Source organism: Ambystoma mexicanum, chromosome 3p (assembly GCF_040938575.1).
Source record: "Ambystoma mexicanum isolate Mex_15411 chromosome 3p, UKY_AmexF1_1, whole genome shotgun sequence".
In the NCBI taxonomy this organism is placed as follows: Eukaryota; Metazoa; Chordata; class Amphibia; order Caudata; family Ambystomatidae; genus Ambystoma; species Ambystoma mexicanum.
The window spans coordinates 1,220,635,756-1,220,707,844 of NC_090925.1; positions in this window are offsets into that span (position 1 = coordinate 1,220,635,756).

The window sequence follows — 72,089 nt, forward strand, 5'->3', positions numbered from 1 at the left end:
AGAAGTGGAGACCCCATGGAGCTGTCGGAGCTCCACCGAAGACCTGTCCACACCACAACTGTTACGCGGGACCTGGCAGAGGAGCAGACAGTCTAGAGAAGATCTGCCGCAGTGCCAGTGAGTGAAAGGGAGACACCAGAGGATACCACTGAGTTGGCTTGAGACTACAGGTGACCCTGTGGTGCTTCAAATAAGACACTCAGCAGAAACTAATATTTCTGGATACTGAACCAGTAAAGCAAGACAAAGGCAGCAAGGGCACAATTCCTCTTACATGGGACATCAATTGGGGGTCACCTGTAACCCACATTGCCAACAGCTAAAAGGCTGCAGGGAAGTAATACAAAGGTATCAGGGGAGCAGCCCCTCTTACATGTGAAACCAATTGGGGTAAACCTATAACACTCCTTGCTAGCAGTCAAGAAGTCGCAGAACAGTAAAAAAAGGCAATGTGAAAATGCTTCAACATTTATTTTTTGGGAGGGGTCCCCTCCAAACTGGTGTTCCCCTCCAGTTCCACATCCACCACAACCCCCTATGATCCACCTTTTGCCCCTTACCCCACACACATATGTACATTTCGAAGAGTTTTCAAAGTAATTTCCACTAAATAAATTACATCAAAGTAATTTGCTTCGTGGAAACCATGAGATACCCTTTTCACAGATACCAAATGAGAGAATGTCCACACACTATATTTTCATACAGAAATATATTATTTATATATGAAAAGGCAAGATATAAAAGGTATCCGGTCATTCCATCGAATCCAAAGCATCGACAGACCATAACATTGAAAAAAATGCATCGAAAAAACCCCCATCAAATGCATTTCTAAAAATGGTAAAAGGTTTAATTTAGTAAAAATTGGTTTTTAAGGTTAAAAAGGGAGGTTGGGGGGAAACCTCCCCATAAAAAAACATTTTAAAAAATGCAAAAAAGAAGGTGGGTGAGGCGCGCACTTCCGGTCCTGGTCAATTAAACCTGTTGCAAAAAATAGGTAGCTGGGTCACATCCCAAAATGGACAAATATTCACAGGGTTAGATCCCTTCTGCTGAAAATCAGGTACTCAGTATTAACAGGGTTAGATCCCTTGCTGCAAATCAGGTACTCAGTATTAACAGGGTTAGATCCCTCAGCTGCAGTTCTGTGGTCTGTGGTTGTTCTTCTCCTAGCGCTTTCTTATCTCAAATAATCATCAGGGAGGCTGTTAAGCAGGTGTGTCTAATTAGACTCAAAGGATTCTGGTAGCTGTAGTGAAAAAAGTTTTTTTCTGTTCAGGTTGCCAGCAACCGACACCCCTCCAAAGCACAAGTGCTTCCCAAATTTGGGGGAGGGGAGAGAACCATCTTTATGATTCTCCAAAGTGGGGCACAGTCACCCCGTGGCGCTGCCTCTGGAGCCCGGGACTCCCATAGCATTCAGTACAAAAAAGAAGGTGGGTGAGGCGCGCACTCCCGGTCCTGGTCAATTAAACCTGTTGCAAAAAATAGGTAGCTGGGTCACATCCCAAAATGGACAAATATTCACAGGGTTAGATCCCTTCTGCTGAAAATCAGGTACTCAGTATTAACAGGGTTAGATCCCTTGCTGCAAATCAGGTAGTCAGTATTAACAGGGTTAGATCCCTTGCTGCAAATCAGGTAGTCAGTATTAACAGGGTTAGATCCCTCAGCTGCAGTTCTGTGGTCTGTGGTTGTTCTCCTCCTAGCGCTTTTCCATTTTGGGATTTGACCCAGCTACTAATTATATTTTTTGCAACAGGTTCAATTGACCAGGACCGGGAGTGCGCGCCTCACCCACCTTCTTTTTTGTACTGAATGCTATGGGAGTCCCAGGCTCCAGAGGCAGCGCCACGGGGTGACTGTGCCCCACTTTGGAGAATCATAAAGATGGTTCTCTCCCCTCCCCCAAATTTGGGAAGGACTTGTGCTTTGGAGGGGTGTCGGTTGCTGGTCACCTGAACAGAAAAAAACGTTTTCACTACAGCTACCAGAATCCTTTGAGTCTAATTAGACACACCTGCTCAACAGCCTCCCTGATGATTATTTGAGATAAGAAAGCGCTAGGAGGAGAACAACTACAGACCACAGAACTGCAGCTGAGGGATTTAACCCTGTTATTACTGAGTACCTGATTTGCAGCAAGGGATCTAACCCTGTTATTACTGAGTACCTGATTTGCAGCAGAAGGGATCTAACCCTGTGAATATTTGTCCATTTTGGGATTTGACCCAGCTACTTATTATATTTTTTGCAACAGGTTCAATTGACCAGGACCGGGAGTGCGCGCCTCACCCACCTTCTTTTTTGTACTGAATGCTATGGGAGTCCCGGGCTCCAGAGGCAGCGCCACGGGGTGACTGTGCCCCACTTTGGAGAATGATAAAGATGGTTCTCTCCCCTCCCCCAAATTTGGGAAGGACTTGTGCTTTGGAGGGGTGTCGGTTGCTGGTCACCTGAACAGAAAAAAACATTTTCACTACAGCTACCAGAATCCTTTGAGTCTAATTAGACACACCTGCTCAACAGCCTCCCTGATGATTATTTGAGATAAGAAAGCGCTAGGAGGAGAACAACTACAGACCACAGAACTGCAGCTGAGGGATTTAACCCTGTTATTACTGAGTACCTGATTTGCAGCAAGGGATCTAACCCTGTTATTACTGAGTACCTGATTTGCAGCAGAAGGGATCTAACCCTGTGAATATTTGTCCATTTTGGGATTTGACCCAGCTACTTATATTTTTTGCAACAGGTTCAATTGACCATGACCGGGAGTGCGCGCCTCACCCACCTTCTTTTTTGTACTGAATGCTATGGGAGTCCCGGGCTCCAGAGGCAGCGCCACGGGGTGACTGTGCCCCACTTTGGAGAATCATAAAGATGGTTCTCTCCCCTCCCCCAAATTTGGGAAGGACTTGTGCTTTGGAGGGGTGTCGGTTGCTGGTCACCTGAACAGAAAAAAACGTTTTCACTACAGCTACCAGAATCCTTTGAGTCTAATTAGACACACCTGCTCAACAGCCTCCCTGATGAATATTTGAGATAAGAAAGCGCTAGGAGGAGAACAACTACAGACCACAGAACTGCAGCTGAGGGATTTTACCCTGTTATTACTGAGTACCTGATTTGCAGCAAGGGATCTAACCCTGTTATTACTGAGTACCTGATTTGCAGCAGAAGGGATCTAACCCTGTGAATATTTGTCCATTTTGGGATTTGACCCAGCTACTTATATTTTTTGCAACAGGTTCAATTGACCAGGACCGGGAGTGCGCGCCTCACCCACCTTCTTTTTTGTACTGAATGCTATGGGAGTCCCGGGCTCCAGAGGCAGCGCCACGGGGTGACTGTGCCCCACTTTGGAGAATCATAAAGATGGTTCTCTCCCCTCCCCCAAATTTGGGAAGGACTTGTGCTTTGGAGGGGTGTCGGTTGCTGGTCACCTGAACAGAAAAAAACGTTTTCACTACAGCTACCAGAATCCTTTGAGTCTAATTAGACACACCTGCTCAACAGCCTCCCTGATGATTATTTGAGATAAGAAAGCGCTAGGAGGAGAACAACTACAGACCACAGAACTGCAGCTGAGGGATTTTACCCTGTTATTACTGAGTACCTGATTTGCAGCAAGGGATATAACCCTGTTATTACTGAGTATCTGATTTGCAGCAGAAGGGATCTAACCCTGTGAATATTTGTCCATTTTGGGATTTGACCCAGCTACTTATTATATTTTTTACAACAGGTTCAATTGACCAGGACCGGGAGTGCGCGCCTCACCCACCTTCTTTTTTGTACTGAATGCTATGGGAGTCCCGGGCTCCAGAGGCAGCGCCACGGGATGACTTTGCCCCACTTTGGAGAATCATAAAGATGGTTCTCTCCCCTCCCCCAAATTTGGGAAGGACTTGTGCTTTGGAGGGGTGTCGGTTGCTGGTCACCTGAACAGAAAAAAACGTTTTCACTACAGCTACCAGAATCCTTTGAGTCTAATTAGACACACCTGCTCAACAGCCTCCCTGATGATTATTTGAGATAAGAAAGCGCTAGGAGGAGAACAACTACAGACCACAGAACTGCAGCTGAGGGATTTAACCCTGTTATTACTGAGTACCTGATTTGCAGCAAGGGATCTAACCCTGTTATTACTGAGTACCTGATTTGCAGCAGAAGGGATCTAACCCTGTGAATATTTGTCAATTTTGGGATTTGACCCAGCTACTTATTATATTTTTTGCAACAGGTTCAATTGACCAGGACCGGGAGTGCGCGCCTCACCCACCTTCTTTTTTGTACTGAATGCTATGGGAGTCCCGGGCTCCAGAGGCAGCGCCACGGGGTGACTGTGCCCCACTTTGGAGAATCATAAAGATGGTTCTCTCCCCTCCCCCAAATTTGGGAAGGACTTGTGCTTTGGAGGGGTGTCGGTTGCTGGTCACCTGAACAGAAAAAAACGTTTTCACTACAGCTACCAGAATCCTTTGAGTCTAATTAGACACACCTGCTCAACAGCCTCCCTGATGATTATTTGAGATAAGAAAGCGCTAGGAGGAGAACAACTACAGACCACAGAACTGCAGCTGAGGGATTTAACCCTGTTATTACTGAGTACCTGATTTGCAGCAAGGGATCTAACCCTGTTATTACTGAGTACCTGATTTGCAGCAGAAGGGATCTAACCCTGTGAATATTTGTCCATTTTGGGATTTGACCCAGCTACTTATTATATTTTTTGCAACAGGTTCAATTGACCAGGACCGGGAGTGCGCGCCTCACCCACCTTCTTTTTTGTACTGAATGCTATGGGAGTCCCGGGCTCTAGAGGCAGCGCCACGGGGTGACTGTGCCCCACTTTGGAGAATCATAAAGATGGTTCTCTCCCCTCCCTCAAATTTGGGAAGGACTTGTGCTTTGGAGGGGTGTCGGTTGCTGGTCACCTGAACAGAAAAAAACGTTTTCACTACAGCTACCAGAATACTTTGAGTCTAATTAGACACACCTGCTCAACAGCCTCCCTGATGATTATTTGAGATAAGAAAGCGCTAGGAGGAGAACAACTACAGACCACAGAACTGCAGCTGAGGGATTTAACCCTGTTATTACTAAGTACCTGATTTGCAGCAAGGGATCTAACCCTGTTATTACTGAGTACCTGATTTGCAGCAGAAGGGATCTAACCCTGTGAATATTTGTCCATTTTGGGATTTGACCCAGCTACTTATTATATTTTTTGCAACAGGTTCAATTGACCAGGACCGGGAGTGCGCGCCTCACCCACCTTCTTTTTTGTACTGAATTTTAAAAAATGCATTCAATGTTTTTTTTCGATGCTTTTGGTGTCAATGGTATGGTTGTCGATGGTTTGGCTGTCGATGGAGTCACTAGGAACCGAGATAAAACAGTACACTAATAGCGTAAGAAAATATTACCATATGAGTGCTCACCATAACAGGTAAGTAGCAAACATTTTTAAAGAGCTCTTAACAGTCCAATAAAGAGTCTTTCCTAGAAGGGAAACTGCAATCATAGCTAAGCAAGACACATTTCCTGATTAAGCCTAAAAGAGTTTTCAAGGAAACCTAGGGAGAGCAGTTCGGATTGGGGCAGTCTTTTTTGGAAAAAAGCAAGGATGTCCAAAGGAGCAAGTTCTAGAGTTCTGCTGGAGTTTAGGCCACAGAACACACTTGGTGATGAAGCGGGGAACCAGAGATGAAGATTCAGGTGAAGGGGCAGCGCCAGAGATTCAGGACAGCAATACCCAGGGACCAAGCCGCAATTCGGCAGCTGGACCTTTAATGGTTTCCAGAGGTGGTTACCGTGCACATCTTGGGTTCCAGTGATGCCACACAGATGCAGAGAGGACCCGAAGAATCTTTGAAAATAACAATTATTGAACATTCAGTGTCTTCAGGATTGAGGGCCTGGGCCATAGGAGCAGACAAAGATGCTGTGGTCGGTGGTAGTCTGTAAATCATGGTTCATCTGTCAACCTCAGGCACAGTATCTGGCTTCTGAGGCTGGGGTCAGCTTGAGAAGACCCCAGGGACGGATGATTGCTGCAAACTTGCTTGCCAAGTCACAGCACAGAAAAGCTAGCCACGGAAAAAGGAACGAGAGGCAAGTTAGTTGGTGCTGTTGCAGGATAAAGGGCAGCACAGTCTACTGGAGCTTCCGAGATAGAGCGGATGGAACTAGTGCACTGACCTGATGTCCGGGGAGGATCTAACTCAGGTCCAAATGGCACAGTGAGTCTGGGGGTTCCAGACATGAATGAGTGTGCACTCTAGCTCTCGCAATGCAGGCACGATCAGGGAGACCGGGTCTTCAAGCAGGAAAGAGTTCCACAGTCAGCTCTTTTTGGACTTCTGGAGAGACAGAGCTTCACCTTCAAAATTGGCAGACCATCTAAGAATGCTGGTGCAGAGCTTCCATCCTTTCTCAAGCAGCAAGGCCTTCCAGAAGTGGAGGTCCATGGTTCCACAAGTGAGTGGTAGGGGGGTTTGCTGTTATCCCTCTTGGGCGGCAGTAAACACAGCACCCATTCACACACCAAGCATCATTCAAACAGAGGGGTGGCCAGTAAATAGCTGACCTACTCCTCAAGCCCACCCAGGCACTCAGGAAGTGCTCTAGGAGTTGAATTCACACTAACCCAGTGTGACAAGAAGCGGTGAAGGTGCCACCATACAGTAAGGATAAGCAGATATGTATCAAACCTTTGGCGAGCAAAGAATATGCTGCAATTAATGCGTTGCTGTCACTCAGATGCTACCCCAGATATTGTGCTTACCAAAAGGCATATTAGAGGTGTATGTAAAATGGAGCAGAGCTTCTTCACCAGCACAACATTTATTTGCATGATGGATGTTTGGCATGTTCATACATATTGAAAAGACCTCTCTTTTTATGATTTTGAAATGTCTTTTTTATTGTTCAAACATAAGTGTTTATTCCCCTTCTGGCAGGTTGGTAAACTTGATACTGTACATATTTAATGAAAGTTCTCCAAATATAATAGAAATCCTGTATGCAGATGTAAACAAAAGTCCTCTATCTAAGTATGATATTTAAAATAAAGATGAGAGGAAAATTCGTTTACTAACAAGGTCGATTGCAATGTATACAATCAATTGGGCTGAAGTACATATTTCAAATGTGCTTATAATTGTAACAATGACAACTCACCCTAAAATTCCTAGATGATAATTTTCTGAGGTGGGGGGGTCGTCTTGTAAGACAGATGCGCCTATATGGATAAATGCTAGGTATCAAGTGTTGTTTATTCTCAGTTTGTCAACTAAATTAGCGATGTGTGATGCAGAGTAAAAATTAAATACATATAAACGAGTCTTTACATTTAGCACAGTGGAATAAATGTGATAGTTCAGTCAGAATAGCGTGCTTCTAAAATGCTGATGCGCGTGGGCTCGGAATTCTAAGATGGACACGTGTATTAATTGCCACATGTGACATCATAACGCTCGCGTATGAACAAGGCAGACTATGTAAAAGAAGAACAACATCACCTAAATGACAGATTGTGTTACAAGAAGCTTAATCTCTTAAAGCTGTCTAAAGGTGTGAATAGTACAGAGAAGGCCAGAGCCGGTTCTAACGTGACTGGCAGCTGATAGGGCCCAAATCGCTGCCTCCATTTTGTGCTAGCATGCTTCATTGCAGACCCTTATCTCCAGATTTGCCACTTGGTTTGGATATTTTCACTCACAGAGATCCCTAGATCGTTGGTCAAAAAGACAGCAGAGACGCCCAAACGAGAGAACCAGCAGCTGTCAAGGAGTTCTCCCTTCTCACCTGAGTTTGATCTTTGCTGGATTTCTTGATCGATGCCTTCTTGCGGACGGATCGAGTCTTGAATAAGGCTGCATGAGTCTCTTCCGACTCCAGCGTGCGTTCAAAGTTCCGGGATGCAAAGATCCAGGAATCCGGGAAATTTACAGAGTGCGCTACTAGCACATGAGTCCAGGAATCAAGAAAGGAAGGAAAGGGACTAGGAATGGGGTTGGCTGGAAAGAAGCAAGGAAAACAATACCGCAAGCTACGGAGCACACGTCTGGTCGCTACTTCGCAATAGCATTGAGACGCGCGGAGCCGTAGGAGGCATGGTCTATTAATAGAACACGCTATGTCTAAGGTGTAGAGCGAGGAAGGTGTTTCACAGTGGATGGCCATGTTGGGAGTACAAGGTAGTGTAAGCCCCGTTGAGACAAGGACCAGGAAGTCCAAAAGGGGCGTGTTCTGTAGTTCATGACAGCATGCCTCCTCCGAAGACCCGTTCCTCCGGGTTTACCCGGATGTATAAGGTGAAATCTTCTGAGCAGTCGAGGGGCCTTGAGATTAGAAAGTGGTTCCCAGGTTCTTTCACTAGGAGGATATCCTTTCCATTCAACCAGGTATTGAAACTGACCCCATTTATACCTGGAGTCACATATTCGGGATACTTCATATTCCAATTGGTTGTCGACCAGCAGAGGAGGAGGTCGGCAGGATTTCCGGGAGGATTGGGTGTAGGGTTTTAATAAGGATGTGTGAAATACTGGGTGAATTTTCTTCCAGGAGTCTGGTAGTCTGATCCGGTATGAAACTGGATTGATATTTTCCTTAATGGGAAATGGACCATAGTACAGAGGGGCCAACTTGTTTGGCCGTAGATGTCGGGGTAGTAATTTCGAGGACAACCAGACTTGATCACCAATTGCATAAGAAGGATCCGGTCTTTTGGAATCCGCATACCTCTTAGTCTGTGTTCTGGCCCTCTCTAAGTTTTCTTTGGCCTCCTGGTGTACGTTGGTGAGGGTTTCTATCCAGGAGTCGACAGTAGGTACTGGCGTAGGATGAGGGAGAACAGAGGGTAGAACCGATGAATGGAAACCTTGGCTACAATAAAAGGGACTGGTCTTAAGTGCTGAATGATCAGAATTGTTGTAGGCGAATTCAGCCACGGGTATCAGGAGCGACCAGTCAACCTGAACCTTGGTGGCAAAACATCGAAGATACTGCTCCAGGATCTGATTAGCACGTTCTGTGGTCCCGTTGGTTTGGGGATGATAACCAGATGAGAGGGCGCGTTGGATTCCCAAAATGCGACAGAGATGTTTCCAGAATTGAGAGACGTATTGAGGTCCTCGATCAGATATGATCTTGGAAGGAAGTCCATGTAAACGGAATATGTGTTCCAGGAAGATTCCAGCAAGCTCGGACGAGGATGATAGCTTACACAGGGGTGTAAAATGAGCCATATGAGTGAACAGGTCTATGGTAACCATGATGGTCGTGTATCCTCGGGACGGTGGTAATTCCACAATGAAGTCTGTAGCAATGAATTCCCATGGCCTTGTTGGCAGTGTAGGTTGAAGTAGAAGACCCGTCGGTCTCTTGTTATCATGTTTATTTTGACTGCAGATAGTACAAGCTTTGATGTACTGCTGTACGTTGGTCTTCATTCCAGGCCACCAAAACTGTCTTTGTATGAGACGGAGGGTGTTGGTTATGCCACGATGTCTGAGTGAAGGGTATCATGACAGAGGTTTATTATTCTTTGTTGTAATTTCTGTGTAGGAATGACCAGTGCATTGTCCTTGAATAAATATCCTTCCTTAACTCTTAGGTTCCATGAATTCTTCCTTGAAATATCCTTCCAGAGGTCAGAGGATTGGGTTTGCACTCGAATTTCTTCCAGTAGGTTAACTGCTTGAGCTACACAGATCGTGTGGGGAAACATCTTAGGATAGGCCCTGTCTTCAGTAGCTACATAGTCAGGACGTCGACATAAGGCGTCAGCAATCAGGTTTTGTGATCCGGGAACATGAGTGATTTGGAATTGGTACTGGGCAAAGAAGTAGGCCCAATGCACCTGACGACTGTTCCTGCACTCCAACGACTGTAGAATTTGAAGATTCCGATGGTCTGTGCGGACCTGAACTGGATATCTAGCACCCAGAAGTAGATGTCGCCATTCAGTGAAGGCTTGGCGGATGGCTAACAGTTCCTTTTCCAGGACGAAGTAATGTGTCTCACTGGGAGTCAGGGTTCGTGAGAGGTAAGCAATGGGGTGTTACAGTTTATCCTCAAGTTCCTGCTTCAAGACCGCTCCTATGGCGTAGTTAGAGGCATCCGTTTCGACTAGGAATGGCCGATTTATGTCAGGTTGGGCCAAGATGGGGGCTTGCGTGAACTCTGTCTTTAAACATTGGAATGCCTTATCTTGCGGTGTAGACCAGATAAAGGGGGTGTCTTTCTTCAAGAGGGCAACGATCGGCAGAACGATTTCGGAAAAGGTAGAAATGAACTTCCGGTAGAAGTTGGCAAGCCCCAGGAATGATTGAACTTGTTTCACGGACGTGGGAGCGGGCCATGCCAGTATGGCCTTTACCTTTGAAGGGTCCATACCAATTCCTCCTGGGCTAAGGATGAATCCTAGGTAGTGAACAGAAGTAACGTGAAACAAGCATTTTTCGGGTTTGGCTAAAAGTTTGTGTTCACAGAGTCATTGTAATACTGCCTTTACATGTTCTTCATGCTTTAGAGGATCCTTGGAAAGGATCAATATGTCATCCAGATAGACAATGACGAAGAGGAATAACATGTCAGAAAACACCCTATCCATAAAACGTTGAAAAACTGCGGGGGCATAAGCTAGTCCAAAGGGCATGACTAGATATTCATAGTGACCAAAGGGTGTTCTAAAGGCTGTTTTCCATTTGTCTCCTTCCTGGACACGGATCAAATGATAGGCACCCCGGAGATCCAACTTCGTGAATATTACGGCGCCTCTCACAGCTTCCAGGATATCCGATATCAGGGGCAGTGGATACCGATCTTTGAGGGTGCATTGATTTAAGCCACGATAGTCGAGGCAAGGTCTGAGTTCCTTGGTGTCCTTCTTGGGAACAAAGAACAACGAAGCACCCGCTGGAGATTTTGAGGGTCTTATGGTGCCGTTTTCAAGGTTGGTATCCAGGTATTCTCGGAGGGCCTTTTTCTCAGGTTCGGAAAGGATGAACATTCTGCCGAAGGGAATCACTGCTGAGGGATCTGAATCTATGGCAAAGTCTTCAGGTCAGTGAGGGGGTAAGGCCTGGACTACGGCAGTTGAAAATACATCAGCATATCCCTGATAGGCCTCTGGGACTTGTATGATATTGGAAACCATGAGTGGTGTTTGCTGGTCTCTTAGTGGTTCATTAGGGGTTGTCGAGGAGGGATCCAGGAATAGACAGTGGGACATACAAAACTCTGAGCCTAGGAATAGTGATCCTGTTGTCCAATTGATATACGGATTGTGCTTCTGTAACCAGGGCATACCCAATACCATGGGGTAATGAGCTGACTTAATGATGTCGAATGTAATCCGCTCTTGGTGACGGTTTATGGAAAGCTGGATCTCTTTTGTCTGCAGGCTTATGGGTCTTGAAGTGAGGGGTCTTCCGTCGATTGCTTCCACCGGCTGCATGGTGCTTCGTGTCTCGTACGGAATATGATGACTAACAACCCAGTCTTGATCAATGAAAATTCCCATAGCTCCGCAGTCTACCAAGGCCAGAATGGGATAGGTCTTATTCTTGGAGGGCGACAGGAAGGCCTGTACTATCACCAAATTGTTTTGTCCAGGAGAGTTCAAGGATGGAATTCATGTGGAGCAAACATCTCTCTGCCGAAGCTCTGCTCCATCTAGGATCAGGAGCTGGTGTTTCCCGAACGCCGAGGAGGGGCTAGAGGACACTCCCTAACCAAGTGTTTGTCTGAGGCACAATACATGCACAACCCGTATGAATCCTTCTCATCCTTTCTTGCGGGAATATAGGTCCACGGAAGGCTCCTATCTGCATGGGTTCTGGTTCAGAGACTGAGCCTGGGTTTGTGTCCGTCTTGGTGGTACTCTCAAAGGACAGCTTCGCAGGATTACCTCTGGATTTCTTCTTCTCTGCCTTCCTTTCCTGGATACGGAAATCTATTTGCATGGCAAGGTCCATTAGTGCCTGGAATGAGTTTGGGCGAGCCACCCTGGCCAACTCATCCTTAATCTCCTCATTCAGTCCTCTCCTGAAAAGGGTAAAACTCGCCTCAGGGGACCAATTAGCTTCCTTGACTAATTGCTTTAATCGGGTAACATAGGTGAGCATATCCTGGGATCCTTGCTGAAAGTCTAACAGGCGTTCCTGGGCACTATAGACCTGCTCTGGACGGTCAAACATGGTCTTAAGGGCTTGTATGAAGCCACCATAGTCGTCTAAGAGAGCATCGCCGGAATTAACGAGGGGCGTAGCCCAGGTTAAGGCGTTTCCTGAAAGGTGGGAAATTATGAACCCCACCTTAGCCCTGGGAGTTGAAAAGTAGTAGGGCTTAAAAGTAAAGTGGACCAAACATGAATCCAGGAATCCGCAAAGGGTTTTTGCCGACCCATCGTATTTGTCCAATATGCCGCTCAGCAACACACTTTCTTTTGTGGCAGAATCACGGGATAGAACTAATTGTTTGAGAGCGGCGTTTTCCGCCTTTAAATTCTGCACCTCGGTTGATAGCTCTTGCATGCCACGCATCAGGTCCTGGACGGCCACTTCCATGTCCATATCGAGTTCGGTCGGGTGGCGTCTCAAACTGTCAAGGAGTTCCCCCCTTCTCACCTGAGTTCGATCTTTGCTGGATTTCTTGATCAATGCCTTCTTGCAGACGGATCGAGTCTTGAATAAGGCTGCACGAGTCTCTTCCGACTCCAGCGTGCGTTCAAAGTTCCGGGATGCAAAGATCCAGGAATCCGGGAAATTTACAGAGTGTGCTACTAGCACATGAGTCCAGGAATCAAGAAAGGAAGGAAAGGGACTAGGAATGGGGTTGGCTGGAAAGAAGCAAGGAAAACAATACCGCGAGCTAAGGAGCACACGTCTGGTCGCTACTTCGCAATAGCATTGAGACGCGCAGAGCCGCGGGAGGCGTGGTCTATTAATAGAACACGCTACGTCCAAGGTGTAGAGCGAGGAAGGTGTTTCACAGTGGACGGCCATGTTGGGAGTACAAGGGAGTGTAAGCCCCATTGAGACAAGGACCAGGAAGTCCAAAAGGGGCGTGTTCTGTAGTTCATGACAGCAGCAGCAGCACTCCACACTCCAAATTGGAAAGAAGAGCAGCACAGAACAGCCACTGCAATGCAGAGACCTGCATGATCACGGTAGTGCACCTACCAGAGAGAGAGAGGGAGGGAGACACACTCACTGAGTCTGTGTCCCCTAGACCACCAGGGAAAAAGAGGGGGAACGGGAACATCCTCCTCTAAATTTACCATGGAACCCCACAGGAAAGGGCCACAAAACACAAACTGGGACATTCGACCTTAATTCTGCACCACCATCTTTGCTACGTGGTGAGTCCACCCATAGAAAGGAGGTGGGGTTTAGCCCCCTTTTGATAACTTTCTCTCACACATTCAAGGGAAGGTGATTTAAGCAGGGGACAGGGGACAGGAAGCAGGAAGTGTGGGTTTTTCAGGTGAGGTCAGGGGTAGAAGGAGAATGACCAAGAGATCAGCAAGGATAAGGAGGGAGCAGCAGCGTCCCGAAGAGATTTGTGTAGCCGGTGATCGATTAGCTCAGGAGTGACAGGGATTCTGCAGTGTGAGTGGGCATGGTTGTGTGGCGAGTGAGTAGATGGGTTAGTGTAACAAGTGAATGTGAATTAAATCATACAAGGTGAAAGAAGGGTGTTTGAGTAGTTGGTGGAATGAAAGAAGTAGTGGGAAGAGGAGAGTAGTAGTGTGGAGGAGTAGTAGGAGGAGGAGAGCGGTAGTGGGCGGAAGAGAGCAATAGTGGGAGGAGGAGAGTAGTAGTTGATAGTCGAAGAGTAGTAGTTGATATGTGGAGAGTAGGAGTGGGAGGAATAGAGTAGTAGTAGAGTGGATTAGTAGAAGGGAGGAGGATTAGTGAAGTGGGGTGGGAGGAGACGTGACATCAAAGAGAGGAAGCGATAACTACGTGGAGTACAAAATCAGAGGGCCAGAGGATTGGTGGGATGAATAAGCTGGAGGGGTACAGTAGTAAGAGAAGAAGAGGAGCGGTGAGCATGGGTGCGATCTAAATAGCCTGAATCCAACGAATGGTCAATCCACCACTCCAAACACACAAAGAAGGACAAGGGATAGTCTTGTGATGCCCCTCCAAATCAAACCAACATAACCTCCATTTTGTGACATAGAATAAGAGGTAAAAGGGGATCCAGTTAGGATTTTATTTTCTCCACCAAGTTGACCCATTTTATACAAAGCAAAAATCTATCAACAGCCTGTGAAAGAGAACTCAGCTAGGAAACTCAGCTTGGTTTTCCCCCAAGTGGAGCTATTTTACACAAAGCAAAAAGCTTCCACCGGCCTAGCCGCATGACTAACAGATATCTAAATATTCAATAGAAAACAATCTTGTTATCAACTTAGAAAACACCCAAGTTGTTACATGTCATCGAACAAGGTCTGTTTCGCAAAAAAAAGTTACAGTTGGTACTTGCAGAATGTGGCATTGGTAAATGTCATTTTTAGGTTCAATGGTGTACAATCATTTGTCTGATGTATCATATATTGCAACACTGAATCTGAAATTGCAAACTCTAAAATCACAAGCAAACATTCTGGCCTTTAAATATGGTAAATTCTCATGCAAACACGTTATGATGTTTTATCAAGCTAAAGTAGTACCGATCATGCTGGATCAAGCAGAAACCAAGCTGTCATTGAAATCTAACATCTGGGACCTATGTGAAGGTCGGTTTTGGAAATCTGTGCTGTTACCACAGTGCACTCCGTTACCCATAATACGATTTGAACTGGGGTTGATATCATTATTTGCACAACTATCATGGAAAATGTGTAACCTCTTTTGTAAATGCTTGTTGGGTCTCGTGGAAAACAACATCTTGAGTGCTCTTGCACACTATCTGGTCAACTCGGAGCATGTATTTCCACTCAAATGGAGAAAGTATGTACTGGATATGTTATCGGATGCATGCATATCAATAGAGCCCTTGTTAATGAATCCAACTCGTGCCAAACTAAAACTGTTTCAACATGACTGGATCTGTAACACCGCCAATTGTTGTACCTACAAAGATTTCAATGGCCTACTATTTGGGTAAATAAATTCCGAGTAATGCCAGACTATTTGTCAAAGTTTCCATCATCATGTATTAGACAACGGTATATGCGGTTTAGACTCAATTTATTGCCTACGATGGAAATATTGGCAAGAAGGGGGACTCTTCCAAATAGATCGAGTCACTGCTGCTTCTGTCTTGACAAAGAATTTTTACAATCTACTATTTATGTATATTCCAATGACTGAAGATGAAATCTGGTTTGCAATCTTTACTAGTAGAAACACGACAATTAGGATTGCCACAGTGCAATGTTTAGACTCTGTTTTGTCATTGGTGGATGTTGAATCTAACTAGTAATTGGACAAATACTTCACAGATGACATATGGCTGTAGAAGATGTTTTATTTTTGTTATTGCATGAGTGATATTCCATGGGTTATTAGCTCTAGTAAAGCATGTTGAGGAAGACTGTTAGGATATTTATTTAATTAACTTGTATTATGTTTGTTTTTTGTTATTCTTTGGAAAACAAAGCAGCTAGTGCTTATTTTTAAAAAAAAAAATAAATAGCACTTACCGAGATTCAGCTGCAGCTTTCCTGCTCTGGTCTCCGGTCCCCGTCCTCCGCCTACAGCACTAATGAAGGGAAAGCCACCCAGCGGTAGCTTTTGTTTACTACAGCTGGCTGGCTTTTCCTTCATTAGTGCCGCAAAAGCAAAAGCCAGCACAGGAGGGCCTCCATTTCACAAAATGGATGCGCCCATGTGCTTGCTTTTGCGAATTTTGAGCTTGAATAGCTCAAAATTTTACATAGGAAGTTTTAAAACGGAGAATGCTAGTATTTTTTTTTATGTTGCCTATCTATTTTTTAAATAAAATTTTTAACTAGACCATCCCTTTAAGTTTGGGTAGTTTCAAATCCCTGGGGGCTTTAGGCTTCCCTTTCCCTTGGGAGTTTCAAGTTTCCGTGTTCAGCAGTGAGTTTGCAAAGGAAAATAAAAGCTTCTAATCCTGCCCCGTTTGGCGTTTGGTGTACCTTGCCTTTGTTTTCTGGGAGGCGTGGCCGGGATTCCATTTAAAGTGAAGGCATGGCTTCCTGCTGCATTTGGTGATTGTGAGAAGAGGGCTTCTCCGATACCTAATGTTGCCTTGGGATGTTCTTTCAGGGAGTCTCCAGACACCTGGTCAGGGTGCACCTTGCCACTCGTTCCGCAGAACTAGATGCAGGTTTCCAATGAAAGCAATGGGGCAGATATTTATTGCATATTAGATTTATGGAGGAAGGATTCTCCTATGACCTGTCCGGATCCAGGGATGTGAGGGAGGACTCTGGGGGATCCACTGTACACCCCCCACAGGGTTTGCAACGCATATCGGATGGCTTCCTCTGGCAATTGATCTCTTCAATGTGGCTTCATCAAACCACTCTGTTGTGCGGCAAACCACAATGGCATCGACTCTCAGAGGGGTTAGAGGGAACAGTGCTAAACATAAAGGGAAGAATCAGAATGGTGGAAATGATCATCTTCTATTAAGCAAAAGTCCCACACTGCCTCAGCTCCTTGACAACAAAGATGTCCTGCCACCTGCCTCTGCCTGCATTTACCATCGCTTGCCTAATCACCCCCCGCCAGGCAAGATCTAGGGAGTTGTTATGCGTTCAGTCCAACCTCTAGAAACCAATCTCTCTACATATGGGTGAGGTGCCATGATCTCTCTTGAGGCATACAAAGTGTTTCACAGGTGGTGCTGAAATCATATGCAATCGCTCTTGAAGAAGGGAGTGCTTTCCAGAAAATGCTTCTTTCATTTTAGTAGCCAGGAGCGTCAGCCAAGTTTTATAATTTAAAAACAATAACTCTGTTTCTCATCACACCACAATGGCAGACTACTGATTTATAAATGTATTTGCTTACCATCTAATTTGTAGAGTCGTCTGACCCTGCTGGCAGGGATGCCAGAGCAGTGGTGATGGCACATAGGTTTAGCATCAACTATATGAATTAAGAAAACAACCTCACTGCTGCCAGGATAATTTAGGCCTTAGCAGAGTTTCCTAATACATGGCATACTTTTTCTAAATTTGATCTTTTACTAGCTTTGCACTGGGGTCCGACAATGCAGTGGCCCATATGTCAGGGATTTGTCTCTTTCGCTCCTAGGGATAGGCCCTGGAGGTGACATACACAGGATTTCCCGGGGCACTGCACTGCAGCCCATAGGCTCAGCAGGCACCAGTCACACTACATCTCCAATATGTGTACTCTTCAGGGAACAAGGTAATCGGTTTAGAGCAAGCCCAACCCTGCCACAGTTAGAGATTTGTCCCTGGGATGCCAACCTGACATTAGCAAAGGTGATCACCCCAATGCTGTCTTTGAATAGGCACTGGTCCATTTAAAATTAGAATTGTACGTGCCAAAATATAGCAAACAATCCCATAATTACTTTCAGAGGTTCCTCCAGCCCTAGAAGAGAGTGTCATGGTAAGGACAGCCCATCAAATTGCGTTAATAGGCAAAACTAGTGGAGAGAGAGTCGGGAGAGGAAGGGGGCTATATTAGACTTCCCAGGAATATATAGTACCCTGATTTGAGGACCTGAGCACAGGCATTTTGAGATAAAGATATTCAGCCCAGGTAATTTCCTGTCAAGAAGCAGGGTGTGGGATTTCCAAAACATGGTGGTTACCGTGATACACAGAAGGGCCCTGTAAGAACATTTAATAAGAGGGATTCACAAATCTTTGTTTGGACTTTCATTTCATTTTATTTTGACATGGAATCATTTTTTTGGATGCATCACATGTTTTAAGTTTATCTGCACCCTATGTTTTTGCTTTTCTATCCACACTTTGGTAACATCCCTAATACATTTGGTTTAACCATAAGTCAAATAGGTATGTATCTGATTCTTCGATCTTAGGGACCATCCTGACAAATGGTATGATCATAAGTGTCACTAGGTAGCTGTATGAAATTAGTCTGTCCCTAGAAAGAGTTGGTTCTTAAAGAGATTTAACAGTAGAAGCTACTGCACAGATATTCTGCATGCACACATTTGAACTCATATGTAACTTCTGTGGGCCTCAGCACGAGTTGGGCGGTAACAGGGGGTTTGGCGGTAATAGCCCTACCGCCAAACCCCCCGGCGCTAATAGCATGGGATCACAGGTTTGGCAGAACGGGTATTGCCCATTCGCCACTGAGCCCATTCGGGAATTGCCCATTCCCCATTGGGATCAATGGGGAATTTTCACGCTCTTACCGCCGGCGGATTTCCCTTCTCATGCCTTGCTGCCAAATGTAGTCTGAAAAAGTTATACTGCACTGTGGATGGATTTAAATGAACTGTATTTGATTTACATTTCGCTGCCAATTCTTCTCGGGAACCCACGTGCCTAGCTCATTGACCTCGAAAGTATCTCTTGAAGTGATTTTGATGGGACTGCGTTCTCCTGGGAAACTACAGTCTTGCTACATTTCTGCGCACTGTTTCTGCTGAATGTTCAAAAAGTACATACTGCTGTCACAAAAAGCCTGCAACCCTTTTATTATGATCTGACTGCAAAAATGCCCTATCAATCGCCAAAGCAATCGCCACCAACTCAGCCGTACAAATAGTCACATTATTCGTCAGTCGCCCCACTTTATACTCCCCAGTGTTTTCCAAATAATACGCCATACCCACTCTCCCAGACACAGGATCTTTCGAACCGTCCGTGAACACCTTGAATCCTTCCTTCCCTGCCACATGCGCCTGACCCAAAGCCTTGATCTCACCCCGCAAACCTCGCTTCTTCGACAGCACACTCGCCAACTCTAAACACACCTTTGGAGACCCCATCATCCACATCGGCCATCTCACCAAATCCATACCCGTCACAGCCAACAACTCGCCTACACCCGACTTCACCCCTTTCTCCCACATATGAAATCCCAAAGTGCCCCCCTTCCTCCTCCACTGGTCCCTATAGTAGTCAAACCTCCAATTATACTTCAAACATTCACCCACCGGATGAGCCACACTCTTCGCACTGCACTTCACCCACCACCTCATATTCAACGCATGTGCGAGTTGGGGTATGAGAAGGTGGTGGTGTTCTCGGATTCATTGAGTGGGTTGCAGGCGATTGTGGCAGGGGATGGTGATAGGAAGGATGTGATTTTGGATATCAGGAGGAAGATTGATCAGTGTGTGCGTGGGGGAATGGATTTGGAGTTGGCGTGGGTCCCCAGTCACAGTGGCATTCTGGGTAATGAGTTGGTGGATCTGGCGGCGGGTGAGGGTATGAGGAGGGGAGCGGTTGATGTGAGGTTGCCTTTGAGTGTGGATGAGGTGAAGGCTGTGATGGTGAGACGGGTCATGGATGAGTGGCAGGAGAGGTGGGTGAGTGGGGTGAAGGGCAGGTGGATGTTTGGTGTTCGTGGAAAAGTGTCAGTGAAGGTGGATGCGGGGAGTCTGGAATGGAGGAGGGGGAGGAGGTGATGCTGAATCGGTTGAGGATAGGGCATGTGGGGCTGAATGACTGTCTGTTTCGAGTGGGGAAGCGTGAGTCGAGGGACTGTGCGGTGTGTGGGGTGCCTGAGACTGTGGGACATTTTTTGCTTAGGTGTGAGAGACATGTTGAAGAGAGAGAGAATTGATGAGGGTTCGGTTGACTGCGCTAGGTGTGGCTGAGCTGAGTGGGAGGAGTTTGCTGGGAGGTGACGGGGTGAGAGGCAGGAGGAGGAGCAGTGTGATGTTGGATTTTGTGAGGCAGACGGGGCAGTGGGAGGAGTTGTGAGTTTATGTAAGCTAAGTATTGATTGGTGGGTCTGGTGCACATCATCCTTTAGGATGGGGAAGCGCCTGCGTGGGTCCGCCCACACCTCCGATAATTGAAAGAAAAAGAAAAAAGACTGCAAAAATGCTTTCCTAGCATGGGCCTATGAATAAATGGCTTCTCTACTGTTCACAGGGCGCTCAAAAGCCCTCTTACCACATTCCCCCCTAAGGCACCTTGCACCCCCAGCCTGGGCTCGCACTGTGCAATCTACCCCACCACTACAACAGCATGCCTAACCCTCATTGCATTCCCCCATGGGACTTCTCGCGCTATGCCTGCCCCTATGCGATAAAACACTACACTATGCCTATGCAACCTGTGCCGTGTTCAATGACATCCCCACTCCCAAGGTCACCCACTCCATCGACATCACCACAACTGATACGTGCGCACCAACCTTGGCAGCATTGGACCTGGACCCTTACAACATTCCCCCCTTTGATCGATATATGGATTGACACATCTTTTGCCAGCAGCTCACCGCTCTTCTCTTTTGGTATCAATATCCTAGTTACCCTACGTAGGCTCCCCATTTGTGCCTCATACTCTTCTGGGGAACAATCCAATATCAAACAGGCCTCCTCCTCAGCTGAACATTCTACCCAGAAGGCCTCATAGTTATCTATATCGAGGGGCGGTATTGTAAACAGTCCCAGGGAGCAATGTTCAGGCATTTCTGTTTGTGTGTGTCGTATGTGGGGTATCACTGCCCTTGCCCTGTCAACATTCAGGGGCAACATATATGTCTACCTCCTCCCCTGCTCCCCTTGCATATCCTTAACCCCAATTGACATGCACAAAAACATGCACAAAATATGATCAGTACCAAAACGAGGATTGGGACAGTTATCTTAAAATTTTTGGACAATCACATGGTGACCAAGGAAAACATACTTTCGAGCCAGTTGTCATGTGTTGCTGGGCTCGTCTCTTTTGCCATAGTCTCGTGGAGGGTGTGCAGCTCTTTAATAGCCTCTGACAAAGTTCCATTTGCTGCATCATTTGCAGGCACAAATGTACAGAAGCTGCTTCCTATCTTAATGCAAACACCACCCTCTATTGCGGTTAACAATTCCAAAATATACCAGTTTTAAAGTGCAACCACTCTTTTTGCCCTTAGCTCCTCCCTGACCTCATTTAGGTGCTTTTTCATTGAAAACTGTAATACTTCATAGTGGGTAATTTAAACCCACTTCGTGTTCGCCGCTGCCTGGACGCATGGAAGCAACAATGATGAAAAAAACATTGACGCTTTACTAAACAGAAATTCTGGTGGAATGATGACCAGTCTGTCAGATGACATCTGAGACCACTAATTACTGTCCTTGCGAATTCCGTTCAAGTTCAGAGATTGGGCCGATTGTGTATTCAACCCTGCTCAACTATTTATTAGTGTGCAAATCTTTATTCAATAATGCAGGATGATCGTCAATCGGAATGAGCTCCGAGCGGGGCACTACAAGGGCAGGGCCGTGCAAAGTCACTATGGAGCAAATTCCTCCCCAGTCTGGACGAAGCTGGGCATATGCATGGGTCCTGCATGCCCACCACAGATCCATTGAAATGGCAGTTCCGCTCCTCAGCGCCGGAAATATCATCACCTTGTATTTTTCTCATCTATCCATGTTACGGCATGACATGCTTATTCCAAATTATGTGATAGCTATCGTTCACCTTTTTTACCACACTTTCTTCAAACCTTACCATTTATTCTGCTGTACATTGCAGCATTCCCCTTTCTGTTCGCTCACCATGGAAAACAGACCCTTCAATGCACATTAATCATCTTGTATAGCACCATTGAATACCATGCCCTATAGCACTGGACACTCGGATCTGCTGTGGGTTGTGAACAGTTGCTCCCCCCTTCTTGCTCCCTCTGTCACATATTCTAATATTATGTGTTTTGTGGCCTCTGCATTCACCATTTTTGTAAGTTTTATATAATTGTCAGCATACACATCCTCTCCTTTATCTATCCATTGGACAGTAAGCATGTATCCCTGGAACAAACCCCTTGTCTTACATAACGACAGGTGCATCAAACAATCCACCTCTTCAACTGACACCTCTAGAAGGAGAAAGAGATTGGGCATGCCTGTAACGTGTGCAATGAGAGAGCACACATAACATGCGTCATTGGCCCTCTCTCACCCCACCCATCTCATATCGTCGTACCATATGTTGCCAGGCGCAGTGCCATTACTGCCCCTAACAATATCTTCGAACATTTCAGAATTAAATACTTCTCTTTTGATACACATTTCTTTATTATTAAGCCTACTTGGGGTATACTGGCCCCTTTTACTAGAAACCAAATAAACATAAAACAAAAAACAAAAACACTACACTAAAACAACATAGCTTATACAACGTATTTCCTCCTCCTGCCACTTCAACTTGCTGCAACTCCTTGGGCCAGCTCACTGGTCTTCTATAGAAGTGGAAGGAAGATATAAATGTCATGTTACACTGGAATATTCCCATCCGGCATTCCCCCTCTCTTCTCCTGCGAGGGGAGTCCATGGGCAACTCTTGACCACCTTCACTGCTGTTGGTGTTCAGTACGTCACTATGTAGGGTGCAGTGAAGTGCAACTCTTTCCAGGATCTTGTGAAGTTGCGGGTCAGGACCTTATCACCGGACTAAAGAGGAAGCTGTGCGTCAAACTTCTCTCCTTGTGCTGATGGAGGGTCTGTACTTGATGCCAGGTTGGTAGGCAAGCATGCCTTGACATGGGTGAACCTGGCATAAGATGTATTTTAGAGATTTTGTGAGCTCACTTAAGCACACTTTGAATTAATCCCCCAGGACGTGCAGCACTATGAGCATCCGAAATTGTACTTGCAGGAGTGAGAGGTGCATGTATTCTCCTGCCAGTGACAATTTTGTGCAGAGTCAAATGGTGATCCATGTCTTGGGGAATTACATAATGTGAATAGACCAATAGGCAAACTATAGAGCCAGTTCTTGCCATGTGTGTCTGACAACTTGGCAATGCGCTCTTTAAGCAGGTTGATGAGGCGCTCAACAAGTCTGTTGGTTTGGGGATGGTATGCAGAGCACAATTTGTGCTTAATGCTCAGCAAGGAGGCTACCTCTTTAAAAAGATAATTGGCAACATGTGGTCCATTGTTGGACCTCAACATGTCGCACACTCCCCACCTGGGCAATACCTCAAGTACTAGAAATGTGGCTGCAGATTTTGCATCATTATGAGTAAATGGGTCACTCTCAAGCCAAAATGAAAAAAGACATGAAACTGTGATCATGTACCTGTAAGAGCTACATCGATCCTGCATATCGACATAGTCAATATGCAAATTCTGGAAGGGCCTCTCCAGACGTAGTAATATTGCCATAACTGTCTTGAGTTGAATTATTTTCAAACTCAGTTACCAATTCTTGTAAATTGGGCATGAACCATTGTTCATTAATCTGTGCAGTATCATGCTCTTTTGAGACATGTGCTGGGTAATACATCTGATCCAGTGATGTTTTGAGGAGCTCATGGGGCATCAATGGTTTCCCTGTACCATTGTGCCTTCACACCAAATCCGTGGGTGACAGTGAGCAGTCCCTCTTTTTCCATAACTCCTGCTCTTGCACCCCCCTGTAGCTCTTTCACTTGTACAATGGGTAATGCATTGAATGGCTCCACAAGGGTCGGGTGCTGCCTTTGCAGCAATGCCATCAAGGGCATTTGATACTTTTTAAAGGGCATGAAAAGTGGTCTACGTAGTAGCAAATATGCAGCCTTTTCTGCTGCTAAATCAGCCCTGTTGTGACCTTTCAAAATCACATGTGTGCCATTGGTGTGGGTGATGCATTTTACTACCGCCAATTCTGCTGGGAGGGGTAGTACATCTATAAACTGGGACAATAATCCTGCGTGTTGTACGGGGAGCCATAGCTCCTCCAGAACCCCCTGCGTTTTCATTGTGCCAATCCTGAGTGCACCGTGGAGGTGACATATGCAGAATATGAGAATATGTTGATGGCATGCCATTCTGACATATCTATGACCATTATCAGAGCTGTTAGCTCAGCCACCTGTGCTGAATAGTGTAGTGGCAACCTCATCTGAGCCCACACCTTAAATTCTCCTTCAGATAACAAACCACTGTCACACCCGTATAACGACAACCCGTGCTTGAAGAATTTATTATTGATGACCCATCAATGAAAAGCATTTCTCCTCCTTCTATGGCCTCTTCCTGTACTCTAGGGTCACCCCTGAGTTTGTCCATGTACGAGGCACAGTCATGCACATATGCCCCTGCTTCTGCCGGTGTGCTATGAATGTCACTGGGTTGGCTTCTTTATGCTCCTTAAACGGTCTTTCCCCTTAAAATGCCTCTTGAGATTAGGCAGTAATATTATTAGAGTTCCATCGTATGTAACTGCTATGTTCGTCCCCGACTAGAAAATATCAATGGAGTTTTGTGGGTAGAAGCAGGTGGTAGATTCCTTTATGTTAATTGTTTTGTGTCTTTGTTGAACACATTTTCCTGTTTTTATGGAGACACAATTGATGGTGTATTTATGCCTCTTAGCTGAAAGGCTGATTTTGAGTAAGTGTTGTCATAGCTCTGTTCACAGAACAATATAATGTTGATGGTTAGGAGAGGAACAGGGGTTTCTGATCCTAATATTCTGTGGAGCAGTTATTCCGATTTAGTTATCATCCTTACACTAATTATGAGAGGCACGTTCTCCTGGCTCTTAACTTACTTCATCAAAGTGGCTCATGAACTCCTATTGACATGTTTTCTGACACATTCCTTTTAGTTGTTGTTATTCCTTTTGCAAACATTGTATCATGTATGTATTTTTTGACAGCCACCTCCATTCTGACAAGTGATGTTTGTTTTTTGTAATACATTTGAGGGTTTTTCCCAATGACAAACAAAATTCGGCATTGTCTCTGAGCAGTGTCGACAAATGAATAGCCAAAACTAAACCAATTGTTTATACTGAGCATACATTGCTTTTTTGTATTCTTATTTTTCTCTGCATAGGAGTACTGTTGCTAGATTCTGTGGCAGACATTGATGTCTTGGACTGGTTGATGAACACTCTTTATAATCACATATGAAATATTTGTTTTTTATAGCCTATACGTTTGGGAAACGTGTTTAGGATGCACCTTTTACACTTCTTTATAAAGGATTACAGTGGTTGGATGTGGAAATTCCCTTCCAAACGTTCTTTGGTGATGATTGCTCACTAACTGCATGCTCACAAAGTGACTTACCACATTAGTGAGTTGCACACATGGAAAATTATGTGTGCAAGAAAGCCAACCATTAGCGCACTTAGAGAAAAATAATTAGAGGAACATTGCTCAAGACACAAAGCAGCCTGGCACACTCACACCTGCTCCCAGCTGTCTAAACTCAGACAGGCTGACTGAGTTATAGACTTGCGGTCCTGTGCCGCATTCCAGTCTGGGGATATACTCACGGACATCTGGTCTAAGGATGCTAAGGCAGACACAGGTGCATTCTGGGTAACGTAGTACCCGAGTGGATTATTTGTTTTTTCCAAAGAACTATCTATAAAAACTACTCAAAACCTCTATCGTATTCCAAGAAGTATTGTGAATACCTACGAACGAACTACTCCAAGCCTCATCAACTTCCCAGGGTTTTTCTGCTGCAGCTTTTCCCTGGTTTGGGGCGGGCTCCCCAGAGTCCCCACTGCCGGGCATATCGCCTAACTGGCAAAGTGGCCTCTGGAGGAGCCCGGCCTTTCCTCTTCAAACAAAAGGGCAAGACAGTAAAGAAGAAGAGGAACTTGAGCACCTGGAGAGAGAAGCCAGTTGAGACGTCATCAGAAACCAGCGCAGAAACATCAGGTGAGGAGTGGGAGAGTGACACGGGTATTGTGGTAGACACAAGTCAGTCTAATCCTGAGAGTTTGCAACACCCTGAAAATATGGCAAGCCTAGAGCAATACCAGGAAATGGTAAATGCTATTCAAGCCCTCACGGTGGAGGTACAATCACTAAGATCTGACAATACAGCCCTCCGACAACAAGTACAACAGAGAGAATACAACAGAGGGGATTTACCTCCCATTGCAATGCCTTGTTGCAAGTTTGATGGCAATCCTAAAAGGATGAAGGAATTCTTAGATGCCTGTTTGGTCCACTATACCTTCCGCCCTAAGACATATGAACTGGACACGGCTAAATTGGGTTTTCTAATCTCTAACCTAGTAGGGAATGCTTTGGCATGGGCTACCCCACTAGTTACTAACTCGGACCCAACTTTAAATGACTATAGTAGCTTTGTTCAACAATTTAAGGAAAGATTTGAATGACCAGAAGTTATGTACTCCACTTTTGAAACATTGTTAGATATACGCCAAGTACCGTCTGATGTCCAAACCTACGTAAGTAATTTTCAGAAGGTTGCTACGGAAGCTGGTCGGCCAGAGACAGCACAGCAAGCCATATTTCGTCATGGCCTACACAACGACATCAAGAATGAATTAGCTCGTGTGGCCCGACCCTCTACTTTCCAGGAATTAGTCTCTTTGGTTCTTCAAATTGAGTTTCGGATGGCTGAAAGAAAGGCAGAAAGAAAGAGACCCAGGTCTACCATACCCATACCTCACTTTCCCTCCTTACCTGAAAAAGGGTCAACGGATGAGCCAATACAGATCAGTACGACCAGAGGGCCCTTTACTGCTACTGAGAGAAAACGGCGCAAAGATCTAGGACTGTGTATGTACTGTGGGTCCGAAACATATTTTCTACGTGATTGCCCTGAAGTACCACCCCAGAGACAGGGAAACGACAAACCCCGCCCTTGGACAGGGAAAAGGGAGGGGTGTCTACAATCAATTCCTGCGAAACTAATACTCAGCCAACTATGTGCAGCCTGATGGTCATCAAGATTCTATTAGAGTGGAAACAGGCCAGCCCAGTTGGATGTCTGGCCATGCCGGATTGCGGTGCCGCTGGCAACTTCATCGATGACAAATGGGCAGAGGAACATCAAATTCCCAGAAGGCAAAAGAGACAGCCTATACCCGTGCAAGGGGTTGACGGCACACCTCTAACCTCGGGCCCGATTATTCAGGAAACCCAGGAATTAAGAGTTAACATGTCAGCTCACCAAGAATACCAATCTTTTGATATAATACGAGCCGCTCATTTTTGGGTTATCCTGGGAATACCCTGGCTCAGACAGCACAACCCCTGCATTGATTGGAAACTCACCTCAGTCGGTTTCAGGTCTCAATATTGTGAACAGAACTGTCTAAAACTGGTAGTACCTCGTCCGCTGATACACGCATCTCTTCAAGACACTTCCTGTAGTGTCAATACCGTTCCGACACATTATCAGGAGTTTTCTGACGTGTATGCTGACACCCAACCACAAAGCCTCCCTCCACATAGGAAAGAGGACTGCAAGGTAGATCTTGTACCTGATGCAGAGGTGCCCTTTGGCAGGATGTTCCCACTTTCATTACCAGAGAAGGGAGCACTTAGGGAGTATCTGGCAACAAGTTTACAGAACGGTCTCATCAGAGATTCATCATCTTCAGCTGGAGCTTCTCTTTTTTTTATTTCCAAGAAAGGAATCACGGAGCTCAGACCCTGTATTGACTTCCGGGGGTTAAATAGCCTAGGAATTCGGGACAGATATCCAATACCTTTAATAAAAGATATCATTGAAGCAGTCCAAGGGGCTCGTATATTCACAAAACTCGATCTCCGAGGGGCATACCATCTGCTAAGAGTATGTGAAGGAGACAAGTGGAAGACGGCATTTAGAACACCTCTTGGCCACTGCGAATACCGGGACATGCCGTTTGGACTGGCTAATGCTCCTGCACAATTCCAACATTTTATGGACAAGATTTTTGCAGATATGTTGTATAACACAGTCGTAATTTACCTAGATGATATACTGGTTTATTCAGCTTCTTTAGCAGAACACTGGCATCATGTGAAAGAAGTATTACAGCGTCTGAGACAACATAGTCTTCTTTCCAAGCCTGAAAAATGTGTTTTTGAAACAGTTACAGTTCCTTACTTGGGGTTTATACTTTCAGCAGGCAAGGTGCAAATGGATCCAGCTAAAACTAAAGCCATATCTCACTGGCCTGTACCCACTTGTTTCAAGGACATACCAAGATTTCTGGGACTCTCAAACTTTTATAGAAAGTTCATCCCAAATTTCTCAGACATAGTGCTTCCTATCATGAATCTACTCAAAAAAAGGGGTTAAGTTTGTATGGGAACTAAAAGCAGAGCAAGCCTTTAGGCAACTTAAAGCAGCCTTCATTACCGCTCCTGTCCTTAGGCAACCGGACCAATCTCAACTGTTCATAGTTGAAACAGATGCTTCAACTGGTGCAATCGGAGCTGCTTTATTGCAGTGAAAGGAGGACAAACTAGAGCATCACATTGCTTATTATTCCAGAACACTCAGCCCCAGCGAGCGGAACTACTCGGTGCTGGAAAAGGAGCTTTTATTTGTATTTGTATTATTGATTTATTAAGCGCTTTACGCCAAAGCGCTGTACAACTGAACAACAAATTACATAATTACAACAAGCCATAAGACAAGCATGTGAAGAATGGAGGCATCTGCTACAAGGAGCCGTGTATCCTTTCCAAGTACGTATTGATCATCGGAACCTAAAGGTTCCTCAACAAATGGAATGTTGGAATTCAAGACATGCGGAATGGGCATACTACTTCTCCCAGTTCGATTTTGAAATCACCTATCTGCCTGGAAAAGACAATCAATTGGCAAATGCGTTGTCCCGAAGCATGGGAGAGGTCACAGAGGGTTATCCAGAACATGAGATCATGTTTGCGGGAAAAAGATTCATCAATGCGGTAAATTTATTCCTCCAACAAGTTCAGACCGCTCAAAGGAAGCATGGACAGAATCTAAAGTTATTACGCAAGGGTGATTATTTCTTCAAAGACAATTCTCTATTCCTTCCCACTCAGGATTTACGTGATCTAGCCCTGTCATGGTGCCACGACCTTCCCACTGCAGGACATAGAGGACAAAAGGCTACCTTGAAGTTAACTTCTCGTTACTTCTGGTGGCCTACGATCAATAAAGATGTTAAGGAATATGTCATCTCATGTCCCACGTGTGCGCAAAATAAGTACACATACTCTAAGCCTTTGGGTCTACTTCAACAAGACATTCCACCGGCAAGACCCTGGCAACATATCTCGACTGATTTTATAGTAGAGTTACCCATTTCTCAAGGCCACTCTGCTATCATGGTTACAGTGGACTACCTAATACCATAGTCTCTGACAGAGGTACACAGTTTACTTCCAGATTCTGAACCAGTCTATGTGGACTCTTAGGGATAAAAAGATCCTTGTCTTCAGGTTTCCACCCAGAGAGCAATGGACAAACCGCACGGCTGAACACAACGTTGGAGCAATACATCAGATGCTTTTGTAACCAGGAACAAGATGATTGGTATCATCTTTTACCCTTGGCAACATTTTCATACAACAATACAAGACATTCAACCATAGGCATGAGTCCCTTTCATTGTACCTATGATTATGATCCCAAACACATTCCCTTGTTTGGACACATCTCTTCTAACATTCCCTCTGTGGAGACACTTTTGGATACCCTACAGAGTCGACAAAAGGAAGCCCACACCAATTTATTAAAGGCAAAGGCTTGTGAAGATTGCAAAAAATGGGCAGACAAAAAACGATGAAAAAATAAACAGGGCCACTCTACACATGAGTGACCATACCTCTGTGCACACTTTTGAGCATAACACTATGCAAATTTCGATTTAGCCTTTCAATTATGAATTCAATCTCAAAAGTAATTTTTTCGATTACTAGAAATAGCACATTAACCAAAGGAAGATTTATCAGCTATCAGGTGTGCTCCTCTACACCAATATTAACACAGACAAAAAACGAAGGCCTAACCCCTCTTGGGTGATCGGAACAAAGGTATGGCTGTCAACCAGGTTTCTACCTAGATGGGTACATCGTGGTAAGTTCTCACCAAGATTCATCGGCCTGTTCAAGATAACAGAAAGGATCAATCCGGTAGCCTTTCGTTTAGCACTCCCATCTAGACTGCAGAGGATACATCCTGTATTCCACACCTCACTTCTGAAAGTTTATGTAACCAACCCTCATGGTAGGAAAACGAAGAAACAACACTAGCAATCCCTGGATGCAGAGAAGGAATATGAAGTTTCAAAATTGCTGGATTCAAGATCCAGAAAGGGTACGCTACAGTACCTGGTGCAATGGAAAGGGTACCCGATGTAAGAATGCTCATGGGAACCAATGCACAACATTTCAGCACCAAGACTAGTCCAAAGATTCCACCAATTGTATCCTGGAAAACCAGGAGGAGGGCCTTTAAGAAGGGGTCCTACTGTCATGAAACGCCCCGTGGATCCTGTGGGAAAGGTGGAAAAAATGGAAAAAGGACTGATGTGCACTTCAATCCTTCCACCCAGAATTGACAGTATAGCCCTTGTTGGAAACAGAGGCTGTAATTAGGCATCAGATGTTGCAGCCGACGCGTTGCAACTGTTTACTCTTGTATCCTGCTAGTTGTAGCTCCTGCCCTGTGTACTCCTAATCTGCTCTCCCCTGACCTTTCTTCTGCGCTCCCTGCAGAATTTTCCTTCATGTGCTTCTGTTTTAAACACGGGTAGTGTTTGTTTTTCTTTTTGTGTTTCTTTTTCTTGTTGGCCGCCACACTGATCTCCAAGCACACGGCATCCACTTCTCGTGTCTCTCAAGACACGAAGCAGCCTGGCACACTCACGCCTGCTCCCAGCTGTCTAGGCTGACTGAGTTATAGACTTGCGGTCCTGTGCCGCATTCCAGTCTGGGGATATACTCACGGACATCTGATCTAAGGATTCTAAGGCAGACCCAGGTGCATTCTGGGTAACGTAGTTCCCTCGAGTGGATTATTTGTTTTTTCCAAAGAACTATCTATGAAAACTACTCAAAACCTCTATCGTATTCCAAGAAGTATTGTGAATACCTACGAATGAATTACTCCAAGCCTCATCAACTACCCAGGGTTTTTCTGCTGCTGCTTTTCCCTGGTTTGGGGCAGGCTCCCCGGAGTCCCCGCTGCCGTGCATATTGCCTAACTGGCAAAGTGGCCTCTGGAGGAGCCCGGCCTTTCCTCTTCAAACAAAAGGGCAAGACAGTAAAGAAGAAGAGGAACTTGAGCACCTGGAGAGAGAAGCCAGTTGAGACGTCATCAGAAACCAGTGCAGAAACATCAGGTGAGGAGTGGGAGAGTGACACAGGAATTGTGGTAGACACAAGTCAGTCTAATCCTGAGAACCTATTTTAGGAAAGGCATTCATTTTTTCCATAAAGATTGCTCCAGAATTGGCCATAAACAGATTATACAGTGTGGGTGCTAGGGCACAGCCCTGCCTGACACCCCTATCAATAGATATAGGGTCAGTCATCGCACCCTGGTTGTCAAGCCGAATCCTGGCCTTACTTTTGTCGTATATCATCATGCAGAAGTAGTGTAGATGTTTAGGCTTGCCAAAGGCTTCAAGTTTATCCCATAACTTCCTCCGCTCAACAGTGTTGAACGCAGAAGAGAAGTCAACAAACAGCATATACAAAAGTAACTTATCTGCACCATTGGCCTGCTCAATGAATGTGTTCACAATGAAGATATTACCATTGGTAGAGCAGCCCTTGTCGAATCCCGTTTGGGCCATATCCAGAATATGTAACCCCTTTATCCAGTTGTTGATTTCAAGCATTAGAGTACAAAAGATCTTACTAGGAACATCAGTTAATGCCAGCAGACGGTAGCTCTCAGGAAGATTACGGGGTCCGTTCTTATACACTGGGATAATATTGGACATCTTCCATGAGTTAGGCATGATTCCAGTATCAATCACCTTTTCGAATAGAACGGCCAATTTTTCTGCCTATATTTCTGGATTTTCTTTAATTATGACGTTACAAAGCCCGTCGGGTCCTGGTGCTCTGGAGGAATTTAAGTTCTTAATTATCAGTGTAATATCATCCCTGCACATGGTCATATTAAGGATAGGTTTATTTAACAGCTTATTAGCTTCACCTTTAAATGTATTGGTAAGAAACTTAGCCTAGCTAGAGCTGTCAATGGGAACAATACGCTCATGGTTTCCAACATTGCTAATAGATTTAAAGCTGGCACAGAATTTCTTAGTATCGCCATCAATCAGCAGCTGCACCATGTGTTGCCAATTGATGTTATACATGTGAATGTACCTAATAAATGAATAAGAACTGCCTTTCTCACACTTTTTAAAGAAGTTCCGCTTTGCCAACTTTCAGCCAAAAAATCAAAATAAAAGTATGTACGTTGAACTAATTACATTGTTTCTGGTGCTTTCAGATAGAATCCTGTCGCTTCTTAACACTCTTGTAATCAACAAATGATTTTAAGAGCCACTCAATGGCTGTCATTTGATTACTTTCATTAGGATACACGTCTGCAGATGATGCATCAACTCCCTGAGCTATTATACCACCTACATTATTTCATTGCAATAAATGTTCAGCACAACTGTACACACATTTACTGAATGTATTTTCAGTTGTTGACAATAGAGCAGCAAAGCTGGGTCATGTAGAATTGTGGTGCAGTCTGGCAGGTGGCTCTGGGACAGGGCCAGCTGAAGATGTGTCAGGGCAAGTGGGGATGTTAAGTGTGATGTTTGGGAGCCCCCTTGCCTAAAAGCTGGGAAAGCAGTTAGATACTCAAGTGGACTGTTTAATAAATAATTAAGTCAGAGAATACAGCAAGGTGTAACAGCTTCATAGTATCACGGGGAAAACATCCAGCAGGGGGCTGACACACTAAATGTCCCCTGAAAAGCTATTAATTGCTCATCAGCATGTTAATGCTGAAAAAGATCAATAAAAAGGCAATGTGGTGCTAGGAACTTTGCCAGTGACTGCTAGAAAGAGGCGACGGCCAAGACCCATTACAACTGAACAAAGTGAAAGGCCCTGATGCCGTTCCTGCTCTGTGGTGAGTGCCTAAGTCAGCGGGCAGTAGCTCTTCTCCAGGGCAAAGCAAGTAGGTCCAGTCAGAAATGAGATCAGCTTCTCCAGAGTTGGCGGCTGGAAAGCTCCTTCAGTTGAAAGGCAGGTGCAGGATGAGGAACAGTAGCTCCGCTAAGACCCCTTTAGTTCAGGTGGTGAATGAGAAGTTTTGCTCAAATATCTGTCTTTTATTTGTTCTTTCATTCTGTACCTTGGCTTTAGCTGTGTTGTGATTTGCAAAAGAAAGTGTGCACCTTTAACTTTGCCCTCCCAACCAAAATGGCTAGGCCACCCTTTTCCTTAACAATGGGTCTGCCAGGGATAGTTCTCACATCTTCTCCCATTGGCAAACTGTATTAGTTTGGAATAGACGGCTGTCCAGGAACTGCTATAAAGCAACCCTCTTTGTTAAACGGTGACATTTGTGTATCCTGCTGGTACAAAAGCACATGTCTCTTCTCCATCCCATACAAAAAACAAACATTGACAGTGTCAACAGTTTTGGTTTTTGTGTAGCCATGGGAAAGGCATTTGCCAAGCATTGCCATAGTCGTACTAACTGGCCATCGATGATTGCAGCTGCAAAATGGTACGAGTACCTGGGCACATAATAGCAGTGCCTGGAAATGTTAATAATTATCAACAAGACAAACCGGTTGGCTTTGACAATGCTTGTTTTTAAAAGGACTTCAGTGAAGGACATGCATAGTTCTTATAAATGAAGTGGTAGAAGGAAGATCTGATAAAGACATTTTTATTTCACCCGTAGCACATTTACAGCTCCAATTAAGTCATTAACTCTCAGAAAAGTGCTATGAAAAATACTTGTAAGCACTTCATGCACACGGTTTGATGGTAAGGCTTAATAAAGCCAGCTCATAGAGATCCCAGGCGGATGCGTTTAGAGCAGGGAGGGGCAGGAAGTGGGTGGGAATGGCCATAGGGGTTAGCAAGGCCATGGGCAGTCAATGAGTGAGTAAGTAACCAAACAATACCTAAAAGCCTGTTGTCCGTCTACATATGCCATGCCTCCTTTGCTGTACTCTAACCAGCACAGAGGTCATTTGACAATGGGGCGCCATGTAACTGATTCCGCCTTCCCCTTCCTCTCCATACAAATACTACATGCAAATCTACACCAGCAAAAAGCAGACAGAAAGAAACCTTAGGAATCCATGTAAATGCTGCTTGTTATGCTTCCATGGCAGGTGGCGTTTTCTCAGTTTACATGGTGGAGTGCTAAAGGGCGGCATACAAGTGTGTACGCTGCCTCATTACCCTCCCATTTTGCACTCCATCGTGCAAAGGAGGGAAATAGGGCAGCGGGACCTGTGTTCGTGAAAGTGTAAACGCAATCGTGCCCGCCTGCTTCTTATGGGAAACTCGAAAATTAGCCCCTATGTTTTTAATAGAAGAGCAAATCTCACCTTGCTAAGTATAAATAAAGCCATTTAAAGGCAGAGGCGTTGCTGGGGAGGGGGGGGGCTAAGGAGGCTATAGCCCCGGATCTTTTGGTTGTATCCCTGTATAGAAGCCCAGGAGCTACAACCAAAATGCTAGCCAGCCCCGAGTCCCTCCAGTCCCGACATTAGCCTCGCCCTTGATCTTTTCCAGACCTAGCAACACCCCTGTTTAAAGGTAAATGGCGGGCGGGTCAATCTGAAATCAATTGGTGCTGCAAAGATGCACACGCCTGTGCCTTTGTCACAGATAACCTGATGTGTGGTAGGGAGAGGCTAAAAGGCTGTTATTTGCTTTTAATAAATTGCAGATTTAAAGCAATGCATTTGTGTTTTAATACCTTTCGCTCTGAATCATACAAAGAAAATATTACCTAGTGACTGAACGCTCAAACATTTTCACTATCTATGACAAGATGCTCGGCAGATTGTCTTTGATTTCTCGGATTTGCCCCCCAGCCTCTGGCAGGACGGGGGGGGAGGGATGGCATCCAGCAATGCACCCACTCTTCCGTGACAATGGGCCTCATTATGAGTCAGCCGGTCCGGAAACAACGGTGGTGGTAAATCTGCCACCGCCACCACCATTGTTTCCGGACCGGCTGATTCCGAGTTCTGCAGGCGGGAGGTGTCACTCCCGCCAGGTCTGACCTGGCGGGAGTAACACCACCTGCCTGCAGGCGGAAATGGAAACACCGGCACCGTCATAGACGGAACCGGTGTTTGCATTGTCCCCATCCCCCTGGAGTCCTACCGGACTCCAATGGGATTGGGGATTTACGGAATACCGCCTCCAGAATTATCGGGTTGTAATGCCCCAGTGATTCCGGCAATCATGGAGGAGGAATGGTAGTTCGGGTCTGGCGGCAGCCTGCCGGTTTTTCCAGCACAGCTACCGCCGGACTCGTAATGAGGCCCAATGACCTTAATGGGTCATTCAAAGGAGGGAAAGCATGGCCTGTTTACATTTCGAGCACTTGGAACAAGAAATGCACATTTCTAAAAAGACAGCCATGCTTCCCAATTGGAAAAACAAATTACTTTTCTTTTCACTTGCTCAAGAGAGTGGGGGGATATATCATATTGTATGCCGCCCCCCAGCTTAAAATTCTGTTTCCAACGCCCATTGCAAAGAGCTAAAAAGGACAGACTCCAACTCGTCCCAAAATGGAGCATATTGTATGAGTTGACATAAAGAAGTGGGTTCACCGAGCCGCGGGCGTGTGATGTGCTCTGGAATAGAGAACAGAATGCAGTAATGCAACAAACAGCCTGTGTGGAGAACGGCGGGAACGTGCCAAGCGGATGGGGCAAAGAGAAAGAGTTGGGCTTGGAGGAAGAGGCGCTTTAAGTATAAACACTCGCACCCACCTGCTCTGACGCGGTCACGGATTCCCCACCAAAGTTCCAAAGAATATGGGTCTCGTCCATAGAAATATTATTCAAACAAGGAAATCTGTTTACTTCAACCCAACCTATTGAAACACGCTTCCACGTGTAAGGCATTGTAACAGAAACCAACGTCAGTGCATGCGTGCATGCGTGCATTATATGGGTTTTATTTTGCGTTCGGCCTGGACTGGATAAGGTACTTATTCTGTTTACGCAGCTGGCCCTGAACTTGAGAATATATCGTTGTTTTGGGCATTTCCTCATTATATCTATTTGGAAAAAAGGAAAAAACTGTAAAAAAAGAAAAAGGAATTGCATTTGAATCCTACAGTTGGCTTTTTCTGGCAGAACGGAGGCCTCATGTGGGGCACTTCAGCAAAACCCGGCAGCTTCCAATGTCCTTCTTTTATCTCTCTGTACATTTTAAAGTGATCAAAACATCTGATACTGAATGAAATCCAGGCCAAAGCTATTCTCAAGGGGGTAGCACCAATCTGGTCCTCTTTCCGTTACTGAACCTGGAATTCCTGTACAAAGACCAGATGCGGTTTCTTATAGCGCAGCAATCTAAATAAAAAATAAAAGTACGCAGAGGCGATGCTGACAGACTCTAGTCTGTCAGCACCGTGCTCACGTTTCCTTTGTACTGGCATGCGATTACTGAGGCATTTATGACGCATTCACCAGTTTGCGCAATTTGCGGGGTATAGGCTGGCACTACGGCCCCTTTACAAGAAGCCAGATTAACACTAGAGCTATGCCTGTAGAAGACAAGTGTATTTGGTAAATCGTACACAAAAATACATACTCTACAACGGCATAAATAGCTCATTTATATATTTATGTTTTCTTTTCTATTTGAGTTTCGGTTTTGATCAATTTGCATTGGATCGTGCAGTAACGTGTTGCCAAGTTAAACCAACCATAGTACAGGAGGTGTGACGAATCGAGTGAATTCGACCCTTCCCCCCAAGGGGGAGCTCCTTCCTGTGAGGCTAGGGAGGTGAGTCTGCTCCGCAATACCCTCCCTAGGTGTAGAGGTAAGGGGGACCTCACCGGGAGAGACTCCCCTTTAGTAACAAGGACTCACGTTCCCGCGAGGAACTACCTCAGTCCGCACATATTGCGGCCTAAATGAAATGTTTTGATATACCAAATCCAGTGAGTTATCAAGACTGCAAGGAAGAAACCACAATAACAGAGCATGAGTACTGGGGTGAAGGAACTCATAATAGATATGGTACTCTTATGGAAACAAATCATGTCTCTTTAAATCAGAAGGTCCCATCCACTGAGACAAGTGCGTGGATAAAGTTGCACTCAGAGAGAGATATGAGAGAACGAGACAAAAGAGAGAGAGAGAGAACCACATGTGCAGGCCGGGGGAAGCCGCACGCTGGGTCTGTCCTAACGGACAAGGAAGTCAGGGAGCCTGCAAGCTTCGAACTCGCCCAGCATCACGGAACGGTATGCTGAAATTGTGGTGTATCTAAAATGCAAGAAAGCACAAGGGCAGGAGCCCAATAAGAGGTGGTGGCAACACCACGGGAGGATGTTTGTGGTGATCTAAGGGTCCAAACAACTTTGCTGATATCACCAACCCAAGAAGCCTGTGGGGATACCGCGCCAGAGACAGGGGAAAGCACAATGAGAGAGACGCCAGTGAGAAGAAGGCGTCGACTAGTCATGAACAGATAAAAGGCCCCCACGGAAGAAGACTCCCGAAGGCATTCTCCTGTCAAACCGAAGGTACCAGGGAGAACGAGAAGCCCGGGAAGACCCACAGAGATCATTTTATTGCACAGTTAACTCGTCCCAGTAGCAAATATGAGAGTTAAATGTGAACCAAAGAAGATTCAAATATTGTGATTCTAGAGAAAGAACTGTTGAACAAGGGAATAATGAGAGAAGTGAAAATAAGATAAAAATACCCTGGGAAAAGAGGGACGTGAGGGGACATATTATACCAAGTAAATATAGTGTTGAAGAGAAAAACAGAGATGGCACAGAACCTACTGAAAGTAAGCAATTGAGTCTCACTGCAAGTAAAGTACAACAAAACTCAAAGAGCTACAACCAAGAAAGGAGAATTAAAAAAAGATCCCCCAAGAAGGATCAACAAAGAGGAGAGAAAACCCAATAACCCAATTAAGGAACTATATTGCTTAGTAAAACAAATCGCAAGAGACTTGAGGATTAGGCATTAAAGAGAGAACCCAGGAACCCAACCAATGAAGTGAACGTTCTGGTCCAAGAGGTCAAAAAAGACTGTTGGCACTAAAGACTGGTATTAGGTGTACCCTCAGGAGAAGGGAGTAATCCTCCTAACTTGTGTTAGTTTCTCATAGTAGTAGGGTCAGTAAGGATAGTTTTGGACAGCAGTCTTTTTCCTTTTGGACATTTCACGACTGACTGACGAGCACCTCAGTTAATAACATAGGAAGGGAACACCCATATGTTAAGGAAACACAAGTGTTATCCTTTTATTTTAATAAGACACTTAGTATCATGCAGTCTGTGAGTCCATGTCCTTCACAGAGGCTACATATGGACTTTCGATTATGACCATTTTATGATTGTTCATTGTTGGATAAAGTTCTAACACGCTGATTTCAGGAATTTGCAAACACTTTCGTATACTGCAAACATACAGTATATATATGTGTTTTGTAAATACCCATTGAATACTATGTACATGCCATACCAAATACTTGTTTCTTACAGGACTTCAGTGCAAGGAACACATATAAATCAAGTAGCTGAAGGTACACTTAGTTAAGAAATGTTTATTACACCGGAAGCATATTTACAGCTACAATTAAGCCATTAATTCTCTGCAGACTTCTAAGAAAGAACACTGGCAGGCTAAGGTTTGACATTACTGCTTGATAGAGTTATCACACTGAGATTCCACGAAGATGTGTTTTGGGCAGGAAAGGGCAGGAAGTGAGTGGGAATGGGCATAGCGATTAGCATGGCCATGACCAGTCGGTCAATGGGTTGGTAAATAACCAAACACCTACAAACTGCATATCCCTCATTATGTCATTTCCCACCTAGCTGTACTACTTGAGCGCCGCCTAAAAGCCAAAGCGAAAATAGGTAGAAGTTTCCAGGGATGAGCTACATAGTGCATATCCATCATTGGAGACCACTGTAAAAACATGAGGACCTGGTATCTCACTCTGGTTTAACCATTGCAAGTCAAGGATATGTGTGTTTGAGCCATGAAATCATAGATACCTACAAAACAAAAGGGTAGAGGTGGCTGGGGGGAGTGGCCACATGGTGCATATCATTCACTTCGGACCCGTCTCGTACTCTGGGTGCAACCTGAAAGGCAGGGCAAGCGAATTATCACAGGTGTGTTTGGGTCATGATATCATGCATGTTAGAAAAGATTTTCTTTTTGCTGGTTTCCTTCCATAGACTTCTATTGGACACCCTTTATTTTTGCTTATTTTGAACCCTGTCCTGACTTTTTAGAGGTAGGTAAAGCCTTCTGCTTCATTTCACTTCCCTTGCCTGTTAGCTTATTCTTATGGGGAAACTGATTAGCCCCTAAGGCTATCAGTACTGACAGACTATGGGCTTCATTACAAGTTTGCTGGTGGGGCCCACGGATCTCTCGGCAGACCTGACCTGCCGGGAGTTCAGGCCCCTATTGGCAAATAATTGCCAAAATTACTACCGGTGCCGGTCAATCTGGCATTCCCATCCCGTGGAGTCCTCTGGAACTCGATGTGAATTGGAACTTACCGGCACTCCGCCACCTGGAATCTACACCATTATGCTGATGATACCCAGATACTAATCCCAATCTCAGGCGACTACATAGCCGACTCCCTCTCCGTTAATGCCATCTACCAAGTCATCCATGCCTGGATGGCGCAACATGGACTATGTCTAAACGATGAAAAGACCGAACTCCTCATTCTTGGCTCACCACTAAAACTTACCAAACTTGACCCTGCGTTCAATTCCTTCACCATTGATGGCAATACTATCTTAACGGCCAAGGACACCCAAACCCTAGGGATTGATATTGACACTACTCTATCCTTGGCTAGACAAACCAACTCAGTCTCCTCTGTAAGAGGATTCAATTCAGCACTACAGCCAAGTTAACGCCTAGTCTAGAATACTGAATGAAAACCCTTATTGATATATCTTTAGGTCCAGTTCATGCGTTCTGGATGACTACCCTTGTATAACACCCCTCTCTTGGAATCCCCCTGACCCCACTGAGCCAAGAAGTAATTCTGTTTTGCAAGTTTAAAAGGTTTATTTGATAAATTAAAATATATATCACACTTTTTAATAAATTAAGAATTGAATATCACACTTAATCTGATATGGTAAATATTAACAACGGAGAATCTGGCACTAACACACTTCTTATAATCACTAATGAGTTGACATGAATGGATAAGGTAACACACTGGTAAATAGGAACAAAAGTATAATGTGGTAGAGGATGCTTTATGTAAGCTCAGGTGGATGCAATATTCAATGAATGCAGTACAGAAAATACTCAATATGATTTCAACCAAACAATGTAATCACTTTTCTCTGGCTATTCACTCCCCCCCTCTTTATGCAATGCAAGGGAATGGGAGGAAAGCACACAGTTCTCAGAAATGCAATCAATGTAATCAGTTCAATCCAGCAAGCTTAGACAACAGAAAACAGATAGGAGTTTTGAAAACACAGGCCCAAATGCTTTGATATGTGCTAGCAATGGATGAGAAATATGCTAAGCGCTTTTAATTCCCTTACAGAGGTTCAGGGTGAGTGGTATCTAGTTAATATTAGTCCAGGCTCACACTAGCAATGATGCAGGGATAGTTAGCAGGTCAAACGAATTTCTGGCAAATGGAAGGCAAGCAGCAGCAGTTTTTACATGTGAAGAAATTGCAAATCGCGGTAAAATTCGCGGATGCGTGTTCCGCGATTGCGGTAAAACTATAAGGGGTAGGAATGCGGTTCTTGGTTCGTAGGAAAGCCACGATTCTAAGCTATCAAATAAAAGTTATTGCAAGTCTCTAGCACAAACGGTTGCGGAGATATGAACGATTGAATAAAGGTCGTTTTTCAGATTCGAAATTTTAAAGTTCAAAAAGACACGTGCAGCTTTTGCAGCTAAAATGACAGGTGACAGTTAGGAGGCAGTTCTACTTAGGTTAAATAGATTGAATTATATGATTTTAACTAGGAGATTGGTTCTGCACAGTTTTCTAGGTACTCACACTATATTCTTGGGTGAAATGGGCCTCGCCATGGATCTGGTCAGGGTTTTAGACTGGGCTCTGATCACTCTCTGGGCACAGCACTGCTTTCTCCCTCTGGTCTGGTCTCTTAGTTCTGGATAGATTGAAGTCTCTAGTTTGGCTTTCTGGAGGTTGATGGAGGTAAGTATGGATTTTTCCGGCAGGGCGTCCCGCTGCAAATGGATTTGGAAAGTCCCTATCTGTCCTGTCTGTCTGCTTTTATGTGTTTAGAATGTGGGTGTGTTCTAGCATCACTGACCCTACCTCTCTCTCAGCTTCTAATTGGTCAAACTTCCATTCCTCCGCTTGATTGGCAAACTGAACTGTGAGTCAGATTGATGTCATTTTACAGCCTGCAGAAAGTCCACTCCTCCTGTCAACTTACACACAAATCTAGATTTGAAACAAATACATATTTGCAGAGGTACATATTGTTTTAAAATCATATGCACCCATCATGCATCACAGGAGGTATCCCCTGTTCAAACTCTGCTCTTCCTGGGAGCTTGCATTCAGAACTGGCACATATTTCACTTTTTAACTGCTTTTTCAATTTCCGACATGGACCCAACTTTACATACATGTGTGCAGGGGGTAGGGACATTAACTGATGAAGTTTCAGATTTTTAACATGCACACATTTAGAGTAATATCCACTTTTCCGCTAAAACCTCCCCGAACATACCACCGGTTCCTACCACGTCTTAAACTGTGGGCAGAAAAATCACAAGAATTATGGTATCATTTATAAAATTTTCACATGTCCGCTCTATGAGTTATTCATCTTTTTATAAAACCATATCCTTGCTGCAGGGGTGTGTCTTTTCAGGTCACATGGTACAGAAACCAGTCTTTCCAGTTTCTGCCAAGCCAGCTTGCTTCTCACAGGCAGTGCTCCTCCCAGCTCCTGCCAAGAGGAAGCTACAATTTACGACTGCGGTAATAAAAACCTTTGCCTGAGTGAAGAGGGCTTTGTTCACTCTCTTGCAGAGCACAGATAATTCAATTATCAGATAGATGGCATATCCTTAGCCTGGGCAGCAAAAGGAAGGTTGGCCTGGGAACACAATGGTGACTCAAGTTTCACTCCTGATGGGTAGTTGCTAGGCAAAATCAAGTTCCTTAAGCCAGACCTTCAGCTAACTTTTTGTTGCTTTTAAAATAACTTGTAATTTTACACATGCAGCTAGAATGCTGATTCTAAGTGCAAAACTATGACATTTCAACAGTTACAAAGGCATGTGACACCAAACATAGGTCACTCATTTAATTTAACATTTTCGATTTTGGTGGTTTTAAATCCAGTTGCAGTTAGGCTTAAGCTGCTGACTCCATAGCATTTTTGTTATAAGCATTGTTTTTGGGCTCTTCATTTCCCAGATTTCGTAGGCACACAAAACTCCATTCTGCCAAATGTCTGCTGGTGTTCAGTGAATATTTTGCACATGTTGCAAGGTTTGAAATAGGCATTTTGCTTGCCTTCAGAAAAACACACAGAGTGGTTTTAAAACGCCGGCTTTTGGATAGTGGTGAGTACTGGTACTGCACTCATTTTTGGGATTTAAGAAATGAATTCCCCACACTTCTAGGTTGCATTTGGCAATCAGCATTGCCATTCCCAATGGTTTCAGACTACTGTGCGGGTAGTCCAATGGTGGTTTTAAAGCGCTTTGAAGCTAACCGGCGCTACTGTTTTTCCTTTGGCAACCCATTTCCCTCATGGCAACCCGGCCTTTCATTCTCGCACTGGTGGGTGGCAAGTGAGGCAACCATTTTAGTGTGCGCACAAACTGCGCAGCTTTCCTGGATTTCGGCGCACATGTGGGTTTTCCGCCATCTTGAATTTCCTAAGCCCACAGCACCAAATGTTGTAGCAGGATAGCTTAAACGTGGGTCAGGACACCCAACAAGTCCCCCCCACGCGACTGCACTTTGAATTTGAGTCGATGGGGAGTCGCGTGCACAAGGGTTTTGACCCATGCACCGGTCTGTCCGCATAATCTTCTTCCTCTTCTGTAGATGGCACAGTTCAGCATCTTCTTCTCCATCCGGTACTGATCGATCGGTTCTCCTCGCCGGTCCTGATGGGAGTATTGGGCGGTCCACTGGGCCCATTGGATCTCCGTTCCCGGTCTCCGGATCGTCCTCCTTGGCCCGTCTCCCGGTTTTCTTTCTCCTAGGACGACAAAGGAAGAGCGGCAATACCTATTCATAGATTTTTTTCCACCACTGTTGAGATAGTGGGGCAGCATATGCATTTCATCATAACAAAACATTACATTCTTATTTTGAGAAAAAAAAACAATGTAACTAAGAGACAGTTTCATACAAATCACAGTATGTTAGAGACTAGATGTGGTACGTTTTATGATTGGAACTGAATTAGTCTGAGACAGTACCCGCTAGGATTCCAGAGGATTCCTCCAGTTGTTGCAGAGTGTGCCTGGGATGGCAACATTTCAACTGGTTTATGTGGACCCACTTGTCTTCCCCCTCTGCCGAACCACCTTTGGGGATGCGGATCTTGTAGGCCACAGGGGAGATCTTATCGACGATCTCAAAGGGTCCCTTCCATGTAGGCAAAAATTTGCGCTGCTTGGCCTGGTTCCTTTGGAAGTTGTATAGATAGACCCGGTCTCCCACCTGATATTCCTTCCTGGAAGTTTTCAGGTCATAATGGGTCTTCATGCTATCAGTCGATCTTTCTAGATTCCGCTGAGCGTAAGCAAAAGCATGTTGAAGGTGTTTCCTTAAATTCTCCACATACTCATGAGTAGTGGAGGCATTTATTAGTGTCTGCTCTTGGGTCCTGTAGAGCAAATGCTGCGGAAGCACCATCTTGCGCCCAGTCATCAACTCAAATGGTGACATTTTGGTTGCCGATGAAGGGGTAGATCTGATGGCCATTAGGACCAGAGGTAATCGGATATCCCAACTTGGCCCAGAATCTGCCACAAACTTTTTTAAGATGCTCACAATTGTCCGGTTATATCTCTCTACTGCCCCAGAAGAAGCTGGTCTGTAAGCAATATGCAGCTTTCTCTTGACCCCCAGTATCTCCCACATCTTTGTCATTACTTCACTGGTGAAGTGGCTACCTCTGTCTGACTCAATCCTTTGAGGTAGACCAAAACGGGAAAAGATGTGGTTAATCATCAAGGCAGCTGCAGTTTCTGCCTTGCAGTTTGGGGCTGGGAGACATTCCACCCACTTGGTAAACAAACATGTCACAGTCAACATGTACTTATTCCCCCTAGCCGAGCGAATCACAGGGCCTACAAAGTCGATTTGTAAATCTGACCATGGCAGTGTCATTCCCCTCTTTTGTAAAGGCGCCCGGTGTGTGAGGGATGTCGGCTGAAATTGTGCACACACAAGACACCCCTTCAAGTATTGGTCGAGGTCCTGCCCCATGTGTGGCCAGTATGCAACCTCTCTTAAGATTTCCAATGTTGTGTGAAACCCCCTATGACCGGCGGTGGCCGCATCATGGGCGTGACTTAACATCAGGCTTCGGAATGAGGTAGGAACCACCCACTGATCGTGGCCAGCTTTGGATTTCCTTACCAACAAACCGTCTTGGATTCGGAACATTTTTGGACATTTCATTAACACTCTTAGGTCCTCTTTCCCAATGTAATCGGTATCCGTCAGGGGAAAGTTCTCAGGGTCCTCAAGGTGCTGGTAAAATTTACCAATTATTGGATCCCCCTTCTGAGCGGTAATCAAATCAGCATCAGGGGTCTCCTTACTCCATTGTGCAATTGAAAGGTCGTTGTGAGCATTTGTCTGGGACCTAGTGATAGCAGTGACCTGGATTTCCCCCAACAGGGACTCAATCTCAATTAGATCCCCTTGGATGGCCCCGGTTTTGGCCAGCTGATCAGCTAAGTCATTTCCAGTTTTGTCTGGTCCCTCTACTTTGGAATGACCCTTGATCTTCTTCCAATAGATGGTCATCTCGTTCGAGGTGACCAGATCATCAATGTTTTGGATCAACTTCCCATGTTTCAAGGGTTTGTTGTTAGCACATAACATGCCTCTGGTTTTCCAATTAACCAGGTGCTCCACGAACCCGTTCCGTACATAATCCGAATCTGTGATTATGACCAGTTCGTGGAGTTGATGCTGGACAGCAGTGAGGATGGCCTGATGCACAGCCATCAATTCTGCCACCTGACTACTTCGGGGACCAATTTTGTATCCAGCGGAGGGTTCTGGGGACTCATTCACCCATGCATTCCCTACGCCGGCCACCAGTTCTTTCTCCCCGTTGTTGTCAACATGGTAAGAGCATCCATCCACATAGACAGTGGGCATTCCCTCACACTTGTCTTCTTCAAAGACTTTGTGTGGGGAATTAAGGTATGCCTCCATGTTGTCCTTTATTTTTAGACTTTCGTCCTCGAGACAGTTTTCTCTGGCAAAATCATGCAAGTCAGCCAGACCTTGCGCGAGGGGACTCTTCTTGTTTTGGCCATATCTGACCTCCACAGGAAAGCCTTGCATTGACAGAATCCAGGAAGTAATTCGGGAATTACTCACATTTCCGGCCCGGATTCTGTCACTTTGGAGATATTGCAGAGGCTGGTGTGGAGTCTCCACTATGATGTGTTCCCCCTGGATAAACGGGCGGTAATTCTTCAATGCCCACACCGTTGCCAGGAGTGCCTTCTCACAATCGTTGAATTTTTCCTCCACAGAGGATAAAGTTTTGCTCGCATAGGAGATTACTTTATTGACCTTGTCATGCTTTTGATATAATACTGCCGTCAAGCACGTATTAGAGAACCCCGTCTCCAGGAAGAACTCCTTGTTTCTGACAGGGTAAGCTAGGCAAGGCGCTTGTGAGAGGCTTCTTTTGAGTTGTTTTACTGCCTCGGCTTGTTCTGGACCCCATTCCCACTTGACCCCCCCCCTTCAGGAGATGAATCAGGGGTCTGGTGATCTCTGCGTAGCCCTCAATGAACTTTCTGCTGTAATTAGTCAGTCCAAGGAGGCTCCTTAGTTCCCGCAGAGTTGTGGGGTCTTTCAGTTTCTGAAGTGCTTCCACTTTCTTTTCCTGGGGACAGAGACCCTGAGGAGTAATCTCATGCCCCAAGAAATTAACACGGGTTCTACACCACTGTGCTTTCTGAAAGGAAAGTTTTGCTCCGGCGGCCCTCAACTGTGTCAGAACATAACGGATCTCTGCTATGTGTTCCTCCACAGATGAACTTTTGATGAGGACATCATCTACATAAGCCAGGTTACCCCTCGTACCCAGGTCGGGCATGGCCTTATGTAGGAAAATATTGAACTCATTACCGGAGTTAAGGTATCCGAAGGGAGTCCGGGTCCATGTGTACTGCTGGCCCCCAAAGGTAAAAGCCAGCTTGTATTGGTCCTCCCTACTGACAGGCACGGTCCAGTATCCATTGGTCAGGTCTATTGCAGTGAATACCTGTGACCCCTGAATCTGGGCCAGCCCTTGGTCAATGTAGGGAAGAGGCCATCGGGAAGTGTGGACCCGTTTGTTGAGCTCCCTGAGGTCAGCGCAGAGTCTCCACTGGCCGTTTGGCTTCAATATTCCCAGCACCGGATTATTGAAGGTGCTGTGGACTGGACGGATTATTCCCCGGGACTCAAGGTTCTTAATTATTTCAGTAAGGGACTCCATTGATGCGAGAGGCAAGCGATATTGCTTCACAAACACTGGAGTCATGCCAGGGTCCGTGGGGATTGTTGTGGTGTGGATGTCGGTGCGACCACAGTCATATGAGTCTACCGCAAAGAGATCTTGGAAATCCAAGAAAACTTGTTTCAACTTTTGCTTTTGTTCCAGAGTCACACAGGCATCAGCTAGGTTGACTCTCTCTTCCACCATCTGCCTGAAGCCTGGAAAGACTTCTGGTTTGGCTATCTCCGCGGCCTCCTCCAGCTGGGTGGAGAAGTCCCTGGTCAGAGTGCTGATTTGGACCGGAGGCTTCAGGTGGGAAAGGCAGCCCTCATGGACCTGGAAAATCACCTCATCCCTCCTGAAGTCACAGGTCACATCTTCCTTACCATAGGGGCAGGAAGTGTACACCAGGAAGTTCCCCCCATGCCGGGTAAAAATCCTGTCTGGTGTTGCGTTGTCATCACTGTCACTGTCAAAACAGTCCTTGGGGATGGGTCCTAACAGTTCATTTACAAGATCAATGGAGAAATGTCGGTCATCAACCGCCATTCCAATAATGGTGCCTGCGGCTAGAGTAATACTCTTTAAGTCGCTGTTATCCACCTCTATTAGAATGGGGTCATGTTCTATGTTGACTAATGGAGTCGGGTTTACCCCCAACCCTTGCTGTTGGAGAGAAGCATTTAGATGTATGTAAGCATCAGGGTTTTTCAACTCTTGTCCCCTTTTAACTTTCACTTCCAGGGAGAATTGTCGGGTCCTTTCTGGGATGGTGACTTCCTCTTTAACCTGAATTTCAACTGCATAAGGTAGCAATTGAGCTGACCTAAATGCTTTTTCTGGATCATCAAAGCCCATGGGATTATCCGCTAATCGGGACCAAGCTTTGAAGTTTATTAGGTCCAAACTAATGGCAAAGCGATTGAGAATGTCACTGCCTAAGTAAAAGGCGGCAGTGACGTCTCGCACGACCCAACCAGTTGTGGACTATGCTCTTGTTACCAATGGAGATTTTGAGCATACACCTGCTTGGCAGGAGATGTTTGGAATTAGGTGCTTCCAGGTCCATTTCCCATTTGTCTATCAGTTTGAAGGTGGGAATGGCTGGATCTTTTGGGAGTTGGCGGAACATGGCTTCGCTGATGAAGCTCTTACCGTTGTTCACACACACTCGAGCGAGAACAGAGTCCTTCCCATCATTTAACTGAACAGGGATGAACAACTGCTCTCCAATTTGCTGAATATCAGCCAGGCTCTGAGCTGATTTCACCTCCTTCTGGACTATAGGAGTGGGAGTTTCAGATTGTGGATTAGTATAGAATTTCAGAGTGTTTCCTTCCAGCGTGGAATACCACTTTAGACTGGAAGGAAGGTTGATTTTCAGAAATAGAGAGGACCCCCCATCACCAGTCTCTTGTCCTACTGCTATTACTGTCACGTCTGGAATTTGGCTATTCTGGAAGTGAAATTCTACTTGGTCAGATTTTTGTTCAACCATGTGGCATGTGCCGTTTAAACTAACATGGTTGACACTCTGTTTTAATTTTATTGGTCGGCTAGTCTGGGTCCAGAGGACCTTGTTTACGCAATCTATTAGGGGTGACAACCTTCTCAGGAGGTCATTCCCTAGTAAACAAGGGGTGCCCTCTGGGGTCACAACTATGACCGGGTGTTTCAACTTGTGTCGCCCAATTTTAATGTCCAAGTCTGCAGTCCCCTCAACGGGAATTTCCTTCCCGTCAAAGTTCTGTAGTTGTCCCGGAAGAGAGGTGAGAGGAATTTGGTAATCCTCTCCCCTTCCTGCATTCAGTTCATCAAAGGCCCTTCTGGACAGAAGGGTAGCTTGAGATCCAGTGTCCACCAGTGCCGAGATTGTACCCTGCCCCTGTACTTGTACCGGGGCATAATATCTTCCCTCCTTCTCCTCAAGGGGGCACAGATAATGTACATTTTTGGACAACTGGTGGGCTAATTTTCTGGTTTTGGACATCGCGAGAGAAGAATTTTGGGCAGAATTCTGTGGAGAGCCTTGGGAATCTGAAAGAAAAAGTTGGCAACTGGAGATCAGAGCCATTGTGGGTTCCCCTGGTTCCGGTTCTGGGCCGCCCCCCCCTTTTTGGAGGCAGTCACCAGGATGGGTTTGAACCAGGGGATTTTCTTGCTGTTGGTTCTGGGATGAGATGGTGGGCGGCGGTAGCTCAGTCTCCACATCTCCCCAGTCTAGATTTGCATCCCTAGGGACCCATTTTTCTTTGGGAGGAGTTCCCCCCTCTCTGAAGGAGAAGATCCTTTTCCCAGGATCCTCTGTGGATCCCTCTCCCTCAAATTGGAAGATCTGTACCTCCTCCCCAAACTGAGTCTGTTTGGGTCTTTTGTTTCTCCTACCCCCCCTCTGCTCCTTAGGAGGCAGACTTTCAGGGGCAAGAGATTTTGTTTCCGGTTCCTGGGTTTCTAGGGGCTGTTTACAAGTGAGGAAGGAAGCTTCCTCCAAGGCTTTACACCCCCCTTCCCCTTGTGCCTCCTCCCTGGGAACCGGTGAGTTATCGGGGTGCTGCCCCCGTCATTGTTCTGGAGCACCAGGTCCAGAGTTGGGTGCGTTCTGCGCCGGCATGCTGATCTGAGGGTTCTGCTGAGCCCTCAGTATGTCACCCATATCCCGCGCCATGTTTTGAACCTGGCGCTCTAACTGGGAAACCCGCTCAGGCTGATACGGGGCCCTGTTTTCTCCCCTGGGCTGATCCCGGGAAGGGTAGCTATCCCTCCTCTGGTAATACCCCGGGTTGGGAAGATTTGGGTACCCCTCCACCCTTGGCCTCCCCTCTCCCGGATTCAGTGGTCTGGGCTCAGGGAATTGGGGAAAGAAGGATGGATGGTTTTGGGGCTGAAAGTCGGGTGGATATCTGGGGAAAAAGTTCTGCCCAGGGTTTGGTAAATTTCTGCCCTCCTGTGGGAAGTTTGGAGGGAAGTTCCCTGGGTTAGGTGCTTGTCTGGATCCCCCCCCTTGGGCTGGAGGAGTCCACACATAACCCAGGATGGGTCTGTTACCTTTGTAGCGAGGACTTACATAGTCAGGAGAGCGAGGGACCCCATTTGTGGGGCTGCCTCCCTGGCTCCCTGTCTGTGACTGGCCCGAGGACCTTCTGGGCCTAGCATTATTAGGTGCAGGTAGGTTTTTAGGCCCCCCCATCTCCAGATCCAAAACGGGGGTGACCTTTACCTCTGCCACCTTGACAGCAGCAGGGGTGCTGTTGGCTTTGGGGTTTTTCTGGGCATTGCTTTTATTTTCTATGGGCTTCTGCACCTCATAGATCCGGGTAGCCTGTTCAATGACCCAGCCTAAAGATCTTTTCTCATGAAAATCTCTCACGAGCTGGGTCATTATATATTTGGGCAAGGCATGGAAAAATGTATTGACAAACTCTCTACTATCTGTGCGCACCCTTCTGGTGGTTTGCGCAAACGCACGCTTTAACTCCTGCACAAATTCTCGTGGGGCCTGATCCTCCCCACATTGCAAATTGTAGGCCGCCTTGCGAGCCTCTTGAGGATTTCTGTGAACAGAAAAATGTTTCAGGATGGCCGCCTTATATGTGGACCATCTTAAATGATTTTGGTCCTCCAGCCCCGCAAAGAAACTGGAGTATTCCGGGGAGAATGTCCACTTTACATATTGAATACAGCTTTGGCTGTCCTTCAAATGGAAAGTCTCCATCATTTGTTCAAACAACTCTAAGTGCTCCCAAACAGAATACTTAGCGTTCTTATGGTAAGGCGTGATGACGCTCCTGATCGCCTTAATCTGCTTGAAGGGGTCCTTAAGCAAGGCCCTTTTTGCCTTATTGGCCTTTTTGGTTCGGGTAACCCTTGTCCATTCTTCGTCGGACTCAGAGGCACTGCTCCCAGAGGTTCCCGTCTGTTCTTCCAGGTTTTCCCGGATTCTGCGAGCCTGGGAATGGCTGGCAGAATGTGGGGACCTGGTCTCCTGTGTCCTGCGCAGTTCAGAGGAGTCTTCAGATTCCTCCTTGCTGTCAGGATTTGATGGGTACCCCCTCCACTGACCTAACTGGGCAGAGGTTTTCAGGATGCCCTTAATGGGCCTACTCTCCTGGGGTTCCCCACTGAACTGTATTGTACTTGGGTGCCCATACCCGGATGCCCACCCCTCCATTCCTGGATGGTACTGGCCTATGAGCCCCATGCTTCTGGCTGGATAGTAATCTGCCATCCCTGTGGCCCTGTGCTCATGTGCGCCAGGGGACATGGGGGTGGCAGAGTCCAGGGACTGAGAGGTATGAGGGCCTCTGGTACTAGGGCTCCTGAGGTTATGCTCCGGAGTTTCCATTTCCCAGCGAACCTCATCTCTATCCGCCCCTGCTCCCTGTTGCAATGCAAGAGCCTGCATTTGTGCCTTCAGTTCCTCAGTTAAGGCCTTACTCGACTCTATCAGTCTCTCCTGCATCGCTACCTGCTGTTGGAGCCTATCATTGTGTTGACAGAGGGCCTCATTTTCCCTCTGTGCTTCCTGGTTGGTCCTGGAGAACTGGGCCAGTCTTTGCTGCAGGAGGGTTACCTCCTGAGCTGTGTCCCTATTGGCCTGCTCCTTTCTTGCTAGAGCATCCTCCACCCTTCTGGTGTGCTCTACCAAGTTCTGGTTTTCTTTTTGGAGATCACCCAGCCCCTGGTGGGCCAGGTGATTTTCTTCCATTTTTCTTTTTAAATGGCAGACTTCCTGGCCTAAGGCGTCTCTTTCCTGACTAAGAGCCTGCATTTGTGCCCCCAGGTCGTCCCTTTGCCTTTGGAAGGCACCAGCTTTCTGGCGCTCCTGATCAAACTCTGCCTGGGTATCTAGGTCTTTCAGAATCAGTTTATTGCTCTCCTCCTTCACTCTATCTAGGTGGCCTTGCAGGGTGACTACCTGCTCAGCACATGCCCTATTGAAGTCTAGCTGTTGCTCCAGCTTTTTCTGGCTTTGCAGTAGGGAGTCCAAACCTTCTTGGTGTTCCTTCTGCAAGGCCAGAAATCTGGTATCCTGTTCTGACTTTTCCTTTTGCAGCACATCCATATCCTCCTTTATTTTAGTGATGTACTGTCTGGTCTCATTTTCTGACTCCTGGCTTCTGTGCAGCCTTTGCTCAGAAGAGTCCAGATCAGATTGGGCCTTCTCTAACGCCATCTGTTGCCTTTTTGCCAGATCATGGCCTTCAGCACATTTATTCTGTATGGCTCCCATGTATAAATATAAATATGCCGCTATCCTAACAATCTTGTCGTGCTCATCTTTGGCCTTAGGAGCCATATATAGTTCACTCAGGGCCACGTGTAATGGACCCTGATCTCTATATATATCTGACCCTGTTTCCGTGACCTGTTGCATGATGGCCTGCAACCAGACTGTTTGGTCCTGGTGAGTCCACTCACCTCTCACAAATAACTTATGTAAGAAGTGCTCTCTGGCTATTTTCATATCTACCAAGGTCGTCATTCTAGAGATTGGTCTCTGTCCTGACTTACAGAAGTTAGTATTTTAGTTTTGCAGAACAGAACTTTTCTTGGAGTGTCCCTTTTGAGGAATGCTTCACAGCGTAATGCAGCGTGGTGATCCGACTGGATGTATGTATCCCGTCAGTTAGCACACTGTATTAAGCTGCACAAGTGGTATTCTAACCCAGGATCCCGGACGAGCCCCCACTTTGTAAGAGGATTCAATTCAGCACTACAGCCAAGTTAACGCCTAGTCTAGAATACTGAATGAAAACCCTTATTGATATATCTTTAGGTCCAGTTCATGCGTTCTGGATGACTACCCTTGTATAACACCCCTCTCTTGGAATCCCCCTGACCCCACTGAGCCAAGAAGTAATTCTGTTTTGCAAGTTTAAAAGGTTTATTTGATAAATTAAAATATATATCACACTTTTTAATAAATTAAGAATTGAATATCACACTTAATCTGATATGGTAAATATTAACAACGGAGAATCTGGCACTAACACACTTCTTATAATCACTAATGAGTTGACATGAATGGATAAGGTAACACACTGGTAAATAGGAACAAAAGTATAATGTGGTAGAGGATGCTTTATGTAAGCTCAGGTGGATGCAATATTCAATGAATGCAGTACAGAAAATACTCAATATGATTTCAACCAAACAATGTAATCACTTTTCTCTGGCTATTCACTCCCCCCCTCTTTATGCAATGCAAGGGAATGGGAGGAAAGCACACAGTTCTCAGAAATGCAATCAATGTAATCAGTTCAATCCAGCAAGCTTAGACAACAGAAAACAGATAGGAGTTTTGAAAACACAGGCCCAAATGCTTTGATATGTGCTAGCAATGGATGAGAAATATGCTAAGCGCTTTTAATTCCCTTACAGAGGTTCAGGGTGAGTGGTATCTAGTTAATATTAGTCCAGGCTCACACTAGCAATGATGCAGGGATAGTTAGCAGGTCAAACGAATTTCTGGCAAATGGAAGGCAAGCAGCAGCAGTTTTTACATGTGAAGAAATTGCAAATCGCGGTAAAATTCGCGGATGCGTGTTCCGCGATTGCGGTAAAACTATAAGGGGTAGGAATGCGGTTCTTGGTTCGTAGGAAAGCCACGATTCTAAGCTATCAAATAAAAGTTATTGCAAGTCTCTAGCACAAACGGTTGCGGAGATATGAACGATTGAATAAAGGTCGTTTTTCAGATTCGAAATTTTAAAGTTCAAAAAGACACGTGCAGCTTTTGCAGCTAAAATGACAGGTGACAGTTAGGAGGCAGTTCTACTTAGGTTAAATAGATTGAATTATATGATTTTAACTAGGAGATTGGTTCTGCACAGTTTTCTAGGTACTCACACTATATTCTTGGGTGAAATGGGCCTCGCCATGGATCTGGTCAGGGTTTTAGACTGGGCTCTGATCACTCTCTGGGCACAGCACTGCTTTCTCCCTCTGGTCTGGTCTCTTAGTTCTGGATAGATTGAAGTCTCTAGTTTGGCTTTCTGGAGGTTGATGGAGGTAAGTATGGATTTTTCCGGCAGGGCGTCCCGCTGCAAATGGATTTGGAAAGTCCCTATCTGTCCTGTCTGTCTGCTTTTATGTGTTTAGAATGTGGGTGTGTTCTAGCATCACTGACCCTACCTCTCTCTCAGCTTCTAATTGGTCAAACTTCCATTCCTCCGCTTGATTGGCAAACTGAACTGTGAGTCAGATTGATGTCATTTTACAGCCTGCAGAAAGTCCACTCCTCCTGTCAACTTACACACAAATCTAGATTTGAAACAAATACATATTTGCAGAGGTACATATTGTTTTAAAATCATATGCACCCATCATGCATCACAGGAGGTATCCCCTGTTCAAACTCTGCTCTTCCTGGGAGCTTGCATTCAGAACTGGCACATATTTCACTTTTTAACTGCTTTTTCAATTTCCGACATGGACCCAACTTTACATACATGTGTGCAGGGGGTAGGGACATTAACTGATGAAGTTTCAGATTTTGAACATGCACACATTTAGAGTAATATCCACTTTTCCGCTAAAACCTCCCCGAACATACCACCGGTTCCTACCACGTCTTAAACTGTGGGCAGAAAAATCACAAGAATTATGGTATCATTTATAAAATTTTCACATGTCCGCTCTATGAGTTATTCATCTTTTTATAAAACCATATCCTTGCTGCAGGGGTGTGTCTTTTCAGGTCACATGGTACAGAAACCAGTCTTTCCAGTTTCTGCCAAGCCAGCTTGCTTCTCACAGGCAGTGCTCCTCCCAGCTCCTGCCAAGAGGAAGCTACAATTTACGACTGCGGTAATAAAAACCTTTGCCTGAGTGAAGAGGGCTTTGTTCACTCTCTTGCAGAGCACAGATAATTCAATTATCAGATAGATGGCATATCCTTAGCCTGGGCAGCAAAAGGAAGGTTGGCCTGGGAACACAATGGTGACTCAAGTTTCACTCCTGATGGGTAGTTGCTAGGCAAAATCAAGTTCCTTAAGCCAGACCTTCAGCTAACTTTTTGTTGCTTTTAAAATAACTTGTAATTTTACACATGCAGCTAGAATGCTGATTCTAAGTGCAAAACTATGACATTTCAACAGTTACAAAGGCATGTGACACCAAACATAGGTCACTCATTTAATTTAACATTTTCGATTTTGGTGGTTTTAAATCCAGTTGCAGTTAGGCTTAAGCTGCTGACTCCATAGCATTTTTGTTATAAGCATTGTTTTTGGGCTCTTCATTTCCCAGATTTCGTAGGCACACAAAACTCCATTCTGCCAAATGTCTGCTGGTGTTCAGTGAATATTTTGCACATGTTGCAAGGTTTGAAATAGGCATTTTGCTTGCCTTCAGAAAAACACACAGAGTGGTTTTAAAACGCCGGCTTTTGGATAGTGGTGAGTACTGGTACTGCACTCATTTTTGGGATTTAAGAAATGAATTCCCCACACTTCTAGGTTGCATTTGGCAATCAGCATTGCCATTCCCAATGGTTTCAGACTACTGTGCGGGTAGTCCAATGGTGGTTTTAAAGCGCTTTGAAGCTAACCGGCGCTACTGTTTTTCCTTTGGCAACCCATTTCCCTCATGGCAACCCGGCCTTTCATTCTCGCACTGGTGGGTGGCAAGTGAGGCAACCATTTTAGTGTGCGCACAAACTGCGCAGCTTTCCTGGATTTCGGCGCACATGTGGGTTTTCCGCCATCTTGAATTTCCTAAGCCCACAGCACCAAATGTTGTAGCAGGATAGCTTAAACGTGGGTCAGGACACCCAACACCTCCGCAGCTGCTTAAACTTGCAAGCTTATCACAATTAGCCACCCTTTTCTTTCTTCAACCAATTGCGTTACCTTGGCCAGGACACTTGTGTTGTCCAAGGTTGATTACTGTAATGCACTCTACCTGGGCACCAACCGCTGTAACCTAAATAAGTTACAAATTCTCCAAACAATGCTATTAGAGCAGCCCTTAACATCTCCAGGCGCCAACACATTTCTGACACCAGACGCAACTTACGTTGGCTCTCAGTCCCTCAGTCCCACATCGGATCTCTCTGAAAACTCTTGCCCTTACGCACAAATGCCTTTACAACCAAGCACCATGCTACTTGGCCAATAGATTTGCCCTCCACAACTCTATCAGACCCCGCAGAATGGCTCAGAGTAACTGCCTTGTTATTCGACGTTTCAACTTTCAAAGATCAGGTGGAACCAGCTTCCCTGTAAAAAGCTAAATTATGGAACACGCTCCCAAATGAGCTAAGAGCAGAGCCCTCTTTCCTTAGATTCAAACACTTAACTAAAGCATGGTTGTCCGCCCAAGACCTCTAGCTTTAGGTTCACTGTGTAATCTTGTACATATCTGTAATTGTTGTAAATTATAATATGCTATGTCTCCTACTGTCATTTTTATATCTGTAACGTCTGTAATTATTGCTCTGTCTGCCTTATCATGTTGTAACTAAGTGATGCGCCCGGTTGCCCCAGGGCCTGGTGCGCTATATAAATAAAATAAATACAAATAAATACAAATACTGGTAATACCGGTATATCGGGAGGCAGAGATGGTAAGGCAGGTTTGCCAGTATCCCGGCAAACCTGTAATGAGGGTAAATGTCTCTCTTTTTGAATATTTGTATTGTTTCAATTGTACACATCACCTTATAGGTAAGTGCAATTAGGATACTTTGTAGGTTTATACCTTTGTATATAATGGCGTTTTGGTTGCTTTTACAATATACCTAGGATGAACTGGTGGCAGCAGGGATATTTTTACTGATTTGTGACATTGTACTCATGTACTTTTGCTTTTAACATGAATGACTACAAGAGGTGACTAGCACCCTAAGATGGCTGCACCACGAGGACTTTTGCTTGTTCTTTGACCATATTGTTCTTTTGTCTTCTTCCTGCCTTCTCAGATCAGGAAATGCTTTATATGGGAACCCCTTTCCGAGGAAAGCTGTGAATTTCGCGAGCTAAGGGACAGTTTATGTGTGTGCCAGGGGAAGGGGGTGGGACTGTCTAGTCACAATACACATCTCTGGCATCTGAAGTATGTTGCTGGGCAGATGTTGTGGCCAGTGTCTGTCCATGATTGGATAGCCGCTGACTGTTTGAATGGTGCAGATCCTTGCAATTGGTGGGCTGGGGGATGCTCCCAGTCCAAATCTTGAATAAAAAGACAGATCCTGCAGCCAATGGACACATCATTGTTGGAGCCAAGTCCCCCATGAAGAGGCAGGCTGCTGACAACCCGAAGATGACTTCTGCATTGAATCCAGTGCTGTCCCGGTGAAGCTCTGCTCCTCTGCCTGGTCTCAAGAAGTCCATCGTCAGTGCTTCGACCACCTGACCGGTGGGAACAGCCAATCTCAACCCCTGCTCGAGGATCTGTGCCGTTTGAATCATTGGGAAGTGTCCCTGGACCAACCAGTGGACTGACCAACTCTCACCTGGGCTACTTTGCTGCAGCTGTCACTGTTCTAAATATTTCCTTCGCACTTGGAGGATTTTCAGCCAGTGGAACAAGGGGTCTGCGATTGCCAGTCGGCATCTGAGCGTGGTGACTCCCATTACAAGGGTCCTTCTTCAATCCCATGAGGTGACCTGAGGCGGTCTGCCTCACAGAGGTCTTCACCTTTCTTCGTTCGGGTGTTGTCTGGATCCGATTCCTGTACACAGTGAATGACTGAAACTAAATCATGATGGCAAAAGTGATCTCTACACCTGCGACTCCTGGGCTTTCCTCGACTGGACCAAGTGTAGAGGATCGTGCCCCCAACAGATTCTGAAACACCAGCAGTGGTCTCTGGAAGAATCGGAGTCAGGGGGGTAAGTTAACTTACCTATTTCTGTTCACCCCTGCTCTCCATAAAGTTACATGAGTGGAAAGCCCTGCGCCTAAATCACTCTTTCTTGACTTTGGTCGGTGGCGGCCTGGTCAAGGATCCCTTCCTAGGACTATTCTAAGAACTGGGAGTGATTCTACTTTTCTGAACTTTAACTAACTTTTTGAATCTTATTAATCCTAAGCGCTGGCACTACAAATCTCTTTACAAACCTACCTGAAAGGTTTCTACTTTGGAACTTGTGACTTTTGGGCACAAAGCCCAAACCATTTTAGGGTTGGACTTTATAAGCACTAGGGAAGCTGTTTTATGATTATCCTTTCTAGCTCTAAAGCATATGACCTTTGTTACACTGGTGATTGAATACAATCCTATTCTATTTCTTCTAATAACGAATGTATATATCTGTGTTATCAGGGGTTTGTGTGATAATATTTGGCTAGAATTGTTTTCTGCTTAGTTTGTGAAGGCCTAATATATAATTGTATTTGTATACTTACTTGTCTAACTGGTATTGCTGGTGTTGCTCTGTGTGGACTCATTGTAGCTCTAGACTACTCCACACCCTTCCTGAGACTAGGCCTTTCTGCTCTTCTACCTTACCTTGATTGGGTTTGGCTTTGGCTAACCTCTCAGTGTCTCCCATTTCACTATAATAGCATGGCCTCCCAAAATCCTCTCCTCTGGGCTGATCTTGAAAATCCATCTTAACAATATCATCCCCACAATAAAAAACGTTATGATGCATATTCATCATTTTGGAGCACAGTAAATATAAAACGGGATGACCTGGTGTCTTTGGGACGGCCCTTGAAACACATGGATTTGAATCATTGAGGGTGTATTTGGGCCATGATATCTTGCTTCCCTGCAATAAAAGGGGCGGCGTGTCAAGGAAGGGGCTACATATTGCATATCCATCGCTTGGAATCAGATTAAACAAACATGAGGGCGGGTAAAGGCATGGTGACATGGCATCTGCTAGCTTTTTTCTTGTGTGTTGTTTTCATGTGCTACCCTACTATGTTAAATTGTGAATTGAGTGGCTTACTACCCACATATAAATGGTGTTCATTACAAAATCAAGGGTGATGAATTTGAACTCTCATTAACGAATAGGTAGTCTGTGAATATGCCATTTCTAAATGTAACCCTATGATATTTGTATGTTTCAACTGTACTGTTTTCCCTGCAAAATACTACTAAAAACATTTGAGCAAAACAATGCTTTAGTTCATTGCAAGGTAGGGGGAATCGGGCATTGACATACAAACTACCACTAAATCATGGCAGACAAAAATAGACCCAGTCAAACAAGCTCCACCTTCACTTAGGGTTTTAAGCTCCATTGAGAGCGCTTTGATTCGCAGAAGCTGTACTACTGGCAAAGTGCACGGAGCTGTGCTCTCTGAGGTTACTGGTTCAAATCCCATTTCAACAATTTTAGGTGAAGTATTATTACAGAAATGTCTTAAACACCAACATTTTCCTGCTATTGTAACTTTTTTACTACCTGCCTATTCTCTGGGTTTTTGCACTCTAATCTGGGTCCCAGGGCAAGAGTGTGGAGTCTCCAGGTTTTCTGGCCTCCCTGCAACTCCGCCCATGCCTCCATGTGATTGGCTACAAGAAGACTATTAGTTATGCTATGTTATATGGCATTTATATTGCGCCTACGTCCATTGATATGGCCTCAAAGCGATGTGCAGTGAACGCTCTTGGAGGGTCGAGGTCCGAGGTGTTAGATTTAAAGCAGGATTCTAGAATGCACGTGTGCATTTTTAGCCAGCACAACGGTAGTTAGGGTGGCTAAGTCCCTGATATCGACCCATGGAGATCTGGATAGGGGCTGGGTGCTGCGATAGACTGTCAGGAGAGTAGGTCGAGTCAAGGAGACTGGTTATGCACACAACTGGACCACATTTTCTCGTGGGAATCAGCTGCATTCTAATGGCTGTGGTGATGTGTGTTGTGAAGTATGTTGAGTAGTGATTATTGCAGATGTGTGCAGGTGGGTGGCCTTCCCCTGGAAGGGATACAGCTATGTTCCAGTGAATCAAGGTTATCTAGTTTCGATGCGGTTATGCAGCTCGTATCATACGGATTGACTGGAATCCTTTCCGTGTGGGCTAGGCGCTGCCATGTTGCCGCCTCCGGTCACTCATCTGGTGCCCCCACCATCCTGTTTGGGGGAGAAACTTCCCCCAGGAGGTGGATTAGGTCATTCAGAATGCAGAAGGAGATCTTGAGAGCCTTCCGGAAAGCGAGGTGATCCTTTATGCAGTGGATGCTAAATGGAATCGAGTTCTAGGTAATGTGGGAGACTGGATGGAGAAAGAAGATCCCCTATTCTGGTCGATTTCACGACTGGGATGACAAGCAAGAGAGATGTGCCTGATCTCAGGTTTCTGGTGGGTCTGAAGGGTGTGGGTTTGTGTTGTAGATGTTCTGGTCCTGTGTTGTGCAGTGCTTGGTGGGTGATGCAACAGCCATTTAAGTACACAGAGGGTATGGTATGGTATGGTACTGTTTATTTAAGTGCCTAAGACAGGCAAGTGTTTCAAAGCACTCAAGGAGGGTGGGAACATGGGGAAAAACAACAGTCACTCAACGCCCTGGAAATTCTGCGCCGACAATAGTCTGCAAAGGTAGAGTAAATGTGTAAAATACATTTAAAAGATTGAGATACAGCAAATAGGCCTGACCGCGATTGTGCTGTTTTACACAAGTGAGTGGTGAAGACAGACGATCTTCAGGCATGGTGCATGAGGATCGTGCAAGTGCACAGACGGTCACTTCCAAGTGCACCCGGTTGGTGGAGATTGGTTAAGTGCAGAGACAGACACTCTCTCGGTGCCAGTGAGTGTGTGTGGGGTGTAGGGCCCTGAGGCATGTGCGAAAGAGGACTGGCGGGCATGCCAGGGACCTGTGAGACTCTGAGGTACACCAGGTGGCCAGTCAGCAAGCTGTAAGGAAGAGGACAGAGAGAGGGAAAGAGCAGAGAACTAGGTTAGCAGGGTAGAGGGCGAGAGAAGGAAGAGGAGAAGAGTAAGGTCTTGAGGAGTTTGCAGAACTTAATAAGATCAGGCTCAAGACAGAGGGTGGCAGGGAGGCTATTCCAGAGGGAGGAACCTGCTGAGGATAAGGATCTCCCTCCAAACCTCTGCTTGGAGAACCGGTTCACTCGCAGAAGGTTGGAGGTAGATGAGCAGAGGGCTCGTGAGGGGACAGTATTTAGGTAGGCAGTGTTGCAAGTAGATCGGTCCAGGCCCCAGAAAGCCTTGTGAACAATGCAGAGGGTCTTGAACTTGATCCTTGCAGCCACAGAGAGCCAGTGAAGGAATTTCAGCACCCGGAGAGATGCGGTCCCTTGGCTTGAGGCCAAGGATAAGTCTTGCGGTTCTGTTCTGGATTTGTTGCAGAGGGCGCAGGGAAGGAGAAGGGAGGTTGAGGAAGAGGCTGTTGCAATAGTCCAGCTTAGAGAGAACCAGGGCTCTGGAGACAGTGAGCCACTGGGGGAAAGTGAGAAAAGGCAGAGTACCTCTGAAGAGGTGTAGCGGATAGTGAGACTTTTTGGAGATGTCTGAAATGTGAGAGGAGAAGGAGAGAGTGGAGTCAAAAATGACCCCAATGTTTCTTGCCTCGCAGGTGGGTGCGCATGCAGGGCCAAGGGAGGCTGGCCAGAGTGATTGAGGCAGAGGGCATTTGCATCACACCATGACTGAATATCGGGCAGACAGTCAGATATTAGCGCAGAGAAGGAGGCGGCTCAGGGTAGCCTGGTGGGTGTGATGTGTTCTCTTGGGCATAGGGCAAGAAGGAGCCTTGCTGCAGTGTTTTGAACCTGTTGGAGTTTTCTAAGTTGTGACGCAGGGACCCCCAGGTATAGGGTGTTGGCATAGTCTAAGCATGAGAGGACGATAGCCATGACTGCAGTGACTCTGTGTGGGAAGGTCAGGTAAGAGAAGATGCATCAGAGTATTTGTACGTGTGCATAGCACGATTTTGTCACTGAGTTGATGTGCTGTGATAGTATCAAGTCAGAGTCCATAGTGCATCCAAGGTTTTTTACTGTTTTGGAGGTAGAAAGTGGTGGGCCTAGAGCATGCAGCCAATCGGTGGGTTGGGGACAGGGGGCAGTCTTCCCACAGATCATGATTTTGGATTTTCCAGGATTGAGAAGGAGGTGGTAAGCAGTCATCCATTGGTTGATTTCTGAGAGGCATGATGCAAGGTCGGCGAGGTGGATGAATGGTCTTTTGGGATCTTGCAGATGATTTGGGTGTCATCTGCATAGTTGTAGCAAGACAGGAAGTGTGAGCGGATGAGAGGGGGTAGGGGCTCAGGTAGAGGTTAAAAAGCAGGCGGGAAAGATAGTCCCCCTGTGGTACTTAGTGATTAACAGGGTGAAGAATTAAGAAGAAGGCTTGTGTATTATTTGGGATCTCTTGGAGAGGAAGGAGGAAATCATCTTCAGAGAAGCATCCCTGATGCCGAGAGTGGAGTTTGTCCATGAGGGCGAGGTGGTCAATGGCGTCAAAGGCTGCCGAGAGGTCGAGAAGGATTAGTGCAGCATAACCTTCCCAGGCAGAGGTTCTTTTGAGTTCATCCCAGATAGAGACTAGGCACGATTCAGTTCCTCATAGGGGTCTGAAGCTGGATTGGGCGGGGTTGAGAGGGACGTTGGTTTCTGTGAAAAGGCATAGCTGGGTGTAGGCTGTTCGGTCGATTACTTTAACTATGTAGTTGGTTGGTAGAAGGGGGTCAAGGGTGGGATTGCTGAGCAGGGGTTTGATGTATGAGGTCTTGAAATCTGCTGGGAAAGTGCCGCAGGTGAGAGATGAGTTAATAATGGATCTAGCAATGTTGCCGGCAAAGGCTGGGGATAGGATTTATTTTAGAAGAGTAGGGGGTCAGGGGTCTCCAGGGGATCCTGAGGGGCGGCTGTTAGCTTTAGAAATTCAGGGTGGGAGATAGGAGAGAAGGAAGAGAAGAGCAAGCGAGCCCGGTCGTTGATGCCAGGGAGTGGGGTGTGAGCAAAGCTATTTTAGTGCCAATAGCGAGGTTTCTTTCCAGTGCTATGTTGTGGAAGTGGTCTGAGAGAGAGTCACAGAGTGATTGGGTGTGGGAGGTGGTGTTAAAAAGGGTCTTGAATTCCGAAATAATCTTGTGGAGTTCCCTTCATGTGTTTGGGGCATTGGTGATTCTATTCCAGTAAAATAATGTTTTCGCCTTGCGTATTTCTGCCCTGTAGGCTTTGAGCTGCTAGACGTAAGCTATGCTATTCTGCTGTGGCGACGAGTCTGCCTGCAATCTGTGTTCTAGGTTGTGGTTCTGGGATTTAAGAGATTTGAGGGCTGAGGGGAACCATCTTGGGTGAGGGCCAGTCTTTTAGAGAAGGGTATGATAGTGGCAAGTGGGCTAAGAGCTACTGTGAGCCAATAGTGGCCAATAACAGAGGTGTGGCCAGAGGAACTGTAAGGCTGGCAAATCCCGCTCATATCTTTCGTCGGTTACTACACAGCGGAATGTTTTGCGGCTTTTTATTGTTATATGTGGGCGGGCCTTCCAAACATGTGGGCAGGGCATCTGGTGACGTAGATCTCTTGGTTTTTCATTTTGGAATGTAGGCAGGTGTGCAGTGCTTTCCAACACACATATATTGATAAAATAGGAGTTGCGCTATACTTCTATTAGAGGGCACAAGTGGTTATAGGCCCCTTTGATGTTGTTTGCAATGCAACCCATAATCTCTTCACTACAGCAGCGGATGCTCACCCCTAGCAAACAGTCTTCCACGGTGTCTACCAGATTGGCGGGCTTGCATTGCTGGCGGCGCCATGCATGTGGGCGGGGCCACTAAGAGCGCTGAAGGCCAGGGGTTGCAATCTGAAACGGGATGCACCCTGGCGTATATAATAATTATACAGCACCCTTTCTGTGAATAATTGGGTAAAAAGCCAGACAGTTAGCAGTCGATTTTGTAGGGTAACTCATGAAAAGAAACAATAGATGCAAGTCACCAGCAGTGCACAGGAATATTTCCCAATACATGTACATGATGTCTTTCCCCATATTTGGCCTCATTGTCAGTTTGGAGATAGCCATGGTGCTATTAGCGCCATGGCTGCCTCCAAAATCGTGTCCGGGTCCGTGGTCTGTGAATGAGGAATTACCGGGTCATTCCGACCTTGGAGGACCCGGTAATTCCTCATGAACAGAACCATTCCCCATTCCCATTTGAGCCCCCATAGGGCTCAAATGGGAATGTGGATGGAGCTAATAGACGGACCGTTAACAACGGGCCCGTTATTAGCTCCTTGGTCCCCTCGCAGGACCCGGAAAGGACGTCTAGTTTTACCAGACGTCTGTTCCGGGTCCCGCTAGCGGACCTCGTGATCAGGCATCCCGTACGGGACCGGCACCGTTCATTACGAGACCGCCGGGGTCGTAATGAGGCCCATTATATGCCAGTATAAAATTATGTTCATGCTGGCTGTGCCCATACGTTTCCATGTTGGCTGCACCTGTATATGCTAGTATTTCCATATAAGAACATTTTCATGTATGCTTGCACATAATGTCAGTAATGATGCTATAGGAAAACATGTCCAAGCTGGCTCTGTCCTTATATTCCGTTACCCACATATTAGAACATACTCATATTGACTTTCCCATTAAAAATGCCATACCACATTAAGAAACCATATTTGACACATACTAACACTTATCAGGTTTGCTTTATCATAGATGCGTAGTAACAAATTATTATTTGTAATAGTTTGTAATAGACTGGCTGCACCAAAATGACAGACAACTCACGTAACAACACTTAGCATGCTTGTTTTATAATAGATGCCCATTAAAAATTAAAATATGTCTTGCCACAGTAAGGAATGGCTAGACAGGCTCCACCAAAATACCAGTCTAGATATGTAAACACACTTATCATGATTACGTTATCATATATGCCCAGAAAAAATGTCATGCCACAGTAAAAAAAAGGCGAGATTGGCTGCACCAAAATGTCAGTCTAGCCACGTAATAACACGTATCATGCTTACTTTATCATAGATGCCCATAAAAGGGCACGCCCCCTCCCCAGCCTGCATTTCCAATGGACCATGCAAGCCTGGAGAAGCAAAACATCCCCAGCCTTGCATGGCCCATTGGACATGTGTCCCTGGAGAACATAAACTGTCAAAGGGAAACCATGGTTCCCTTTGACAGTTTAACCCACGGCTCATCCACAATGGGCGAAGGCTTTGGTGGGTCAAGGCCACCCCGTTGCCCATTGTGGACCAGCCGCCTCTGGAGAAACACTTTGCTTTACATATTTATGTGCAGCTCTTATAAAGGGTAATTTGACCATGTGTTTCAACCATGGCTTTTGACTTGTCACTTTGTCTGACGCTGATGTTAGTTGCTATTACTTACTGCAGCTTGAGATCGATCGTCTGGGGAGTGCTGGTCAGTGTTGTTGAGGTTTCTTGTGTTGGATAATGATCAGATTCTCAGACCCCCTTGCTTCTCTGTCAGAGAACACTGATGTTTCCTGACCTGTATGCTTAATGGCATGCATGATCTCTAGCAGGCACAGTATCGGCATTTATATACTATTGGCAGTATAGACATTTGGGTTAGTATAATTATGACTTTGCACCAGCTCACCCAAGATTACTAGCATACACGAGAAGAAACAGTTTCCCAAATCCCTTTTCTACATATCACAACAAACATACTTTCAGTAGAACAGAGCAATAGGTAGGCCCAGGGACGTCATTCGGGGGTCCCCAGAGGTCGCAACTGTGACCTCTGAGGTCTCCCTTGTGACTTCTAAAAAAAAAAAACTTTTTTTTTTTTTGTAATGCAAGCTGCTGGGCTGTGGCCAGCACCATGTGGCTCTTTAGTTCTGCAGTGGCTGGCTTTCTTGTTCAGGCCCCTTTAAAAAAAGAAGAAAAATAAGAACAGGAGTATCACAAGTCTAACACTTTCAGCACTGACCCTAAATAAGAAAGAATAGGAATACCAAATAATGTGTCTTTCTGGAATTCTATACAGTAATTGCTAGACTCATTAAAGGTTTATTTCAGGCACACTTCAGGGGGTGAGTCACCGATTTAGTATGTTCTTAAACGCCTCAACTCAGCCTTTCATCCTTCTGAGGTCGATAAATGAGTACCAACACAGGTTGGGTGATATTGGGTGTATATTTTTTCTATATAAAGCACTTACGCGTAAGTACTATAAAATAACACATCATTATTATTTGGTCATGGACGTCTGCTTGCATTCACAGTAATTTGGTAATATGGGCCTATACACACTGACCTTAACAATACATATGGCAATCCATTCTTGTATGAAATGTACATCACATTATGGTGATATCGTAATCATATTTTTCGTAGTGTACAATGCTATGTGATGCCACATCCTGTTTTGTCAATGGGTGAAAGGTCGTGTTCCATCACTTCCCGCGATATCACTTTGGGGTGGGGTCAAATGACATCACTTCGTGTGATGTCATCAGAGGTCAAAGGTCATGTGATGTCACTTCCGCTACCCCTGGCATTTTGGTGAAATGACGTCCCCGGGTAGGCCTTGACCATGTCAAATGGTAAATATTATGGCAGGTGACCTGTAAACAATAGAGAGGAAAAGGATGGGCACGACCAACGAAATATAGGTAATAATGAATTCAATATAAATTGAAACTCTTTGTTATAAGTACAAACCACAAAAAGACCATGAAACAGTGTTCAAGGTGCTGCGAGCTGAACACCTGTGCCTAAAAGGCTACTGTAACTTCAATCACTCAAAAGAAAGTTCATTACTTGTTCAAGAAAGAAACATTTTCAGTAGACAGATGTTTTAATGTGCACAATCCAGAAGAGCAAAATCAATCCATAGCCAATACATTTCGGACATGTGTCCTTCTTCAGGACTAAAGAATCACTATAACAAACAATAGGAAACAAAAAAATGGAAGCACAAAAAAGGAATAATTAATCAGGTCCAGTTACATTCAATTAATTGTCGCAAAATATTAAAACAAGTATTAGTGCCATACCTATGTTCCTGTATGTGCACGTGTAACTAGAAATGGCAATAACAATACCTCTATGCGCATATCATAAGGTTGGAATCCAGCACATTATTTATACATGCCTGTCCAGGGTGATATTGAAACAGTTTGGAAATAACAAGCTTCTACTCTTTTTGATGAAACACAAACATTTGTGAAGAAAAGCAAAACAACAGTCAATAGCGAAAATAGTAAAAACACAAGTGACATCGATTTACTTAAAGAACTTGGCAAATGTCAAAAGAAAGAAGTGAGCAAGTGGTGGGAAGAACACTCCTTGTAGAATTACATTGATGTGGGACGTATACCAAGAGGTTTGCAGATTTTAGTCTCACCATCATTTGAAGAACAGGATCCCATGATATTGGAAGGATGGGGTAATGCTACAATTTTTGTTCAAAGACAATTTTGACCATCCTCGTTAAATATACTAAACAAGATCAGGAGAAGTTTCTAGTCAAAATGGCCAGCATTATGGCCAAAATAGAGGTTTTGCCTCAGAGCGATGAAGGTTTGAAGCTATGAAAAAATTTGGATATTAATCTCAAGGCATTTGAGGAAGAAATCAAACAAAGCAAACTGCACAAATTCCTCAGAGACATGGAAGATTATTGTAAAGACTGGAGGGGTGTATCTGTACTCCTGCCCTCTATATGGCAGAGTAGAAGCGCAGAGCACCCCAGCCAAGATTCTCTATTCAGTAAATGTGGAAGAGCAATCAAGGTTTAAGCTCTCAGGAGGTGATGGAAGGTAGTTCATAAGTACAGTGTAGTGCCCAAGCCCCTCCCCCACACCCCCCAAGGAATGTCCACACACTATGTTAGCGATAACACAGTTCTTTATATAAATAAGGATCAAGTTATGTACACATACAATAACACAATTTGTGCTCAAGCAATACTATAATGATAAATGTACAATTTCTATGTGGTACCACAATTACTCTTTGACTCCATTAAAATGCACCAACTGCCGACAGTTTCAAATGGCATACAAATCAATAGCAAAGGGTATCAACGATAGACTTGGGAGGAAAACAAGTTGGTTAAACAATTGGTAGAATACTTGTCTCGTTACCTAGACACAATGCTGTGGGAGGATCTCCCCACCTGGGAAACCTGTAAATAAGATATTGACAAGCCCAGTCCATATATTGTTTAGCAGAGTCTTATTTCCTTCTACAAATGTTATACTACCCCAATTTACCTGGTTTAGCAGAGTTCGACGACGGGTCGTCGACAGATCCATTTTGAATTAACTCCCTTTAAGGCAGGAGCCATGGATCGTCAAGATTCCTTGAAAAAAAGGTGAACATTTTTTGTCGAGGCAGCAGCTTCGGTCCTTGCAGGTGCTCGTCAATGATCGGTCATGGATGTCCTGCGAAGATGAGGCGTGCGGTGCACCTTGGCGATGATAGTTCGTTGCCGCAAAGAGTCAATGAAGAACATAGGCCCAGCAAGGTTGTCGAGTCATCAGCGTTTGACGTCATCAATCGGGACTCGACCACGGCTGGCTTTTTGGATCTTCGTTGGCGTCTTTGAGGACTTTGGGTGGTGGGAAACCCACCAGCGGATTCTCCTCGGTTCGTTGGTGACCTTGACTTTCTCTGGCGGGACAAAGCAGTCGACGGTGATGAGCAAGGGAGTACTTGATTCAAATGTCTTAGGCAATGGAGCATTGCAGCTCCGGTCGACGATGATGTTCGTCGAAGGCGATGGACTTCAATGACCGAGCCCTTTGCTTCAGATTCCTTGGCGGCCCCCCGTCTCCGGTTGGCAGCCTTTCGAGGAATGACTTCCAGGGCACTTTGGTGACGGTTAGCTGGTGCACGATGTTCCCTCGTAGCTCGGGAAGAGGTCTCCTAGCCAGGTCCTCTCTTGGATCAGTTCTTGGAGACACGACAGCTTTTGGACAGCGTCAAAGGAATGCAGCAGCAGAGTCTTCTTCTTCTAGCTGGGCTTCAAGGTAAGCATCAAATTTTGACTTCAACTTCTGACCGATTTCCATCAGTGAAAGGTCCCCAGATTTACTGTTCGGTCTCTCATTCACTCTGCTGGGTCACACTCAGGCAACCAATCATTCAGAAGGGCATTCAGGCAGGCAATCACTGTGAGCCAATCAAGCTCACAGTGCATTCAGGTCATTCTTCTCCATCTAGACACTCACAACACGGAATGTGGATTGGGACAAGTACCCAGCCATTCAGCACTCTACACTGCATTCATACCATTTTCGGGCAGGGCCATCTCAGTCATTGTGTCAAACAACAGTAACTAGACACCCATAACATGAAATTCGTACTCGTCACACACTCCATTCACCCAGGTCCCACTCCACTAGCGTAGGCGAGGTCAGAGCTGTCAGAGGGGCAGCGATGGTTCCATAGTCCACCATGAAGTTACGGTAATACCTGATGAGGCCCAAAACAGCTCTTCCCTGGGTTTGAGTGGTGGGAGTCTCCCAGTCATGCACATCCTGTACTTTATTGGGGAAAGGTTGGATTCTACCCCCTCCTACCTCACGACCAAGATACGTGACTTTCCCCTGAGATATCCGGCACTTGGTTGCCTTGATAGTGAGGTTAGCCCTTTTCAAGGCCTGCAACACCTTATCCAAATGAGTCATGGCTCATCAGAGCTATTTGCCAATAGCCTGAGGTAAGGTGAAAGGTGTTCACAAATTTGGCAGCACCTATGAGGTCCATGAGCTCATCAGCCCTGGACAATGGGTGCGCGGCAGTTTTGCCGACGGCATTGACCCCTCTGTAGTCCACACAGAACCAATCCTTGGTACCTGCCTTGGAACTTGCCTTGGGGACAGGAACCACTAGACTGGACCTGGAACTGGTTGAGGGTTTAATTACACCGAGATCCAACATCTTTGTGACCTCAGCCTGGATGTGGTTCTTCACAGTGCCTGACATCCTGTAGCATTTGCTTTTGACAGGTATGCTCTCACCAGTGTCCATTTCATGCCTGCACCACGGGGTGAGGCCTGTGTCAGTGAGAACAGAGGGGCATACTGCCGGAGCAAAGCCCTGCAGGCCCTCTGCTGCTCTGGTGTCAGATCTGGAGAGAGATGCACTCCCTGCATTGAGCCATCCTGAGGGTTGCTATGCAGCAAATCAGGAAGGGGCTCACTCTCAAACTCTTCTTGCTCTGAAGCTAGCAAGAGACATGACACCTCTGCTCGCCTATGGAAAGGCCTGAGCCTGTTGACATAGAATACCTGAGGGGCTACCCTAGGGACTCCCATGTCAACCAGATAATTGACTTGGCCCATCTTGGAGATTATCTGGAAGGGTCCAGTCCACTTATCTGCCAAAGCTTCAGGCTTGGTAGGCTCTATCACAAGGATCTCCTGTCCTGGAGTCCAATCCACTTGTGATGCTTTAAGGTCATGCCAGTATTTGTTCAATTCCTGGCTAGCCTTAGGATTCGCGGTCGTTTGGCCCATCATCTGTGTCATCCTCCATCTGAGGCCTAACACATAGTCCCCCACTTGCTTGGCAGGACCGGGCAGGGGGGTGGCTTCCAAACCTTCTCTGATCAAGGCAAGGGGTCCCCTCACGGGATGTCCAAAGAGCAACTCAAAGGGGCTGAAACCAACACCCTCTTGAGGTACTTCTCTGTAAGCAAACAGCAGGCATGGCACGAGAAGATCCCATTTCCTCCTTAGAGGCTCTTCCAAAGCACCCAGCATGCCCTTGAGCGTTTTATCAAATCGCTCAACCAGACCATTGGTCTGGGGATAGACGGAGGTGGAGAACTTGTAGAATACTCCGCACTCTTTCGACATCGTTTTCATGTAACTCGGCATGAAGTTGAATCCTCTATCAGAGACAAACTTCTTAGGGAATCCAACCCTTGTAAAAATGCCCAGAAGAGCACGGACAACCACCTTGGCAGTAACAGTCCGAAGGGGTATAGCCTCAGGGTACCTGGTGGCATGATCTACCAGGACCAGGATGAACCGATGTCCACCAGAAGTGGGAGGGTCAAGGGGACTGACAATGTCGATGCCCACCCTCTAAAATGGTGTGCCAACCACTGGCATCGGCTGCAATGGGGCAATTACACTGCCTCCAGTCTTGCCAGACAATTGACAAGTGGGGCAGGTCCTGCAGTGGGACTGCATTTCTACTCCCAATGCGGGGCCAGTAGAAATGGGTAGAGAGCCTTAGCTTTGTCTTCTTGGTCCCAAGATGGCCAGCTAAGGGCACCTCATGTGCCAACTACAGTAGGAAGGGCATATACACCTGGGGTACCACCAACCTCTTGAGGGATCCAGGTTCAGGCTTAGTGGGCTCACTACAAAGGAGCTCAACCTCCCAATAAATCTGGAAAGACCTAGGCACTTCACCTTGTGCCTGGGCCAGGGCTGTTTCCTTAGACCCTCGAGAGAGTGGCACTCTCTCTGACCCTTACAGAAGTCTCCCCTAGAGAACCCCCCTTCAGCCAGCAGGCATTGAAGGTTGGGGTGATCGTCTGGGTTGAGCACCTCTCTTGCAGGAGGGTCTTCTGGCTCTTCTCCCTCAGGAGCTGAGTTTGGGTTTACCACTGGACCCAGCCCCTATGGAGCATGAATCCTAGTGGGCGCTGCTGAAGCAGCAGGAAGAGAAGGAACCCTTTTCACAGAGGTGGCCTTCTTACTCTTCCGTCTTGCCTTGGGTTTCCCCTTTGGCTTGGGTACCTGACTGGCAGTCAGACCCTGTGCAACCTGTGACCTAGTGACTGCAGCAGCAGTCAGGGGGAGACCATCAGAGACCAGCCCCAACTCCACTAGGTCATTGCCTAACAAACTGTTAGCAGGTACATTGTCCTGAACCAGGACAGGAAGCTTTGCTGTCTTGTCTCCAATCATGATTGTGACTAGGGCTACAGAAGATAATTTGGGAGGTCCACCAGCTAACCTGGTGGTTCTCAGAGGAGCACCTACACAGTCCTCTGGCATGAGCAACGTCCTGTCTACCACTGTCATGCTTGCCCCAGTGTCTCTCAAACCAGTAGAAGGCTGTGTCATGATTCCTGCCCCTCATGTCCCCAGCCCTCCAAGATGTGAGGCGGGAGCCAGGCCACGATCACCTACATGGCCCTCAAGGGCCTCTCCATCCCTCCAAAGACCCACTTGGAGTCAGACTTGGCGGTTGTGGCACCAGACTCACTCACTCCCATAGGATAAAATTGGGGATTGGACTTGTAGTGCATTGATGGGGACAAGATGGATGCCCCCACATATTTCGGTTACCAGAACTGCATGTACGGTCTAATCTTTTGGGTGTGGTTCAGCCCAGAGGCACCTGGGATACCCAGAGACTATTTAAGCCACACCCAGGCTGAGAAACATGCTTTGCGTTTTCTGCACCTGCAGCGTGACACTCA